We start from the raw sequence: 72,089 nt of genomic DNA on the forward strand, positions 1-72,089 counted from the left end.
GTATGTTAACTCTTTTTATTATAAAACCTGAGTCAGTAAATGAGCCTTTAAATCTGTTCAATGTGTGCCCATTCATCTTCATAGTGGAAAGGTTGTTGTATTCATTTGCTTCAGTTAACATTAATAAAATGAGCTAAAATATTTTAACATATGAATTTTCTCGCCAAAGTTTGAATCCCATATACTGGAAGTTCTTAGCATAATGTGTCTTATCTCTTTCCACAGGCTGTGTTGATCTTGAATCACACCTAATGGAGAGCACTGAAGTTACTTAAAGATGACACGTACACATCCCCCTGATATACTGGCTTCAACTCTGTATCGGGACATTACACTAAATCCCATCCCTGACTACTCTGTTTCTGTTCACTCCTCCCAGCAGAGTGACTTGAAAATGATTGATAAACCAGAAATCATCAACAAAAGGCACTGTCGTAGCTTTGACTTCATTGAGTCACTGGATGATCCACAGTCTTTCTCTTCCTCAATGGAGTACCCTTACAAGAGGGCTGAGCATCAGACATTAAACAAAGACCAAATGTGGAATGGACTAGATCAACAGGGGCATCTTCGTTTTTCATCTCCTGACCTGTTTAACACGAGGCAGCTACAGCAGCATGCCAGCCAAGAGAAAGCCAACCATCATACATGGTCAGATTCTAAAAAGAGAACAAGATCTAAAAGTGCTCATCGGGTTAAGGCTACCCTCACTCCTGTGCCCATCTCAGTGTCTCCTCCAGGAGCCAGGAAGGGGAGGGATGCACCTCAGGCTGCATCAGACCCTGTGAGGGCTTCTGAAACACATCGAGATTCGTACACCACAAACAAGGCTTTTTTGAACGAGGTGCATCCCAACAAACTGCAGCCTCACCCCCCTCTCTATGTCTCAGACTGTTTTGAGGACAAACCAAATAAACCAGCTGTAACCCCTCATGTCAGGTACCGTGTGGACATTAAACCAGATGCTGCTGTACTGCAGCACACATCTAGGCAGGTTCCTAATGTACGGACTGACCATCTTTGGCAGAGATACTCCCAGGCCGGTAGCAGTAGAGGTTTGTATGTACCCCGGCAGGTTGTCTGCTCGCCAACGCCCACTCCAAGTGAATGCTATAGTGGAGATTTTAGACAAGGACACCACTATGCAACCAGCATGTCTCCAATCTCTTACCAGCACGTAGACATGCACCGAATTCCATCACCAACTGCACCATATCTTAGTCAAGAACATAGAGCTTACTCAAATCCGAACATACCAACAAAGTTTTTCTATACAGAAGACCCTGTTCGGTATTCAGCCCATCCCTATTCCAGAGCACACTTTCAGGACGATCGGTCCAGTTTAACCAGCCATGGTAGTACAATGACATGCCAGTATGACCCAAGGACTCGTTGGGTGCATACCCTTCCTGTCAGGTCATATTACACAGACCACCTGTCCAAGAGAGAGCCAGTGCACTCTGTGTACAATAGGCCTTACTCCACAAGTGAGGCAGGATCATACTTTTCTCATACTCCATTGTCAAGACCTTACTTTGGAGAGGAGAGTGGGTTCAATCCATACCATACAGGTAACTCAAGGTTGTTTTATTCCAAACCATTCAGCTCTCCTGAGGAACAGTACTTTCCTTCAAGGCAATATCACACAGAGGGTCGTCAACGCCCTCGAATGTCCCAGGCTTTTTCAGATGACTGTTACCGCTCAAGTATATCTGGTTACTCTAACCAGTCCTCACTGCACACACCACCAAGAGTAGGACAAGACCCCACTCTGCCCCCATGGTTTACCAGCAGATGTGCAGAGACAAGTAGACTAGGAGCAGAGGTCAAGAACCATTCCAAGTCTTGGGACAATATTCTATATCCACAGCATGACAGAGACCAGACAGTGCCCCGAGGACGAAGTTTTGAGAACCTGTTCTACCAGGCAAGACATGGAGCACCATCTGATGTTACATCTCAGCCAGTAATACTTAACCTCTCAAGTTCGCCAAGGCGGTATGCTGCTCTGTCACTCTCTGAAAACTCATTAGAGAGGGGCTCGAGCAATCCGTGGAGGAATATGAAGAGTGCAAACTGGTTTGTAACGCCTGAGATCACCATAACCGACAATGACATTTGTGCAGCCAATAGCAAGCGGCGTGATGTGCACTCTGTCCACTGGAACACATTGGATGGTGAAAAGACACCATCTCAGAGAGTAGTGCAGCAGAAGCCGCCATCTCCCACAGCAGACGTGACCAAAGACAGGAAACACAACAACTTCTCCCTCCAGCAGAGTCTAGAGCAACTGGATGAACTCTTAGCAGATTTGGTTGTTGATTACAAACCTCCAACCAGCAGAAAGTCAAGCGAAGACCTTCTGGGCCAGCTTAAACAACTTATTACTGAAGACAATGACAAGGACAAAGAGTCTTCTGGACTTGAAAACTTAGGATGTCTGAACACGCAGTTCCTGTCCTCCAAATCCAGCCCTGACACAATCAAAGACCCTGATAGTGGGTGTGATGCTTTACAAAGGAGTGCAGAAGAATGCTCTCCTGACCACAGCACAGATGAAGATGACACTATGGTGTGTGCCAACAAGAAATGCAACCGGACTGAGACTATGTTCAATGCCTGCTTGTATTACAAATCATGTCACAGTTGCTACACATTTTACTGCTCACGAAACTGCCGCCGGGATGATTGGGAGATCCATAAAGAGACCTGCCTTTATGGCCGTGTCAGTAGTGTGTGTCGACACTCTCTTAAGTTCTGCAGAGAGAACTCAGAGATCCACAAAGCCTTCTCCCGCGTTGCTAAAGCTGGCTACCTCTCCAGAGGAAGAGGTGTTCTTTTTCTGGGTTTTGCTAATCCAGAGACGGCAGACAACTTCCTGCATGTTGGGCTGGAGAGCCTCCTCATGTCTCCGACATACTTATCTCTTAGAGAGCTGGATGGCTTCAAGGACAACCTCGGTGAATACTGCAAGGAACTGCAGCAGGCAGGTAACGAGTATGACCCCAATGAATGTTTTCTTCTGAATGTATCCATAGCTGTTGGTGAGCTAGTGCCTAATAGACCTTCACCAAGAGTCCAAGCACCAACAGTTCGGAAATATGCAAAGGTGTCATTAGCCTCCTCGAGCCCCGAAAAAAAGGTACTTAAGAAGGATAGTGAAATGGAAACTCTCATCCTCACTCCACCTCCAGGCACACCAGACATTGACAAAGAGGGGGAGGAGGGAAGAAAAGCCAGAGAGGTTTGCTTTGTCAATATCCAGCGTGAGCTCAGGACCAGGGGAGTCTTCCTTCGTCATGAGTACCCAAAAATCTATAATCAGCTGTGTGCGTTTGTGGAGAGCAACAAAAGGTTCACACCTACTACAATTTATCCAATAGATAAGAGAACAGGGCAACAGTTTATGTGCATGATCATGGCTGCATCTGAGCCACGGACACTGGACTGGGTGGACACCCCACATCTCTTGGATGATATTATATAATATTCCAATAAATAGGAATAATAATGATGTCAGAACAGTGTTTGTACATTTTGTAAATACATTGTGTGATTTAGCAAATGGAACAGAAATACTGTATGTGTTTATGTGAAGAACCCCCTCATTCAATTCTCTTTCTCTCTCTCACTCACTCACACAGTAAATATACACAGTTCTATAGTTCTAAACCTATGCCACCCTATGTTGTTAATGGCTTGTTTTGATCCTGTTGCGCTTTGAAGAGTAAAAAGCCTGCATGTTGCCTAGGCACAACACCAGTAATCCCGGTGTTTAAGATGTGAATATGTATGATCTGTGAAGCACACAATATTGATAAAGTACACATGTCATAGCCTCCACATAATTGTTGGCACAACCAGGTTTTGTAGAGTAAAAGATCATCCTGATTTCGATTTAGTTCAAACAAAATGTTTTATCAGATATTTGCATTTTATCTTCTTGGTTGTACTGAAGTATTATATCCTAAGGATACTGTAGTTGTGTGGGTATTTTTGTTTTAAAATGATTGCTATATCACGTATTATTATAACAGAGGTACAATCAAATCACCAAACTGTTTCCCCATGTTAGTTGTTAATTTTTGTTGGGAGATATTTCATCTTGTGATAAGACTTGATGTCATCCTTATATATTGCTTTGTTTGAAAGTGGCCTTCAGTCAGAAAAAAAGCATTTGACACAAAGCAATGTATAGGATTAGCTATTTCTAATGACTTGACAGCTTTTGACTTGGGTAGTTTGGACTACCATTGTAAAATAATTATTTTGCTCAAAGCATGTTATTTATATTCATTCAGTATTTTAATATCCATATTGCTTATAATTAGTTTTATTATGTTAACAAGATACACTTGATGACTAGAAATGTTAGAGGTATATTATATATTGAATAATAGATCATTTGACCTTGAGATCTTATTTAACTAATACCACAGTATATTCTTAAACGATATGCAATAAAAGAGCAACCTTAATATAAATATATATTGTAAACCCTATTTTATTATTAATCTTGAATAATTTCTTACAGCCAAGAACGGCAAAGATGTTGCACTAAAACATAAATTACAAAAGAAGTATGTTTCTAACACAGCTGCAACACTAATCCCAGATATGCCTGCAGCCATTGTTCACGCATCTAAGGTCGCTCTTTTACGCAACTATATATATGTCCATACATATACATATATATGTGTATGTGTATATATATGTATATATATATACATATATATACACACACACACTCACACAGTATATATACAGTATCTTTGTGCAAGACCTTCCTTGACTTTCTATTTTTTGATGTTTATAGCCTATATATAAATATATAATAAATGTAATTTAACAAGAGACTTTGTTACTTTGCATTTCTCTACAAGAACGTTTACAACACAATATTTATCAGAAGACATCAGTCACCAGTCCTTTTTGCTCTTTAGGTGGGATGTTTTGAGGTCTCCCACTTTTTTTTTGTCATGTAGGAGGAGTAGTCTGTTTAAATAAGAACCACGTGTTATTAATGTAAAGTAGAGAAAGATTATTTTAATATAGAGACATTCAGAATGAGGAATAAACTTTATATTAAACACCAGTGAATTAATGGAGTTCCATTATTTGGTTGACATTAATACAAGAGTGTATGACATAGACACTAAAACAGTTACAGTATAATATTATAATTCCTGTTTACAGTCATTTTTAAGATGATGAGTATTTGGGGGATGAGGTGTGGAGCATCTTGTTTTATACATTATAATATAATAATTCTTAACAAACATCATGTAAATTGGCATGGATAAATCTGTAATAATGAAATGCTTTTTGTCCAAATATTTGTCACTGCTGCATAAAAGCTCATCCTCTGGATCCTGTGTCATTCTTGAGATTTACTGAGTGTGCTATCAAAGTCATTTATTTTCCTCTGTGTTGTTAGACCACCACCTAGTGGAATAATGCATCAATTGCGTCCACCAAAAAATATCTGCATACAACGTGAATGGTTTTTATATCACATTATTTCAGTACAGTGCCAGGGGAAGAGCGTCAGGTTTGATTATACGTTCACAGGTTATGACTTCCTGTTTTGGTCACACTGTTGCATTCAAAGCAACAGAAAGAAAGTACATTTGCTGGAATTAATATTTTTTTCTTTTGGATGATGTAAAGTCAAGCCAATTGTGTTCATTAAGATCATTTGAAAATATAATGTGGTGACCAAGTACCATGAAGTATCAAAACACAAAAATCTATATACCATATTCCTAAATCATACAGCATTTTATATAAATTGTATAAATATAAATCCAGCAATCTTTCTTTTCAGTGTGTAAGTAATTAGGGACATTCAAATTCAAATAAATTGTACATGTTTTTACAAGTTCTTCCTTTTATTAATAATATATACAGTATAATACAGTATATTTATCATTTATAATACAACCATTATGATAAAACAGGTGTGCAGCAGTTACCCCAACCCACATCGATAATAATAATAACAATAATAATAATAATAATAATAATAATGCTGTTGTTGGTTTATTGTTGTTGTCGCTATTGTTAATGTAGGTGCCATTTTCATGTGTCAATAATAAAGATGAATTAGGGAAAGATATAATGAAATGTTTTTTCACTAAAAACAAACTACTAAACTAACTAAAAAGTTGTAGATTTCGACTTTTACAGTGGACAGTGCATAACAGAAATAACCTGTGTCGTTGGGCTGTTTTCAATGTTAACGTGAAATCTCCCTTTAACCAAACTTCGCGCATGCGCGTTCCGCACTTCTCCTCGTGATGACAGCAAATGACAGCACCGTCCGCTCCTGCAGAAGCCAGTGCGAGGCAGCTAGTCGCTAACAAACAATTCTTTTGACTCGAGAAATCTTCGGCTCAGCTGTGTTCGGAGACGCCGTGAACGGCCAGTAAACGTCAGTTACGTTGGGTAAGTTGCCAGTTTTATGTCGGCGTGTTTTCTTTATCACATTTGGCCACTCAGGAGCTTGCTCCCTAAAGCTAAGCTAACGTAGCTAACTAGCTTGTCGTTAGCTTACCCTGCTCGACTAGCATACGTTACCCAGGTGTCACTTGGTTATCGTTAGCAGTCCATTGCTAGTTAGCCTAGTTCACCAGTGTGCTGCCTGCTCAGTCAGTTGAAACGCGAATGTTAACTGGCTGAGTTCAGCAGCTGTGTGTTTCCTTTATAACATTTAGCCTAAATGAGCGTTGTTTATGGGTTTTTAGATGTGATAGTCAGTGGGTCAAAGACACCACCATCTAGCAACCAAGCTATAATAGACAACAACCCAACTGCTCTCATTTCGGTGTGTTGCCTGGGTACATTTGACGATTGGCTAATACAACATCAAATCAGGCATATTGTGTCCTCACAACTTCTCCACTTGAAACGCTGCTGTTGGTTTAACTAAAATCCCAACCCCACCTTCTGAGTCGGTGAAAGGAATGTCACAAGTTGTTTTGTCAGGCTGTAGGTTTTCAATTACACACTATACACATTAAAACCCTGGATATTATAGCGTTTACTCTTTGTCCAACATCTCTGTAACAATTTAATACTGATTTTGCTGCTTTTCTTCTGTTAATAACATCAAAATAGAATATTTTTTAATATAGTAATTGTTTGTCTTATAATCTCTAGTCAAACATTTAATCCAGATTGTTAAGAAACAGTTACATTAAAGTTTGTTTACACATCAAATATACAGCAATACAATTAAAATTTCCCTAGCATTTTTCCCCACTGCGGAGACGAATGATAACGCATAGCACATGTAATTGTTTTGCCTTTTATATTAGAGATTAGTTGTGTGTGTTGCTGATTAAAAGGGAATTGTGCTATTGTGTATATTATAAGTATAAATATGATTGTGTTAATGAGTAGAACTATCATGTATATGAATAACAATATCATGATGCCATTTTCGTCATTCGCCCATTTCTTGCATTGTTCCAACATGTTGCCTGAGCATTAGCCTTTACAGTCCAGTCTGTGGCACTCATTTGCTTTAGTCCGAAGAAGAAGATGCCAACTATTGAAACACAATTGAGGTTATGTGATGAAGTCTGCCAGCCCAGTACCCACACATGTACAACTCGGAACTCAAGTGAAACAAGTTAACACAAATGAGGTCAATTTCCTGGTGAGCAATCAGTGCTACTGATGGAATTTCATGATGAGTATGTATGTTTGGAATGCTGGACTGATGCAGAGCATAAACTGAACCACAGGCAGTATGTAGGTGATATAGTTTTTGTTGACATTAATAGATTTTATACATGGCAAATACTGCAATACTGGTGGTGTGTTCACCCTGTGCTGTGTTATTGTAAAAGTCACACCATAAGCAGTTTCTTGCCCTGAAGACAACAGATAAAGTGTCAGTTACTGACTATGAAAATGGTTAAGCTTTATTATACCCAAGTTTAAAGTGCATGGTTGTTTTCCTTCATTCCTTCATAGAGACTTCTGCTGTCATGGATCTAGAAATATGGGTTTTATGAAAATCAAACTTCTGAATTTCGACACACCTTTATTATGTTTTATTTTCTGGATGGAAAGGTCAGGTTATGTCAGATTACCAGGCTAAATTGACTCATATGATGCATATAACTCTTTTGGTTAAGATCAAATTTTTTCAGGGCTTTTGAGGACACAGAAATCTTGTCGCCACTTCTAATTTTATTCAGATTCGTTTGACTGTCCATTTTTTCTATTATTGGTGATGCATGTAAAAAGGTATTAGGGTTTGATTTGCAATGAATCAACAGTATGGCTGGTAATCTGAACCTAGCCTTACTGTTTCTGTCTTACCGACTTCAACTGACCAACACCCATTATACTACCAGCTTTCATTTCCTAAAAGTCCCCGGTTTTTATTGTTGTTGTTATAATTCAAGTTTCAGTCCCCACACGCTTAGAAATAAAAGTGCTAAGTAGAAACATATAAAGTTCTTCGGCTTGTCCTCATAGGAGAACCCTCGTTGGCTCCAGGTAGAACCTTTTTATAAAGGTTCCACCTGGAACCCTTTTAAAACCCTTTATTCAGGAACGGGGTTTTCAAGGATTCTCTGCATCAAAATGGTTCTTACTGGAATCATTAGTGTTACCAAGAACCCTTGAAAAACCCTTTCTTCGGGAAAGGATTTTTCAGAAGCAAAATGTTCCAGGTAGATCCTCAGCCCTTGTAGAAGGACCCTTTTGGACCCTTATTTCTAAGAGTGCAGCTTTGAAAGGGAAGGGAAGTTTGTAGAGCAGAGTATGATTATTGTAAGAAAATATCTGGAAGGGAAGTGTGAAGAGGATGTTGGCTCAGGCCTGTGAATGATACCTTTTGTAGAAAGTGAAATCCTTTGAATTTTTATAAACAGCACTTGGTCCCACTGGTTGTGTGTATTGCGACAGACACTTCCCCGATATCAAGAGAAAAAACATTCGATCGGACGTTCGATAAAGTCACTTAACCTTGTTAAAAACAAACAAACATAAAAGTGCTAGAGAAATAGATGAAGCAGGTTTGGTTGCATGAACAAATATATAAAATATATAATGTAATGAATTACATTTCTATCTTGCTTTTCTATATACTATATACCCAAAGCGCGTACAAATTACCCATTAACACATTCTCGAATCCAGAAGCTCCAGAGCCTTTGTGAGTGGCTCCAGGGCATTCCCAACCGCTGTCTTCAATCATCTGTTTCGTTGACGAGCACTCTGTGCGTCTCCATATCCAAAGCAGACTGGATAATTTCTCTACGTGTTTTATCCCCACATACAAATAATAATATTTATGACGAAGATTGAGTACAGTCACGATGTGCATGGGATCCGAGTAGATCTTAGTAAAACATGGTGACATTGATGCTGTTTTCATTCTTAACCTTTGTGTCAAAGGTTAAGAAGGTGCATTGGATGAGCTGATCTCTTTAGTTAGCTGCTCAAAAAGAGAGAATGTTCTCTGGTGTGAAGTTAATGTCGTGGGGAGTTCATAATCTGCGCCGTACGGAGCCAAGTTTCGCTTTAGCGCAAATAGACTTTCCAGCATTAATCGATGCTGTTCCACAGCGTACTCGCTGGGATGCACCGCCGAATTATCGGTGCATCCCTAAATATAACATCTTTATTGACAAGAACAATGTAACCGTAATAATGACACATTTGATGGTGTGACTTGGGTTTCAATCGGCACCTGGACAAGGGAGCGCTTGCCGACTACACGGGGGTGCAGCGCACTTGTTCCCCAGTTTAGAAAAATCCATGTGTATATGTGTATTAAAAAATCAAGCAACGCTAAGCCTGGCAGGGGGCAAGTAAAGCCTGGCGGGAAACCCTGGAATTCGCATAATAATTGATTTCCGTTTTTGTTTTCGGCCAACAATTTTAATTTCGGTGCATTCCTCGTTATATTGCTCTTGCCAATAATGATGTTTTCGTGTTCATGTGAATCCCCCCAGCTGCTTTCCAAAGTACATGTTTTCTGTAATACGGAGTTCTGTAATGTTCTGCATCTGTGGTAACTTGCCCATTTTGAGTTACTTAACGGTATAACGGTACTTCAAAAAGCCACAGAATGCCCCATTTTTTTTCAGGCTGCATATAACCCAGCCCTTGTTTATTCCGGTGCTGTACTGTTTGCTCAGTTTTTTTTTTCTTTTTTAAATTTATATTTGGGACTTGATATTTTCCTGATATTTTACATTCTGTTTTTTTCCACTGCCTGCGACTTCTTTTTACATGCAATATGTTGCTGTCATGGGTCCTGTGGTTGAACATGAGGTCCTGTTGTTGTTACACATTATTCTCACACAATTCAGAAGTCTGAAGATTATGCCTCACTTCACATAGTCTATAGTTTGGTTTTGCTTCTGCTTTAGAGTTCCTCAGTACTCTCCACAACTGAGTCACCAGGTAGCTCTTTGAAGTGGATTGCATTGGAGAGGAGGGTCACACAAGGCAATGGTGAATGGCAGTTAACCTGTGCAAGCCGCTTAATACTCCTTTTACTCTCACTTTGTTTCCAAGTATGTGAGGAATGTGCTAATTGAATAACACGTGTGTATACGTGGAAGTGCGCCATGTGTGTACTCGTCAGCCACTTACCTGCCACTTCATTCAAAATGTAGACTGGGTTTCTTTCTTAAATTGAAAATCTATTGGCTGAAAAACATGCTAGAAATTATGTATAATAGCTTACTATTGTTTTAGTCAGTTTTGAAAATAACTGCATAACTTGGGTAGCATTTTCTTTTGCTTACTTTCCATTCACCATATATAGACTCTTTGTGAACATTAATTTCATTGTGTTTCTGCCAAAAACAAGGTAAACTTATATATCATGATGATGAAATGCAGTAAATCTAGTTTGCAACTTTATTACTTTAGCTGATGATCAACCGGCAGTCACATTTCTCTTGTGATAAAGAGAAGCTGCTCCCAGTGAAGGGGAAGATTGTAAATATTCATGTTTCTCTCCAAACAACAAAGTAACTGTGTTATTGTTATTTGAATTTGCCTTAAAACTGTGGCCTTAAAACTCCTTTCACTGTGCAATCATTATGTGTGTAAATCTGCATAACCAATCTGATTTGCTTGGCATATCAACTCAAACTCTATGGCTGTCTGTTAGCTTGTGAGCAATGCACCTTCCTCACACTTTTCCTACTCTGAGGCAGATTTTTTCCAGGCTAGTCTCATTGTCCTCCCAGAGCCCTTGTCCACAGATAAATCGGTGTTTGCTATATTAGCTTGCAGCTACAAAGAGGCTTTTGTGCAAACCTGTCCCCAAGAAATCTTTCAAATTTCATGCACTCCACTTCACCCGTGGTTTGTCTGGAAAAGGATAGAGTGATCTGCATATGCAGTGTGGTGGAAAGCATGCTTTTGGTATCATTGTATAGTGCGTGTGAATGTACATGATCACTTCCCCTGTGTGACATAAGCCTCACGTGTGAGATAATGTTAAGGTACACCTTCACAGAAACTATTTTACAGGACAATTTCCTGCTCTTCCTTGAATTCATATATTTAAAAGAAATTATTACAAAGTATGTGAAAGGCAAACCGTTTTCACAGCAGTTTCCACTGTTTTGGTATATATATATATATATACATATACATATACATATACATATATATATATATATATATATATATATATATATATATATATATATATATATATATATATATATATATAAAAAAATATTGAAGCTTAAATGGGGACCAGTTCCCCTTCTAGTATTGGGATTTATTGATGTATAGGATAATCTTGAGAAACACTCAACTCTTATGTTCTGTTTTAATTTTTTGTTCCAAAACACAGGCTTCTTCATAGCCACAGCGGACACAATGTAACTGCTGATTTGTACATGCTGAAAATACTATTCGAGACAATATGTTGATTTATATGTGAAATTGTTTGATCTCCCGTAAAGAAGGCTGTTTTAAGAAATATTAGTTTACCTGAGCTTGTGTTACACATTCAACAAATTCACTGGTTTCTATTCCCTCTTGTCCCTTTTCTGCTCCAGTCATTTCCCTCTCTGCCTGTCTAAATTGGCGAAGATGGTGAAGCCAGACATCCACACTCTGGCCCACCACCTGAAGCAGGAACGGCTGTATGTGGCATCAGAGAAACAGCTAATCCAAAGGCTCAACTGTGATGTGCTGAAGACGGCTGAGAGGTTGTTCCGGGCAGCATGGATCGCCAAGCAGCAGAGGATCAACCTGGATCGTCTCATTCTCACCAGGTCAGACCATCATGAATCACTCTGGCCTTGATATGGAATTATAAAATGAAATGCAGTACATGGTAGTGTTGGGCGGTATACATATATACATTTTTGTGGTACTAACTGCAGCAATGACCACTTTACTCCACCACCTTAGTAGAAAACATGTAGAGTACCAATAATGTTTGCAGATACACATGTACACACCCTCTCGCTTGATCATGAACACACACTCGAATACTGATTGAAATGGTGTCATGATCTTGACCTTCGAAAGCAAAGGTAGAATTGAGGATTTAACCAAGCCCCCCAGTGTGTACGTCCTGCAGGCGTGCCAGAGGGGAAAACAAGTGTTGTAGGCATTGTAGTAGTGCTGGGCGGTATGAGCAAAAATATACATCACAGCATTTTTCAAAATTTTAACGATTTCATGGTATATGATGGTATTTTCTTTTTCATGTATAATCAGGTGTTTACAGCATTTCTACTGGTTGAGCACAGAATTGCTGCAGTAGATTTATTAAGGATGGTCTATTTTACTGTCATGAATACTGTAGAATAACATGTGTACAAGTAACCCTAACCCACAAGCCAAGTCCTGTCAGAAGAACATCTGCAGGCATCCTGTTGGTGGATCTTGAACGTCAGCTGACGTTCCCCAGCCACATTGCAGTCGCCACCCTGCGACCAGACATTGCCTTTGTGTCTGAGTCCACCAAGCAAGCAGTGTTGTTGGAACTGGCTGTCCCGTGGGAGGACCGCTTGAAAGAAGCCTTCGAGAGGAAGCTCTCCAAGTATGCAGGACTAGTCAGCGGCTGTCAGCAGGCTGGTTGGAGAGCAAAGTGTTTCCCTGTGGAGGTTGGATGCAGAGGTTTTGCAGCCCGGTCCTTGGCCAGAGCCTTCAGTAGCTCGGGCATCGGCAGTACCACCAATGTGGCAGAGAGAGCCTCAAGATGGCTGTGGCTCAAAAGAGGGGAGCCATGGAGTCATGGTAGCTAGCTATCCATCTGAACACCAGCTGGGGTCTGATCAGCCCCGGCTGGGTCAACTGGAGGAGGGCATATGATGCTGAAAGACCGGAAACCCCCTATGATTCCAGGAACAACACTGAGGATGTGTCCAGACTAGGCATCCGTACGTTATGTACACAGCCTTTGTGGGATACACACAATCAAAATGGCAATTAAAAAAATAAATGAGATATTATGTCATAAAATTAATTATCCTATACTAAAGAAATGTCTAAAAATGGTAGAACCATCTGTGTTAAATGAAAGAAAAAAAAAATTGAGAACGGAAATCGAATCAAGGATTTGGAGAATCATGACACCCCTAGCAGACACACACACACACACACACACACTGAACTGCACCTCTCTCACTGGAGCTCTTGCTCATGCATGCACAAATATACCGTTGTGTACTCTATAATCGTTAAAATATACATTTTTGGTTATGCCGCCCAGCACTACATGAAAATACATTTGTTTTATTAATGTAGAGAGCTGACCATAAGACACATTTATAAATAAATATAATAGTACATATTTTAATTTATGGTATGTGCAAATTGTAGCCTGTCTTCACATTGTTCCTCATATAAAGCACATTATGCCAGTAAAATGCTGAATTTGCAATATGGCAAATTGGCAAACACTACAGTTGAGATTAGATATGGCAAAACTACTACTACTATATCAGTACAGATTTGTCATGTATTAGTGGGTGAGCTAATGCCTTGTATGTACTCTCACACAAAAGTATTTATACTAGGGCTGTGGCAAATTATTATTTTCACAATTGCTATTAATTCATTAGTTTAGGTCCATAAAATGTCAGAAAATATTGAAAATGTGTTCCCCAAATGATGATATTCTCAAATGTCTTGTTTTGTTCACAAACAAAAACTATAACATTTTAATGGCCAGGAAAAACCAGGAAATGGTCACATTGAAGAAGCTGAAAAAACCATAGAGCTTGTTTTAATACAAAATATGGTAAAACCAATTAATCGATGATCAGGATAGCTGATGATCACTTAAGTAGTTGATTAATAATTGATTATTCAATCTATTGTTTCAGACCTAATATATACTACATGTTAGTAAGAACTATGATATACTGTTTTTCAGCCACCACCTTTGCAGGTGAGAATGAATTTTGAGATAAATGTTTTTTTGGTATAATAGCTTTAACATGATAATAATTAGTGATTGTTTTTTTTTGTTTCCATTTGTCTACAGTGCGGAGGCCTCACCTGCTGAGTGCTGCCAACATGCCAAAATGCTGGAAGACACACAATTTGTTGATGGCTACAAGACACTGGGCTTCCAGGAGACGATCTATGGCGAGTTTTTGGCCCGGCTGAGAGAGAACCCCAGACTGGTGGCTTCCTGTCTGGTGGCAGGGGAGAGGCTGAACCAGGAGCACACTCAGGGGGTCATCCATAACGTCTTTACCTCACTTTATGGCAACTGTATTATGCAGGAGGATGAGAGCTATTTGCTCCAGGTTTGAAGCTTGACTTGGTATCCTCCATCATTTATTAGGAAATCTGATTAATCGCTTCTCAATGCGAGTTAATGTTTTTAATTTGTACGTGTTTTCCAGGTGTTGAGGTACTTGGTAGAGTTTGAATTGAAGGAGAGTGATAACCCACGGCGTCTGCTGCGGCGGGGAACCTGTGCCTTCAGCATTCTTTTTAAACTCTTCTCAGAGGGCCTATACTCAGCCAAGCTCTTCCTCACTGCCACCCTCCATGAGCCCATTATGCAGCTGCTAGTTGAAGATGAAGATCACCTGGAGACAGACCCGGCCAAGGTTACAGAGCGCCTCACTCCAGCCCAGCAGGAACGCTTTGGTGAGAAGGGCTCTGAGGACTACAAACAAAGGGTGCAGGCAGCTGTGGAGGCAAATGAAGCGAAGCTGGTAGCTCTGGTCAACAAGTTTATTGGTTACTTGAAGCAGAACACCTACTGCTTCCCCCACAGCCTGCGCTGGATTGTGTCCCAGATGTACAAGACGTTGTCATGTGTGGAGCGTCTTGAGGTAGGCGAGGTGCGCACAATGTGTACAGACCTGCTGTTGACCTGCTTCATCTGTCCAGCTGTTGTCAACCCGGAACAATATGGTATCATCTCTGATGCCCCCATCAATGAAGTTGCTCGCTTCAATTTAATGCAGGTTTGGGAAAGTACATTTCATCCCTCATTCTACCCAGTCATTCACTCCATGAGTGACTCTGGATCATGATTTCTTGTGACACAGGTGGGGCAGCTTTTGCAGCAGTTGGCCATGGCTGATGATGATGCAGACCCAAGGCGGAAAAGCAGTTTGTCAAAATTTGACAAGGTTTGTGTTGGCAATATTAACGTTTCTTTTACTCTAAGATAATTTTCTGAGATGTTCCTCTTGTATTAATAAACCTTTCTGGGTCTTTGTCTCCAGAGTTGTGTTGCTGCCTTTCTTGATGTGGTAATTGGGGGAAGAGCAGTTGAGACCCCACCCATGTCCTCAATGAACCTTCTCGAAGGCCTCAGCAGGACTGTCGTCTATATTACCCATAATCATCTGCTAGCTCTGGTGAGCTATTTCGCTACCACTATGAAAATATATCATCAGTATTTGAATTCTTATTTAACGAGAACAGTACAGCTGCCATGCTGCATCATAGGCATACAGTATGTAATCCCTATTAATGTCCAGTTTGTAATTAGGTAGCAGTTAACAACTTCCTCTTGTTGCATAGGTGGACTTTGTGCGGGGTGTGACAGCAGGAGACCACCTCCGGGAGGAGGAGCACATGGCCCTGGAGAATCTGCTGGCCAATGTGCCCCAGTCTCGAACTGTGAAGAGCAACAGTTTGGAGCTCACACCCTCCAACACCCCCCAGCTCTCCCCGGCCACCACTCCGGCCAACAAGAAGAACAGACTCCCCATAGGTACCTTCATGACATCTAACCTTCAGGCTTCCTGCTTATGAAATAGATGGCAGATGTTTTAATGTGCTTAATATGATGCAATCGCTTGTAATATCCAAATGTGAGGATCTGAAGGATATTTAGCTCTGTAGGAATATCGCAATCTGCAACAAGAACTAGCCGATAGAGGGGTAATATTTTGTTTAATGAGAGGCAAAATAAACACGTAAAGCTGAGTGGTGATGGCTAGTCAGAGGCCTGTGTGTTATTGGAAGCTAATGAGCTTTTTCTCAGCTTGTTATGAGGATAATTAGCATGGCCTGGATTGAGGTTCAATTACAGAAATGACAACCAATTAAATTACCAAATATAAATGAACTCATTTTAATTGGAATGGATGGAAAAGATGCATAGACTACCGTCATTAACATTTCAAAGACAAATGACGCTGTAGCAACACCCCCTTAATTGGATATAAACCACTACTTCTTGCTTCTCTGAAATATTACATTTATTTACAGTCTTGACTTGACAATTGCAAACTTTGATTCTAAATTGTCCTCTGTATTTTTTCTTCAACTCCCTAACTTGTCTTCCTTTCCTCCTGTGCTGCCAATGAATGACCAGGACAACACTTAGCTGCCATAACATCCTGGGACCCCACAACCACCACTTTGTCTGCCCACATTCCATTAGTAACCCCTTTTGGTGGGTAGGCTGTCAGCCATGTTAAAGCTGGACAGAACACATCCCATTTATCTGGGACACTCAACATTCATCTATTCCATGCTCATAGCTGCAGCAGTAGCCACCCTGCCTCACTACGAGTACATGTCCTTGTGCTTTAACCATGCTTGCCTTGCCTTGTCTTGCAGTGCTTTGGCTCATTATTAGAACTCAGATTTTTCATTTTGCTTCCTCATTCTGAGGAATTTGGCTATTCATTAGCAGGTAGAGTTGGGGAAATATTTTCCACTTTCTGTACTGGTCTGTGCCTAAGTTATGGTTACAAAATAAAGAAGAGACTAATTCATTTTAAATTGATTAAAGGCACAGTTTCAGGCAGACATAGGCTGAATCCCAATTCCACCCCTTAGGTGCACTCCGGCACAATTTGTTAATGTTAGAAAAATAGCGATAGCAGCTAGCTAACCACTTACGAAAGGAACGCTGGGATAGCATCGGCTACGACTAGCTAGTACTTCAAAACAAACTTGACTAGTGATTCAGAAACACCGTTGACAATTGAAGAAGACCACAATACAATCATTACACATGACTGTCGTAATTAAAATACTGAAAATACATTTGTGCGCGTCTTTAACGGCCAGCTTTCGAACTTCGTTTCAAGTGGTGGAATTGGGATTCAGCCTTAATGTGTTTTAATGTTTTTATTGAAGGGTGTGTGTGCAGTAAAACCAGCTTCTCTAACACACTCAAACTATAAAGGGCATATGCACTTTTATTTTTACTGAAAACTATTTATCTTGAATGAATATGATGTAGTTGTCTTTGTGGCATTCATTCCATGCAAGTCCAGGACCTTAATGAACTTAACAGTACCACAACCAAGTGGTTTATTTAAATTATATCCAGTAGATGGAGCTAAAAAGTGGCATGCTCCTGATGTTAGACCTGCAGTCTTATACTACGCTTACACTAGCATGGGTATTCTCAAAAACGGAGACTTTCCCCTTCGTTTTTGTCTTTCGTTTCCACACAAAGGGTGATTTCGCCCCTGAAAACGATTCTTTCTAAAAACACCGGCAAAAGTGGAGATTTAGGAAAGCGTTTGCATGTAAACGGAGAAAAACAGAGTTTTAGGCACTCTACGCTCCATAAGTGCGACCTTTTTACATTTGGTTATGATCGTGGAAGCGTTCCGGGTAGCAGTAGCATTTCTGTTGGTGCAAGCACTTTTGACACGTTTGCATTTGCAAATACAGCTCCTTTATTATGTAGAGGAGCAGAGACATATTAGGATTTGGAGGTCAACAATTTCAGAACTTCTTCTGTCATGAGCCAGACCGTGTCAGCAATGCCAGTTTTCGGTCAGACCTGGGCGGACTGCTCTCTGGTGGGAGAATTTAGAGAACAAGTTTTTTTAATGTGTTATTAATTAGTGCAAATGCCATTTTCAGATTTAAATTTTTTTTCATTTAAAAATAAAAATCATTATTATTATTAACCAATAACTACTGTCTAATGTCTAGAAATGAAAGATGAACTTGTCTTTATTGTTGCATCAATGTATAACTAAAATTCAGAGGGTCATTTTCACAATTTTGTTAACAAGACTCGCAAAGCTAGTGTGACTTGTAGCTCAATAGGAATTAAAATGTTAATTTTCCTCTGAATTAATTCTCGTTAATCATGAAAAAAACGTTACAAGCAACTCATTGGTCCAACATGTCAGACAAGTGTCATTCGTTTTGGACTTCACTTTTATAAACACCATTTATTGACTTCATATTTCAAAATGTTGTCTCTTGCTTTTTTAAATATAACAAAAAATAATATTGGTTCCCTCTATCCCATTAAACCAGCAGCTGCTCGTAGCCGCAGCCGTACCAACATAGCCCAGGAGGGGGAGGCAGAGGCCAGCTCCCAAGAGTCTTTACAGGAGTTGATGCCAGAGGAGGTGCTTGTGATTTCAATTGGGACTGGTCCTCAGAATGTCCCTGGGATGATGTCAGAGAATGAGGTAATATGACTGAAATTAATGTTCTCGATAACAAGAGAGATGATGTTATCAATTCAGTGCTATGATTTTGCTGTAACTAAAGAGAAGTAAACATATGGCTTATACCTTATTACATTGCATGTACACCAATAATACCTCCATTGTTGCTGCTGTGGTGCAGCGAAAAAAAGCAATGTTTTATTAAATTGCACGTTTTGTTTAGTTGAGATTATGTGCATCTGAAAACTACTGAAAACTGAACTGCAGTATATTTTGCTGAGAATTGTGCACCTTGCATAATAAAAAAAAACCACAATTATTTTATATTTACAAGGTTTTTGATGATGTTGATGACATTTTACATGGTGGCGGACACGTGTTATTATCCTTTCAAATAACAAGAAAAATAGAAAATCAATTACATAACTTGCAGAGGGGGGTTGTAATGAAGCTTCAGTGGGATAGTGTGTCAATCAAGCTTCAAAATAGTTTTCACCAATGTTCTCTCTGATTTAATAACATCAGAAAACCTCACTAGATTTGACACGAGTCATTCGCTCGAGGGGTCTGAATACTCGCTAAATATTGCGGAAAAAGTCGTGTGGAAAACACTGTTTGTGGACGACAAGCCGGACAGGAACACCATTACAACATTATAAGCATTATTTTCAGAATAATAGTCTTTGTTATATAATAATCAATTTGCTTCAATTGTTTTATTTTTAAAAATCATTTGAGGTCATAATCATAATTAATTGCACAGCCCTACTGTTTGACATATAAAACCTTCAACTGGCAAGAAAAGCAAGTGTGCAACCTAGCATAAGTCTAACTGAGTTTATCTTCACATTTATATTATTATCCATGTATTTCCCTCCCAAGGTTTTGAACCTCCAGTTGACTGATGGGGCACAGGGTGAAGGCCCGGCTGATGATACCAAACTGCATGGCAAACCAGACAAAACCTTGCGCTTTTCCCTCTGCAGTGACAACTTGGAAGGAATCTCAGAGGGTCAGTCTGCACTCTGGTTACACATAAAGCTACCACATGAGGGAAAACAAATGCTGCAATAATACAAACACACATTTGCATTCAGATGGAGATGCTAGGTGGTGAGGTCAATTATGACATTGTTAACATTTTTATTTATCCTTACTTCTTTTCTCAGGTCCATCCAATCGTTCTAACTCTGTGTCATCTCTGGACCTGGAGGGAGAGTCTGTTTCTGAGCTTGGAGCTGGACCATCAGGGAGCAACGGAGTGGAGGCGCTTCAGCTTTTGGAACATGAACAGGGTATGTATTAAGTTTCCAGATTTCATACATTTTCCATTTTTGAGTTAATGATGGTGAATTTATCACTAATTAATTACAGAAATGCATGACTTTTTCTTATTAATCTAATCTAATTTAAACATATCTTCATGGCACATAAATTATGTTGGAACAGTAAAACTACAAGAGTGTTGCTTGAAAAATCTGGGGATGCACTGATCCACTTTTTTTCACTTCCGATCCGATACCTGAATTTGGATATCTGCCGATGCTGATACTATTCCGATATGGATGAACATGGCTCTGTTTGCTTTAATATTATTATCATCATTATTATTGATTTTATTTTTAACAACTTTCTGTCATAAACCTAAATGCACTCAACAAAAATATAACCGCATGAAGAAAAACTTGTAGTTATTGTTATGTGACAAAACAGAGTAACTATCCAAAAATAACAGTACAACTTTATCAATAAAGTGGCTTTAATTAGCATAAGTATCAATTTCAAAACAAAAGGCCTGGAGTAATGGCAGGAAGAACACAATGGGGGTCGATGATCCAAGTTCACAAACTTCAATAACGTGTGTGTCCACCATTAGCCTCACGCAGAGTGGTACACCGGCGACGCATGGACATCACCAGGTTGTCGATCGTGGCCTGGAATGATCGTGGAATGATGCACATTCAGTTGTGTTGCCACAACTGTAACGCTCAACCCAGCACTCAGCATGCCAATGGCACACTTGATTTGTGACATCTGTGGCATATTGACAAGTGACAAAAGTCCACATTTTGGTGTGCCCTTTTATTGACCAGACCATAAGGAGTGTCTGTGTACTGGTCACACATATTGACCACCACTCTGCCATGCTCCATGACTCTCTTGAATTGAAATACTCAATCTGAGATTGTCGTCAATAGGAGTGGCCAAGTGACACTGGACTACTGGGTTTGAACAAAACAAATCATTCCATAAACAAATGCATCAAGAATCTGAGCAAATGTCATGACATTCTATTTTTGTTCACTATTTCAAGTTTGTGCATTCATATTTTTGTTGAGAAAATGTATGAGAATGCACAATTCTGCCGCACGAGTGAGATCAATCTAAATTTAGCGCTGTGAGCGCAGTGCACACACAAAGTCACAGACACGCATATAAACTAGTCACATACAAGCTGTGGATGCTCAATCTCCAAACACAAAGCGAGGCCGGCGTTGAGAATTGCTTTAATAACACAACATTTATCACAGTTAAATACCTGAAACATATTATCACAGATTTCTTACAGCTTAAATATCGAATTAATATGCTCTATATCACACAGTTGATAAGTGAAAGAGGTTTACAATTCAAATTCAAGTGCTACTATTGACAAGGGTTGAAATTAACCCTTTTAGCACCAACATAATAGATATATTTATATACTTTCAGGGGCAGATCGAATGATTAAAATTGCACGAAGTAGCGAGGAGTTATCGTAATTTACTTCTGCCGTGATTTTCTGACTGATAGATGTACGACATAAACATATTATGTTGTATAATATGCGTCATAGTCTGATGGTTAATTAATAAATGAGGATGTGATTCAAAATATATCTACGAGGTGTCAACGTTATTTGTGAACTCACTTCTCTGCGGTACGTGATGATACAGTGGCTCTGGGGTGTCGGTGTTTAAGGTGTTCGCGCCTCTCCATAGTGCTACCATGGAACGAGCATTTCACTTGTTTCGCTGGTTTATTTTCAGTGAAATGTTCCCAAACTTTGAAAACTTTGGGTCGGCGTTTTTGAGCCTCTTCGTTTGTTTCCGCCATAATTTGTGTGTTCTTCTCGGCTTCCTTGTGGGATGTAAACAGCGAGCAATACTGCCCCCCAGTGTGTGTTTGTTTACACTGCAGTTACAGCTGAGCATGAAGCGGCCGGTGTGTGATTTACAACAATAACACGTCGCGTAGACGTTTAAATTTAATCGTAGAGCTGTGAAAAGCAGCTGTGAAAACTGTTGCTTGCAAAGTAACCCTTTTTTACAGTCATCTACTTTTGAAAAATGCTGCCACACTGTTGACGTCTTGGACATTGATGCAACAGGAGGACTGACTGTAGCCTAAAATGAAAAGCTCAAAATTCACGTCTAATTAATGGCAACGGTAATTAATTAGATGGAGAGTTGTTATTATGCTCTGCACAGGGAGCATCGATTTACAGCAAGTTTTCTTACTCTTTTTTTTTCCCAATAGTTAAAAAATAGTTTTTTTCTAATAATTTTTAGTAAATACAATTGTAAATACAATTAAATGGGTTAAAATATGTTGGTAATCTCAAATGGCACAGGGGTTGCCAAACGAGAGAACACCTAGACTTCTCTTTACTAAAATCTCTGTTTTAAGATCCTACTGCATATTTTAAAGGTGACATTTACTTTAAAATGCAATATTTTTTTTAGGTGAGGGAAAACGAGGGTAAGCGAAGAAGAGGTTAATCATTAACATGTTTTGTTTTGCTAATTGTTGCTGAAGATTCTGTTGTGAAATTCTTAAATGAAGTTTATCCACAAGTAAGGATAGTATAACATACGGTCTCATCTTTCTTTAGCCACCACCCAGGACAACCTGGATGACAAACTCCGCAAGTTTGAAATCAGAGACATGATGGGTCTGACGGATGATAGGGACATCTCTGAGACGGTCAGTGAGACCTGGAGCACTGATGTGCTCGGTAGCGACTTTGACCCAAACATGGATGAGGATCGGCTGCAGGAAATAGCAGGTGGGGAAAATGATTTTATTGATGTGATGATCACACAGGCTGTACAGAATGTTTTAAGAAAGCACTTTGATGCATGTAGGGAATGTTGATTTAGTCAATTTCAAGAAATGTCATCATCTTGTGGTATATGGGTGAAATAGCCTTGAAAATGAAGGGTGTCAGTTGAGCTCAAGTTCTTATGAATTTAATGGCCCTGTATTTATTTCATGATGGATTTCTTAGATTAAATAAACAAGTTGTCAGCCCCTAAATTACCTAAAAATAGCTGAAATTATTAACTTTAGTTTAGTGACTTTCTACTTCTTTTATTCAGTCCATTTTGAAAGTCTAGCAGAATTAACTAGTTTTAGAAAGTATGGTTGATTTTATTGCAACTGATTGTATGCAATTATCTTTCAGTTGGTAGTGTTGTAGTGGACATTTGATTAAAATAGATGCAAGTTACAAGTTATTTAGAGTCCGAGCACGAATGTGCGCAGAACCCTATTGAAACTGAAGGAATTATTTATTTTTGTCTTTGTGATAGTGCAAGCTCATTTCAGAGGAAGTACTGTAGTTATTTAATTCAGATATAATCCTCATACTGATATGTAAAATAAATGTCCTACAATCTGTCTCCAACTATGTCAGTAAGAAAGCAGGCTTATCTAATGTGAAACCAGTTGTAAAATAATATTTTTAGTCTGTACTTTATTCAGAATCCAACATCTGTGTTTCCTTTGCCTCTGTCATCTCTCTCTCTCTCGCTCTCTTTTTCAGTCTCTTTCTTTCGCTCTTTGACATTCATTCAGTCCCTGCAGTCTTATTGACCTTGGTTCCTTCTCATTTGCATCGACCATTTTTCATTCTTCGGAATATGGCGTTGGGGGACTTTTCCATCATTAAGTGAATTTACAGCGATTTCCTTATGTGTTTTCTCCTAGGGATTGGGTTATGAGATGCACATTAAATATCCATTAATACCTCATTATCCCACTGATAAGATTACCATGATAATGAGGCAGAAATTCTAATTGTTTCACTTCTTGTTGTGCCACTCATTTAATCATCCACCTGAAAGACAAGTACTCTGCGCCCCTACCTTGAAGACTGTAAACACGGACAGCGGGATAGAGCTCTCCCACTGCCAATGAGCGCCCTGCCCCCACCATCATCAGTACACACTGTTGTCTGGGTGCTGGCACGCATGTGTGCTCATGCCGTGTGTGTGTGCCCTGAACTGGAAGCATGACGTACCGGTGGGGTGCAGCTTCTACAGGTTGACTTTCTGGCGATGAGGCCACTGACTCCCACTCACACCTGCTTGCTCATTTCCCCCTCTTCTGCATTCTTCCAACTTGTTCAACCACAGCTTCTCAAATGGAGATGTAGGGACACTGTGCTGAGGACTTTGTTTTGAGGGTAGGAGAAGTGGTAATTTGGTTGTGAGTAATGCTTGCCTTAATCAACAGATCAAAGTCACGGCTCTGGAGGCCAGGGCAGGGTGAAATATTATCATTAACCTCTGACCTTTGGCACAGTGGTATGTGTGCCTGTGGGTCTCGGCATGAAGGCATACAACCTCCAACTTGTGCGCGTTTCTGTGTGTAAAGCTCAAAGTCTCTAAACCCCATTCATTTTTTTAAGCCAGACATGAAGATTTTAAACTGATGGAGCAAATATTTATTTTATATAATTGTAAATAAAATATTTTATATACACACACTGCATGGTGCAAGTGAATATCCAAGAATGTGTAAGAAGGCAAAAAGCATGTGGACATTGTTAGATTGGTTTCAAGCCTCATTTATATATAGAAATAAATCTAATATGAATCAGATTTGTGCATTTGCATCCGTCATCTAAGTAGACGGATCATTTATTCTCCGTCAATGCAAATCCTAAGTCCTTAAAAATAGGATGGTGGCGAATGAAGTAAATGCATGTGGACACTATCCACAATCAAGTGGCTCTCTTTTGACCAGTGCAGTGGAAGAAGAACGCTCAAGCCAGTGGATACATGCCCAGGTTTCATTTCCTTCCAAGTCTTGTAAATGTAGATTTCAGATATTGATCACTTTTCACACACAATGCAAGTTATTAAAAAGCTTGGATTTAGGAAACTTATCAGAACCTGCATTGTAAATACAGCCTTTATGATCAGGTCAGGCTATAAAAAACATTAGTTGTTGGTGATAATAATTATCATCAAGAAGGGCATTAAATAAACATGTATGCACCTCAAAGTTCATCTTTTTGCCTAAGCCATATTTTCTGTTGTGGCATTCTCGAGTTGCTCATTTGAAAAGCTAAATAATTTATTAAAACTAATTAGAGAATATGAATCACCAGCAGTGTCCTAACAACACATACTGTTGTGGCTAACAAATAAAGGTGCCTTCAAGATGAATTTTCCACTTCAGAGGTGTTTTACTGCTCTGCCACTTTTTTTATTGTTATTATTTTTTATAAAAAAAAGCTGTTTCATGCTGTTGAAAGAGGTTAACTCTTTGTTATCTGTCTTTCTGTCTTGGTTATCAGGGGCGGCTGCAGAGAACATGCTTGGCAGTTTGCTGTGTCTTCCTGGCTCAGGTTCAGTGCTACTGGATCCCTATGGCTCCACTATCTCAGAGACCACAAGTGAGGCCTGGAGTGTGGAGGTCCTGCCCAGTGACTCGGGTGAGGAGCTGTGTTTATTGCTTGCTCTTACTATTGTCTCGATTCTTGCTTCTCGTCTCCATTACAGCCTTGGATGTGTGTTGGCATTCACATGTGCACGCATGCGTGTATTTTCATGTGTTCATGTTTGTTCATCACAGTGATGGGGGTGGGAGTGCAGGTGCTTTCCATATGCCTAAAATGTGTGCATACATCTGTCATCATAATTGTGTGCATTTGCCTGTCGTTCAGGATAGATCTGCCTGTGCCAGTAAAAGGCAGCTCAGGGTTTCCTTAGAGGGACCGCCAGGTGTGTTTGCACCTGTGGTGGAGGAGTGGGAAGGGAATCATCAGAGCAGTTGTCCTCACCCACAATGTTGTCAGTTTTTTTTTGTTTGGCTAGACTTAACATTGGATTACACCGAGTAATGCGGACTGTTTGTCATGACATTAATCACAAATTGACAGAGTTGGTGAAATGTGAGTATTCAGCCTATACTAGGGCTACAACTAATGATTATTTTCATTATCCATTAATCTGTTGATTATTTTCTCAATTTGTTGTTTGGCCCACAAAATTTCAGAACATGTTAAAAAAAAATGTTGATTGTTTCCCAAACCTCAAAATGATGATGCTCTCAAATGTCTTGTTTTGTCCACAAACCAAAATGATTCCGTTTTAATGATGAAACCAAGACATATTCACATTTAAGTAGCTGTACAATGAACATGCTTGTTATAATTATTGAAAAAACAAACAAACAAAAATATATTCAAGCTGATAAATCTATTACCAAAATAGGTGGTTATTCATTTATTAATAGATTAATTGTTGCAGCCCTAGTCTAAACCATTTGTAATAACAGTAATAATACATTTTGTTTATGATTTATTAATGACACTGCATGCCACCCTACCTTTGTTTTGTGTTTTACTCACGGTGTTGGGTGTTTCTTTTGGAATTCCTGCGCCCTATGTCATTTGAAATGATACACCATTCCAGTATGTACTGTGCAAAAATGGCAAGCATGAGTGTCTTTATTGTTTTTTGTTCCGTTTGTTGCCCCTGTCCTGCTCAGTAATGGTGCGATTGGAGGCTTGCTTGGAGTAGAGCGCTTGTTTCATGGCTAGGCAGCAGAAAACAACACTCTGAAGAGCACTTCACTAACACATTATTACTAACGAGCATGCAAATGAGTACTGCTGTTTGTATGGAGCCTCTGGGTTCGACCCAACAGCACCGTAGGGCAGCTGTAGTATTGGCCGTACAAGCTTTACAGTTTGGTTTGGCAGTTTTAAGACATGATAATGTTTGCTTTGTTTGACTTGCTTTCCTGACAATTTTTGTAGAGAATGGGGCGAAAGTGAGAAAATTACAATCATCTGTTGCAAACTGCCACAAGTGGATTTAAATGATACTTCTGTTCTTCCATTCACATCTGAGACACTCTCTTGTCTGTCGGATGTTTTTTATGCATCGTAACTTTTTTGTTTGTTTTTTTAAACTTTGTTTTTATGTTATATTTTGCATAGCAACATAAAACAAGTATAATAAGTGCGACAGACAGAAAAATAAATTAATAAAAGACAGATGGGGTCAGGAGTGAAGCCTGTTGTGTAACAAAGTCTGCCATTCAGAGTCCAGTTTTTAAGACCGTTCAATTAAACATTTGTTCTAATTAGAAGTGTGGATTTCTAGGTGAGTAGAGGGAGCAGGAAAACAGACATTACAACAACCCAGCACTAAGAGATGCATCATTTACGATTCACATAATTTTTTCCAGTTCTTCCAATATCTTTCACCCTTTCCTGCTGCATGTCTCAGATAAAAGGTCATCATTTCCATAGAATGAACTTCTTGGATTATTTATTTCCATTCTATTGTCGTAGGAGGTTCCTCATTCAACCATCTCTTGGTTATCTGCATCCTGCTAATAGTTTTTGTAGTAAATATTTGTCCAGTCCCACTGGCACATTTTCTAAATAAACTGGACTGAAATTAATATCAAGCTTAAGCTTGTTCATATTACCTTTGTTTATCATACCCGTTTCTTTCCCCTCTATAAATTGAATGTCTTAAAGTAAGTTCTCATTTGAAGATATCTAAAGAAGTCTTGTTTCTCAAGGTTATAAGTTGTTGAAAGCTGTTCAAACCTTTTTTGGATATAATAGTGCAGTATGAAGTAATACCCTTTTCTGTCCAGTGTCTACATCTAAGATCTAGTTTGGCTGGTATGAAGTCCGTATCATTGCTTATCCAGCGTAATATTCTTATATTTCTTTCAACTTCTTTGTCCTTACATTTTTGTGATGTGATGATGAAGAGGCAGTGCCTATATCAGGGTATATCTTAGGGTATAAGTGTTATGTCTATATGGGCCTGTTCTATATCTTTCCATTTTTCTTCATTGTGGGGGTCACACCCACAGACTGGAGAGCTCAGCTGAGCTGCCCTTTAGTAGTCCTCGAAGTCTGGACCTTAACTCTTGGCTTTTTCTTTTCCCAAATAAAGTTTTAATTGTTCTGTTCCATTCTATAAACTGTTAAACCTGCAGGTATTTCTGCAGGTAGGGACTGAAAAGGGAAAAGCAATCTTTGAAGTATGTTCATCTTTATAACGTCTATTCGGTTGTACATATTCATTCTGTTTCTCCTACCAATACACCTGTTATTTCTATATCCTCCCTGATCGCCTGCATCAACGGTTCAATAAATAATGCAAAAAGTGTTGGGCTCAGGGGGCACGACGACCTCTTTTAAGGGCAAACATTTTTGATAATCTTCCATTCAGTTTAATTCGGGCAGTTGGAGAGAAGTATAATGATTTCCAACATTCCACAACCTGACTATTCAAGAACTAAAAGTATTCCCAACGGACAGAGTCGAAAGCCTTTTCGGCATCAAGGCTGAGAACTACAGATTTTTATTCTTTTATGGTTTCTCATATGGTCAACCAAGTGTGTGCACTATCCTGAGTCCGTGTATATATATATAATCGATGTTGAGGACTGAAATTGGTCGATAAGCACAGCTTGTCTCCAAGATGTTGGTGTCCCCCCCTTCAAAATGTAATTAAAACAATTTTTAAGTATCGGTATAATGCTTTCTCTCTGAGTTTTGTACCATTCAAAGGGGTAACCATCTGTGCCGGGCATCTTGTTTGGTTTCAATCTTGTTATTGCTTTATTTATTTCCTCTTTCGTTATCTCTTGGGTGAGTGTCTTATTCTGTTGCTCTCCAATAGACAGCAGATCTAAAACCTTTAGGAATTCTGATACTTCTGTCAGATTAGCTGCTTGTGGTTGTCTGAGAAATACTATACCAAATTATACAAACGAGTTTTGTAGGTCCTCTAATTTATGACTCATCTCGTTAGTATCTGAGTCTTTAATTTTAGGTATAAACCTCTCTGCCTGTTGTTTTCGCAGTCTCCACGCAAGCAGCTTTTTGATTTAGCGCTACTTTTGTAGAAATTCAGTTTTATAAATCTAGCTTCCTTTTCTGTTTTTTTTTGACCATAGTCTTTAAATTCTTGTTTAATGTATTTCTGACATTTTGAGTCATTCAGTAAATTAGTGTTAAGTCTTCATAAAGTGTCCTTTAGAGCTGTCTAAGGGTAAAGTTAAACATACTCTTGCATGGTCTGATATAGTCCTCGTTCCAATTTCACATTTTGAAAAATTCAATGTCTCTCTTGATTGAACACCATGTGTATGTGAGAAAAAAGTAAAGCATTTGTTGTGCAAGTGTAATTCTCTCTATGTCAAACATACCGGATTCCTTAAGCATTTTTTGTATTTTATGTAGTGCCTCTGGCTGATTATTTTTCTTTGAGTCAAGATGGGGGTTCAAACAAATGTTCCAGTCCAGTAATTTTGGATACAACGTTGTTTAGTTTCTTACCTGCTCTTCATCGTCCAATTGTTTCTGTGAGCTCTTTCTTCATATAAACTTGTGCTGCTTGTTTTATTAATTTCTTGGTTTTGTTGCGGTTTTCCTTTAGCTTTTCTTCCGTTTCCCCCTTCCATACTATTTTAAAGGATTTTAGGTCCGCATCTCGCAGTTTCATATTGGGGGAAACCCACCACCTGGGTGGTGGTGCCTCAAAGTTATGCTGCCACTCACCTTGATGCCATACCAGAAGTCTCCATAGTAACCGTTTTTATAAGTTTTTCTCTATGCCTGGGTTTGTTTACAGAGGCTGCAGACCTAAAGCAGGAGGAGCGACTGCAGGAGCTGGAGAGCTGCTCAGGTGTTGGCAGCACCTCAGATGAGACAGAGGTCAGAGAGGTCAGCTCAAGACCCAGCACACCAGGCCTCAGTGTTGTTTCAGGTATGAATCTAACCACTCCATCTCTCCCCCTCTTACTGTGCTTTCTCTAGCAAACATAGTTTGTCTGGTCTATTTTTGTCTTGGTTGACCTTTTAAGTTTTCATTAACTGACCAACATTGTTGAATAACTGGATTAAAATTGCATTTTTTTCCCCTTGTTTCAGTAAAGAGCGGTCATGTTGCTGGGAGGGTTATTAACCAGTGTACTGGGGTCAGTGGGGATTTTTCTGTATGACACAGAGGTTAATGCTGGTTGTCTTTTGCTTGGGCTCAGGTGGACATGTTATGTTGACATGCATGAAGTAGTATACTAGATTAGGAAGCCAGCGGTTATGTTCCTCGCTCAGCTCACAGGAAAGCATCCCCTGGGAATTGGCCAATGGATAGTCTGCGTCTGATGATCACTCTTATGTGTGTCTTTCCCTGAACCCATGGGAGCTTACGCTACCAATTTAGAGTTCCCACTGGGTTCCAGTCTGAGAGAGGCCATACAGCATAGTCTAAAGAAAAATAGCCTCTTGTTTGAGAAGCATTGAACACGCAGATTCACTTTCCTGACTGCCGAAACCTCTCACTGTAAAGGTGAAACTCAGTTGCCATTGTCCTGAATGTCAACACTGTTGTTATTGTAGGTATCAGTGCAACCTCAGAAGACATCCCCAACAAGATCGAGGACCTGCGGTCAGAGTGCAGCTCAGATTTTGGTGGAAAGGACTCAGTGACCAGTCCAGATGGGGAGGAGTCAGGCCACGGTAGGAGAGTGTCAAATCCCCATGAGGCTCACTGAGCCATCAGTTCACCAGTCCATCAGTCTTATCTGTTCAAAACAGCATCAGCAGGAGCTATCACTCTCTTGTCACTTCCACAGCTGCTACCAAGAGTTAAATATTCTGTGTGTCTCTGTTCGAAGGCCAAGCTATTATCTTTTTAACTTAATGAAATAGACAAGCTTTTAAACTAGCAGTAATGGGCATTGTGCCATGTGTATTAGTTGTGTATTAGGGCTTGATTTAGCTGTTGCTTTTAATTGTCTCATATTCTCTCGTGTTTTTACAGGAGCACACCATCTGACATCTCCACCCTCACAGGCAGATTCCTTACTGGCCATGTTCGATCCCCTCTCCTCTGGTGAAGGTAATTTGCACTTGAAAATGCACTACAACCAATCAGAGCTAGAAATAAGTATAATTAAATCCCCACACTAATGTTTTAGATGCACAGAACAGCTTGAGCTTTTCAAATTAACCAAGAGCGTTTCTATACCCTTCATACAAGGCTTAGTTACATCAGCTCGTAAGTGCAAGTGGAATGTCACTTTATTAGGCTGATTTAATATTCCAGTTTATCCTCCAAAGTCTTTGTTCCTGCTCCTGTGTGTGTGTGTGTTTGTAGAGCAGGTGGAAAGTGTGAGAGAGGAACAGTGGTGACTGTGTGTCTGTGGCAAGGTGAAGGGATGACAGGTTGAGAGACCTCACCCCAGGCTCTTTGGCACTGTCCCCTTGTCCCACTGTGCTCATGGCACGAGTCTGCCATTGGACGCTTTTCAGGAGAGTCTATCCTTGGAACAGGTGGCCTACCTAGGGCTCATCTCCCACTAACATCTCTCTTTAGCTTGCTCCCTAATTTTGAGGTGCTGTTTTTGCATAGGTTTTTTTTTATTGTACCTCGATGGATGTAAAATCCAAGAATGGAGGCATTGTCTCTTAAGCTTTTCGGTCCAACAATTTCTTGTAAATCGTTTACTTTAATATGATGCATGTTTACTTGGAGTGAACTGAGGCATGGTCACTGTGACTTCACAGAATCTTTCAAACATATCCTTTTCTGTTACTGTTTATATTATTGTTTATATACTGTCTGCATATTGCGACACAGCTATAAATATTTCTATTGTATATGATTCTTCTCTTCTCTTTCATACTCAGTTTTTATAGGGTGTTGTTGATCTCATTTGTTATTCTTGGTTGGATTAGCTTTAATGAAGAAAATTTCCCCAGGGGATTACAAAATATGATTTTATAAAAATAGAATAATAACAATGTATATCCAAAAGCCATACCAGTTAGCTTCGTTAGCTTCGTTAGCTTCTCTTTGACATGATGTCACAGAGAAACACACTTAAAAGCCCAATGTTGGAAGAACAGAGGAGATTGTGACTGTATTTCCCAGAAAATTAATTAATAGGTAATTTAATTGTTGACACTAATCTTGGGCAAACGACAAACGAAGGGCTCCCCTGCTCACCCCTCCCTTCCTAAAGTGCATTGGGAAACTGCAGGAGACGTCTTTGTGTGAGTTTCTGCTTCAAAATCCAAAACAGAAACTCTGGCTGTTTGTCCTTTTAGGCTGCTGTTGAAACATGGCGATGCAACATTTTGGCCTGTGTAAAATGTGTAACGGAGGCCGTTAGCAGGGTCCTTACCATATAAAAGGCTTATTCTAAGGCTATGAAAGCAAACCAGTTTTTATTTTACAGCAGTTATACACATATACAAATGTACTTATGGGTATTGTATTCAGTTTCGACTAATAAACCCTCCTAAACGTTACTCACTGGGCATTTAATTTTATTGGGTGCAATTTATTAAGATATTAACAGTTTTAAAGGCAGTTAAATACAAGTATCACATGGGAAAACCTTCACTCAGTCTTTTTATTGTATACAGTGGGAGAGTAAATTACCCTTATTTAAGAGAAATGAAAACTAAATTACAATATAGCCAAAATTCATTCAATTGAGTTGTGTCCTCTTGTATGATTGTCTCTAATACCCTAAGGAACTGGAACAATAGTGAGGCCAAAAGTGCATTATGCCAGGCCCTCTCATCCTCCACCTGACCCTCCCATCCCTGAAGCCAGTGCCCTTGGGCAAGAGACGCGCCACTCTCTCTTCATGCCCCACTGCTTGGCCCAGGCTGAGCTGGAGCACACCAAGCAGCGCCACTCCTTCCCTGACAGGCTGGTCCGCAGCCGCAGCTCTGACATTGTCTGTCCAGGCCGCCGGCCCACAAGTGATCCTGGGATTAACCGACGTGTAGCAGTTGAAGATCGTGACTCTGCTGGGTCCTATGCCTTAGCACCTTCCTCATCCCCCAGCAAGGATTCCCTGAAAGGAGAGGTAACAACCTGCATCTATGCTCTGGGTTAATGCCACAGACGGTTGTATATTTGAGAAATATTGCATAAAATCATCATCCAGTAACAAGTTCATTTCCATTTAAAGGCTGAGGACAGGAAAGACAGTGACGACGAGAAGTCTGACCGCAACAGACCATGGTGGAAGAAACGTTTTGTGTCGGCCATTCCCAAAGGTGAGGAAACATGAACAGTGTAAACGTTTCATCTCTTCAAAGGTGAACAAATTAACTTCAGTACATTTTTAAGTGATCTGTTTGATTGCAGTGATCCTTTATTTTTTTGTTGTGAGAGAGAGAAAAGTTCTCTTAATCACAACTGACAGGAAGTATCACCCTTTAAAGAGCAGAGTGAAAACCAATTTATAATGTGAGAAAGAGAATGATGATCCATGTTGTCCACTCCATTGCTGATGTTCCGCTTGGAAAATTATGTTTCTTGTTGTTTGAAGTTACTCCAGAGATGTGTCCAGTACTTTTTCTCTCACGTCTCACTGGCTGCAGATTTATATAGACTTTTCAAAGCTAATCAGTCATCAGAGGAGCTTTAGCTGTGGAGATTGTATGGCTGCAGCCCTCCCAGCAGTGCTGTCAGCCAGCAGCTAATGGTCATTAGATAGACCTCTCTGTCATCAGCACTGATAGATGACATTTCTTGTTGCACTTCTACTCTACAGCCGTCTCTCATACATCTGTCTGGGAAATAATGAGCTGTGCCCACATGGGATGAGTCCTTATTACTCTTTGGGTTAATTAAGTTTCTTAAGTAAACAATAAATTGGAATTCACAGAATCGAGCACAGTGTGTGTTGCTAACTTGAGGAGCTATGAAGACTCAACCACCAAACTCCAGCCAAACCTCTGTCCATTATGTCTGTCCTGTTGCTCTGCATGGAGATGCGTAGTCAGTTGTCCTGCAGATCAGCAGCGTGTGTGAAAGGCCAACCCTGTCTGTTGTGTTCCTCACAGTGCTATATTGGACGGCTGAGAGTGATGTCCCAGGTAACGCTTCCATGCTGCCGTCATTCAGCTAGCTTTACTGCTGGAGCCAGTGGCTGTGTGCCCATGCTGCTTTGTAGATGTTGCCATATAGAGCTGTAGAGCTGTGATGTGACATGGCCTGAGATTACACACCAACATTCCTCATCCATGCATCTATTTTATCATCCTTTCTTTTTGTCACAGTATGTTGTCATTTTATTGTATTGAAAAGTGTATACAGAAGAGCAGTGTTGTTGCTCCGCACAGTGTTTCCTGTGTGTGCGATTTGTTTTCCCAGGACAAGCATCAGTGTGTGATTGTTTACATCTATATAGACTGGACATCCTATGAGTTACACTATACCCGTTTGATATTCTGCTTTAATTCACTATATCAGTTTTTGCTTTTCTACAAATAGAATTTTGTATAAAAGAAGAAACATATAAAGTGGCTGTCAACAGCTGACTCATGATCAGCCTGCCATCCAAAATGGTGTCACTTGCCCAAGTCAGTCATTACATGTCTCTACACCACAGCTCCAATAGCAGCATTCAGGAAAAGGGACAAACAAGAGAGGGATGACATTGCCCAGGAGCGTATTCCACAAGGTCAGTCATGGCTTTTTTTTTTATAATTGCGCTTGTGATCAGCTGACAAATAACCTTCATTGTGGATTTAAATTTAATGCAACCTGTTTGCCGGTTTGACAGATGACCCCTTGCCCAGACAGAGCACACAAGCACAGGCAGCTGAAGACATTTTGGACAAGTACAGGAACATCAAGAGGCCCAGCCCGAGTGATGGAGCTGCAGGTGGAGCTTCCTATGATGGTGCAGGAGGTCAGCAAATATAAAACTAATATTAACTAATATAAATATGTACACTTGTTTTAGACATGTAAAGGATACACTTTTTTAATTTCCACAGATTGTGTAGAAGACAATTTGCATGACTCTCCAAGAGAAGATACTCTACAGAACATTTCCACAGATGACCTGCCAGACTCAGCCAGCCAGACAGCACAGCAGCATGACTCAAAGTTCTCTTTCAGGTCAAACATTTATAATCCTTTAATAAAGTACAGAACCTTTTGACAATCACTTAAGATTGTCTAGTTTTCTCAGCAGCATGTTGCTTAGACGTTGCTCTTAATAAGTGTTTTTGTGTGTTTTTGTTTGCAGCGATGCGAAGAAGAAGTTGAGGTTGGCTTTGTGTTCTGCAGACTCTGTGGCTCTGCCCATCATGGCTCCTGTAACCACACGAAATGGCCTCCCGGACCACATGGATCCTGAAGGTAGGACTGTTTGTGTTGTTGTATTTGCTTAAATTCATGGTAGCTTAATTGTTCAAATGCCTTTTTTTTTTTTTTTTTTTTTTTGTATTGTTTTTATGAACAGGAAAAATAACAGCACAGTACAATAAAAAGAGCATCATGACCAGGCACATGATATTCTACATCGACATCATATAAGGGTTTCTACATCGTGGTACTTTAGTTTATTCACTAAGTATCACATGTAAATATAATGGAAATGCAAATGACTTTTTTTTTAAATCCTTTCAAATTGTTTAAATGACAAAAACAATAAAAAGAATAAACAATAAATGAATGAAAGTAAAGAATCTAAGATATTGGTAGGACATGGGTGGTCATCAAGAGCCTACCACAGTGAACAACAAATTTGTCCATTTTTTCAACCTAGCACAATACAAGTCTTTTCTCAGTCTCAGTAAAAAGGTCAGTCTTTCCAGCTCATGGATCTCTTTTATGATTTCAAGCCAATCGGTGACTGTCGGCGGGTCGGTCTGTAATATGAGTTATTGCTTTTTTTTGCTGCCGCAGTCATTATTTTTAAAAGGTGTCTAGCATTTCCTGTTAGCCCCTGTGGTAGATTACCAAGGTAAAGCGCTGTGAATGTCAGGGGAATCTGTTGTTCAAGAATACGCCGCATAGTTCTCTGAATATTTTCCCAAAATATTTGTGATCTTTGGCAGCTCCAAAAAATATGAAAGTGGTTACCCTCATCATCCCCACAATTTCTCCAGCAGGAGTGAACTGTTGCTCCTCGATAACATTTCATTTTAGGCGTAATGAAAAAAACGAACAAGATATTTCCAAGAAAATTTGTTCAAATGCCTTTATTCTGCATCTTATTTAAATCTATTGCAAAACCAATGTCTCATGTCACAAACCTCCTCAGGGAGCAAAGTTCAATCCTTTAATCTTGGCAAGCATCCAACCAGCTGAGACTGTCCTTAAACAAGACACCAAATCTGTACAACCTTGACATCCCCACTCACCTTTCAAGGTGTAAGGCAAGGTTAAAAGAGTGCAGCTCCCCATATGGTAAAACAACTAAACCGTCATACATCTTCAAAATACATGTGTAACAGCACAGATTAATATAGTTACAAGATTTTATGCCTCTCGACCTATCCTTTGCACAGTACTATATATTATGCTCCAGATCCTGAAGCAGGACAGTAGCTGGCAGAATGAAGCAACATGCACCATAATGGTTAACAATAAAACCACAGGACCCCCATCTTCGAACCCATCCGTCACGTTGTCATGTGAAGGCGGCAGGTCGATCAGATTACACCAACCAGACATTCTTTTGTGAGCTGCAAGCAGTGTTGTTTAATGCCGTCTCCCTGTCGCCCTGTCGTCCAGACAATGAAATCGTCTGCTTCCTGAAGGTCCAGCTCGCAGAAGCCATCAACCTCCAGGATAAGAACCAGATGGCCCAGCTTCAGGAGACCACGCGCTGTGTCAGCCGCTTTGACGCACGCACCTGCAGGAAGCTGCTGGCTGCCATTGCAGAGGATTACAGGTAGAATGGGAGGCCCAGAGGAAAAATAAAAGCATCTCACAGGTCGTTTTGCTGTCTTTTGGGCACCTAAAAAAAGTATTAAAAGATATTTTCACTCTGTGTTTGTTCTAGAAAGCGGGCTCCATATATAGCTTATCTAACCAGGTGTCGTCAGGGCCTGCAGACCTCTCAGGCTCATTTGGAGAGGCTCCTGCAGAGGGTGCTGAGAGACAAGGAGGTTGCAAACCGCTACTTCACCACCGTCTGTGTTCGGCTCCTTCTTGAACACATGGAATGCAAGATGCTTGACTTTATTAAGGGTAACACATTAACTTATTTTTCCTTAGCTGGTCTTTGCTGTTACAGTAGTATAATCTTAACGTCGTCCATCTTCAGCGTGATTTCCATGATTTGTAATGCTTTTGCTGTTATTATTCAAACAAATATAAGCCGATGTGCTGTGGAAACTATAGTAGCAGCACAGTTTATAATATAAGATTTCCGTTGTATGTCTTTAATGACACACAATGTCTTTTTTAAGCTCAACTTACTTTACCTGAAAAGATTAAATAAACATGGTTACAGTACACTTTGTTTCCTGTGCTGATGTTAATCACTCTGGGTTCTTTTTTCTTCTCCCCCTCAGCGTTCCAGGTGTGCACAGCGTCAGATGACAAGACAGCATCAGTGGAGGATTTTCTGCGCTACTTGTATGGTGCTATGGCCCGTGATGCCATTTGGCAATATGCAAGTGAGGACCAGCTGCAGGATGCCCAGATGGCTATCGAGCGCAGCGTTATGAACCGCATCTTCAAACTAGCTTTCTACCCAAACCAGGATGGAGATATTCTCAGAGACCAGTGAGTAACTGAGATACCCATAGAATCAGACAGTCAACAAAGCGAAGTATTTATATGTATCTCATTGAAAATAATGTTTGTCATAATGGTAAACACACTTTGATACACTTTTTTTTAGTAATTTGTTGAGTTTTGTGGTGGCTGAGAGCCATTTTTTCCCTCATATATCTTCAGAATTCAGCAGTTTGTCTCAGTTCAGTAAAATATCAATTGTGTTGTAGCAGAAATATTGGTCAGTTAGCTGTTTACATTTCATAACAATTCAGTTTGCTTGATTTCTATTGTCTTCTCTTTGAAAGAGCGGATTATGCTGCAGCTTAATTTTCAGGTTGATATGTTAGAACAGCATCACTGTGTCCACTCCTCCTGAATTGATATGTCTCACACAGGCTTTTCCACGAACACATCCAGCGGGTCTCAAAGGTCGTGACAGCCACTCATAAAGCACTTCAAATCCCAGAGGTATTTTATTGTAATATTTTGTGTTTACTCCCATGCACACTTGGACACAAACAGGAACAGACTTAGTCAGGACCACTCGTAGGACTCACAGTCATGAAAGGGCCCGTGCAACTTCCCTCACTCAACAGTCATCTCACTTTATTATCATTCACGGACACATTTTGTGCCAAATTCCATGAATTAATTTGTGTGTCAAGTTTTGTGAAAATCTGACTTTCCAGTCTGTCACAGTGACAGAGAGACGAGAACGTTTAATCATTAACTTGTCTAGGACATATGTACCAAGTTTGGCAGGGCTAGCTCAAACATGCTAGTACCATTTTTGTTGTTCCAAAATGGATGACTTCTGGGTGGGCAGACCTAATTGAAGTACGTTAGAAATTTAGAAACGCAATTTTGACGACTGTATCTCGCTTCAAAAAATCCCCAAATTTGGACTAAGCCCAACACACTCACCCAATTCTGTCCCAATCGGACGACTTTTGTCTGACCATGACCCGACTTCTGGGGACGCTATGGAGCGCTGGGGCTATGCATGGGTTCACGCCCAATGTCACATTTTTTGCTGACCTGACTCCATGCCAAATTTCAAGAGTTTTTATGCACGTTAAACCCCTCAAAATTGAGCGCAGCGTCAAAGAAAAAAAAAATCTCAACAGGAACAATAGGTTCCTCGCACTACGGGCCAGGAGCCCATGGCCCTGGCACATCCATGCTCGGGTCCTAATAACATTGTACATTTTCTGTTCGTAGGTTTACTTGAAGGAGGCTCCCTGGCCCTCAGCTCAGTCTGAGATCAGGACCATCAATGCATACAAGACACCACGAGACAAAGTCCAGTGTATTCTGCGTATGTGTTCCACCATCATGAACCTCCTCAGTTTGGCCAATGAGGACTCCGTCCCTGGAGCAGATGACTTTGTCCCTGTACTTGTCTTTGTCCTCATAAGGGTAATTATGTCCTGTCATTTTTCCATACTTGGCTGCATTAACACTCTACCTTCCATGTGGATCACTTAAGGTTAAGAAATATCACCGGTTGTGTGCATGATGCTACAACTACAGTTGCAGTGCACCATAGACTTACTTCTATGTGCTAACTTATAGAATTTCTGCATATTTCTGTTGATGATCTGTACGGCATTGTGTGAGATTCTTGCAGCAGTTAATGTGGGCCCATCCCCACATCTCCTCCCCTCCAGGCAAACCCGCCCTGCCTGCTGTCCACCGTTCAGTACATCAATAATTTCTACGCCAGCCGGCTGAGTGGGGAGGAGTGCTATTGGTGGATGCAGTTCACTGCGGCGGTGGAATTCATTAAGACCATCGACGATCGCAAGTGAAGCAGAACAGCCACCTGTATGGGCAGACTGTGGGGGAAGGAGCCGGGAGACTTCCCAACCAACTGCTCCCTCTGCACAGTTTAGAAAAGCTGGCCCTCAGCCTGCTCTGTATTTGTATAGCTTGTACATAGCCAGAGACACTGAAAGATTACAAAATATATATTACTGTATGTATCTATGTGGACAAATTCAGGTTTTAGCCGTGGTGGAAAAAAAATGGCCTTGGGAAAAAAAAAATTGGCAAAACTTTGAACCTGATTTAGATATTTTTTTTGTCCTTTTATCTTTGTGTTCTCAGTCATGTTTTCTTTTCTGGTGTCTCTAGTAGGGATTTTACACACACACACACACACACACACACATAATATGACATTAAATCAACATAAAAGATAATCCTATATAAAGGGACCAGACTTTCTTGATGTGATCACTGATTTTTTTTTTTTATCCCCCAGAGTGAGAGGGAAGGGCTTCCAATTAAATTACTATAATGTTCATTAAATGCATTGTAACATGGGAATTTACAGTGTGTGACAAGTTACTGATGGCATTTCGTGACTCATAAACACTGACATCAATTTACATGCGTACTACTCTGAATGTTGGTGTGTCAACAGTAGGGCAGCTTATTTCATGACTTCCTCTTATTCCCCAAAACACGCGTCTGTAGTGATTTGGACATGAGGGCCCACATATTTATATGAAATAAAATGTATTTATTTCTGTAACTCTATTTAAATGCTTTGTTTAATTTTAAAATGCATATCATGGCCATTTAAAATATCTGAGGCAAGTGTTATGATACACTTGCACAGAGAGTTTGAGATAGGAAGGCACCTTCACAGTGAGGGAATTCTGGGAGATATTGGTAGAGTTATTGGAATTTTTGGAATTGGTACCTTTGAAATGGGGCGCTCTGCACAGGCAGTTATTGTTGAGGGTTTTTCTTTGGTTTTTAAACTCGGCATAGGCTTTACAGCCACACACACACACGGAGAAACACAGAAACATGCCCCAATGTCTCCTTTGTCCAGCACTCACTGCAGGAACATGAGCGTTAAATTACTGCATCACTGATTGTCATGGCTCAGTCCCTTTAACACACTTGAATTCGAACAACTGTTCCCTTTGGTGTTCTGGAGCCTACCTCGTAGTTGAAACCAGTGAGTCTGATGTTGATCTGTCCACCGTTGGTTGACAACAGAGTAATGGATCATTTTTTGCACTGTTAAAAAAAGAGAAAAGTAAAACTGTGAGGGTATGGACGGAGAAGTTTGATATTGACCTGCTGTGATTCCTGTCGTCGTCACGTCACCCTTAATTAACACGAGCCTTTGTAGTGAACAGTGTTTTATTTTCTACATTTAGAATATAATCTTCAATCTAAGATGTTACATGTGTCCAAGGGCAGACTAGTGAACTATTGGATCTTAGCTCTACCTCCTCCTAAGTTTGAGAAAGGGATTCTTGTTTATGTGCACTTATTTTTTCTTCTTTATTTCTCCAATTTCCCGAGCTGTGATATCCCAGTTGTTATTGTATCTTTCCAATTCTAGAACTAGCATGTCTTTAATTATCCAGAAATGACTAAATCTCTTTATTCTCTTGATATCATCTGCTTCAGTTTTGCTCAAAGATGTGCCACGTGTATTATAGTTTTGGATAATCTGTTGATTTTCATGGTAAATGACCTGACAGCACAATACACCATAGGATAGAAGAGCAAATAATCCACACTATTGACTCATTATTACTGACTTGCAGTTGATGCTAAAGTGGATGGTGTAGTACATGTCCAGTGAGTGTGTGTGTGAGATGACTGCGTGATTGGTCGACCCTCTGCCTCCTCTTGCACAAAGTCATTGAATGGTCTGTACAGTCTCAAATATGATAAACAGTGGAATAGAATTAGTATCTGCCACAGGCCTGTAATTGAACGTGCGAGAGGATGCAAAGCTTCTCTCCGTGTCTCCGTTATACTTGCATATCAGTAGTTGATTTATTTTGCACAAAGCAGATGTCTTTTGCTGGAAAATTTGACTCGGGAGCAGTGAGTTTTAAAAAATGTAATTTCCTTTGGCCTTTTACAGTCACAACAGGGACATAATTGTGATTAAAATAACAAGTGAGTAGCAAAGTTTATGCACCTGACTGTTACTTCCTCAACGTTTTATGGGCTACATCACAAATGCACTTTCAGATCCATCTACGGTAGCACGTGCAACAGATTCATATTTGCAGTCCACTTCCTCGCAGAGTCTGTCTAATCAATGATGAGAAAACCATGCACTGGAAAATCAAGTTGCAGGTTGCATCTATACTAATTAAGTCTATGTGATGTCACTTTAATTGGAAATACATACTGCTCAAATCTGATGAAATTATTTGGTCCTGGCTTGTGTTTCAGAGTTGCCTCACTCGGTGAAACAACAAAAGATCCACACACAAACACACACGACATGTTTTAGCATCTGTATTTTTTAAGTGCTGATTGTATGCAAACGACTGTGGCGGTGACTGAAGAGTTGCTCCTTCAAAGCTTTACTGCTCTGTACAGTTCAGTTCAAAGGAAAACAAACAAAAAAAAGTTTTACATCTTACATCTAATTTTACATTTAATTGTAAGCTTGCACAATTATGACATGCGGGGAAAAGCCGGTTTGTCTTTACTGTGATTAATGCATTATGTAATTCTTAAAAACAATAAAAGAAGCTGAACTTTTTCCCCACTTTTCTTCCTTTTCTGTTTTTTCTTTGCAGCAGTAGAATCACTGAAGGTGCGACATGACCTGCTGTGTTTCACGGCTCTGTGGTGTCGTGGACAGTTGTAGGTGTCTGTACAACAGTTCTCACAATAAAAGAAATGGTAGGGAAATTTATGCATGAATATAATTGTGAGTGGGGGCACTGGAGCAGCATCATCCAATCTAGCAGCCACAAATAGCAACCTCTCAGCAAACATTTCATTATTGCTGACAAGTGTACGCTGGATTGTAATTGGAGATATCCCCTCATCTAAAAGCCCTCCTTACTTCACCGATTGCCTTCTCTAATACGTGGGTTTTTTCATCATAAACTTCTTGGCGGGGTGCTTTGTGTGTCTTGATGATATCTCGCAATCGTTAATTTAAATTTAAATTTTTTTGGGTGTGTGAAGTTAATTAGTTGCGTGTGCCAGTGGCGAGAGATGGGCAAGATTTTCCAGATTGGATCTTTTTCACTGTGGCTGATTCTTGGCTCATGTGAGATGCGTGTGAACCTGGTCTAATTTTGTATTAAAGTGAACCGCCATGTACTAATTATTATTTTGTACCTGCAGCTGCACGGGAAATAAAAGACGACACGATGCTCATTCACTCGAATCAAATCGTTTTAAATAGATTTTTAAGATGAAGAGAAACCCAGCAGTTCAAGCAATGAACAATCACTGCACATCACGCAGCAGGAACTCTTAACTATCAGGGAGAAGAAGGTTTGTGCAGGACACACAGGCTGTGCAGCCACTGTCTCATTGGACAATTTGAAGAGAAACTAACATACTGATAAATGTATTTAAAGGTGCATTATGTTATAAATCTAAATCAACTGGCCATAAAATCCTCCTAATATGTCACAGAGACTCAGGAATAATGTTCATATAACAAACTGAACTCACCAACAACAACAGTACAGACAAAATATTTGCATTCAAAAAAATATTTTGCAGACTGCAAATCTTGTTTATGTTTTGAAATCATGTTTTGCCATGTGGCGCCACCTACCGCCGTCTACCAATCATTGCAGTCAGTAGAGTCTCAGCTGCCGAGCAACCACGGGTTGCCAGTTATGTCTGAAAACGAAACCTAAAAGACCTCGGTATTTTGAATTTGAATGTAGTAACTGTTTTTGGCCACATTCTTACATATGGCACCTTTAAGCAATACCGACCAAAATCACTGGATTAGATATCGATAAAAGAAAAAGGGAAATAAATTGCACCTAAAAGGCCTAAATATGTTTTTAATGCTTCATTAAAGAGAGAGGTCTGAGATGAATTCCACAGTTAGAGCGTGTAGTTGGACTTTTGTTGGACTGATATGTTTATCAGTATAAATTCAAGGTTGTGATACCAGTATTGTACTGGACACAGAAAAGTATCAGGGTATCAAGTCATCCCAGTAGTTTTACAGGTTGATGACTCCAGTGAACGAGATACTGGTGTTTGTTTCATCATTGCTTGAAGACATAAACAGGCCTGAGGTCTCACCCAGATGGCTCTGTGAGTAGCAGATGATCGGTCCACTGGGGTTCGTGCATGACTTCACCTTGTTGGTCTGGTACCTCCTGACTGTAGGGGAACAGTGGAGGAATTGTTATTATGGACTCATAGAGTATATAGTAATAAGAGTATATATATATATATAGTCAAGTTGAATACCTGTACTCTGAAATATCTACAGTGGTTTATTTGTGTTAACTCTGTCTTTATCACTGCAGTGTTACCATGCAGACAACAGGAGACCTCAGCAGCTGCACTGCTCCCCTCACTTACACCTGCTTGGTGTTTTACCCTCGGCGTCCAGCAGATGGCAGACGCACCATTCGCGAGGACGCTCTGCAGAGACGGACGCGGACAAAGCCACCACGAAACCACGGGACACAAAGACCTGACATTTTCAAACCAGTGGGACCTGCTGTTTGCTGCTGGAGCTGGAGCTCTTCTCTTCACTGTGGTAACAACACACATTTTACATTTAACTTTAACTTTTTTTTTTTTAATTATACATTTTATAAAATCAAAACCTAAATTATAATAATAACAATAATAATAATAATACAAATTATTATTACTATTACTAGTATTATTATTGTTGTTGTTATTATTATTATTATCATTATTATTTAATGGTAGTAGTAATAAGAGGACATGTGAAAAAAACAACTTTATTTAATAATGTTTCTTGTGCATTCCTCGTGGCATGTATGTAAAAGAAATCACATCATGTATATATATATGTATACATATATATATATATATATAAAGAGAGAGAGAACACGCGGTCTGTCTTTGCCGCATCACATGCAGTATAATGTACAGAAATGTACAGGTGGACTAATCTGCGGATGGTGATGAGAAATATTCACAAAGGACAACACAAGGCAGCAGCACGTCAATTAAATTAAGTGTGTGTGTGTGTGTGTGTGTGTGTGGGGTGGGGGGGGGGGGGGGGGTGGTTGTGTAGTATCAATATTAAAACTTAAATGAAACAGCCGCGAGGATGCACGCAGCAGACTAGGAGATTAAAACTCAAAGGGATACCAAGCCTGTGTGCCCTGCAGTGGTGATGATACACTAAATATGATATCAATGCAAATAGTAAAAGTGAGCACAGTTACTTCACTGCTGCCTAATCGTTTACGTTTGAAGAATAGGGAGAAGGAAAAAAAAAAGAAGAGAAAACAACAGACAAAAACAATTGAACATGAGATTTGTGTCTTTAACAATAAGAGAGCAGCTCTGGATCATTGGTGTAAATATTGCTGTAATCACATTTGAAGTATGCCATTAAATGTGCCTAATATTATATAAGAATGTGTTTATTCAAAACAAACATGTGGATTAAGCATCCTTTTGCACTTTAACAGTGAGGACAACAGCTCAATGTGTCTCACTGTGTCTCACTGTGTCTCACTGTGTCTCACTGTGTCCCCGTGCGTCCCTTTAATGCTCACCATAAAAGATATCAAGTGTAGGCAAAGGTGTCAATCACAGCACGAGCTTCTGTGGCTCCTGCTCCTTCCTTATGTTGTGTTTATGTCATTAAAAAAAAAGGAAAAAAAAGAACAGTTTTCACAGGCTCTGCTAATCACCTGTGTGTGTGTGTGCGTGCGTGCGCGTGTGCGTGTGTGTGTGAGAGAGAGAGTGGGTGGTGACATCAAATTGAACCAAGGAAAATGGAACAGGAATTAGATGCACTTAGCCATCACATGTTAATGGCAGCAATCAACAGCCAATTACCCGGCGTACTTGAGTACCTTGACAAGTGCAGGTGTAGTCCGCAACTAACACAGGCCTCTGCCGCCGCCGCATTTCCATAAATTCGACAATAAACTCCCTCTGTGATTGAGCGTGCATGTTTCATTGAGGTTGCAATTAAGCAATATTGTTAGGGAAGTGCCAAGTGCGGATCGCGAGGAAAGGAAAAAAAATAAAAAAAATCGCTTAAGGCCAATAATAACATGCATTTTTGTGTGGATGCATGTAAATCAATAAAGTTGTTAGGTGTTTATATTAAAATGACCTCTGCTGTAATTGCCTGGAGACGAGCGCGCGCCGCCTATTTGTTTGCAGCTTTGGATATTTTGTGAAATCAATGTTCAGAAGTGAGTTGGCAGACAGACGCTGATGTCTCAGGCTGGAATGGGCTTCAACTGTGAACATGAAGATCTGCTGCTGATGCTGATGATCTCTGTCACTGGGCTGGATTTCAGACTACACACACACACACACACACAAATTAGATGAACACATGAGCCCTGCACACACTGCGAGGCCAGCATCCTGGCATGACCCACTTATGATTATTCCTGTCCTTAAGTAACAGGTGACGGGCATGCTGGGATGTCGTCAGTGTCGCTGGCCTCTGTTTAGAGCCGGCGTTCAGGACCAAGGCAGAGCTGCCTGGCAATGTGCCCGATCTACAAGTGAGCTGTCCTATCACTGACATCAAGGAAGCCCCAACATGTCATGTCTTCATCTTGCGAGAGTTCAATCCCCTTTCAGGACGGATCAGGCTCTCTGCTGTGCGGATAAGTGCCGTGGCTCATACTTCCTCCTGGGAATGTCTAGAAAATAACAGTTGGGGGAAAAATGAGAGCGCAACAGAGGCTGGCGATCATGAAACAAACATCCAACATATGTGTGTGTGTGTGTGTTTACTGTTAATGGGAGACGGTGCATTTTAAATGCCCCAATTGACATTTGAAGTGCATATTGTTGCACAGCGTTGGCTGTGTTCTCTGTGTGACCAGAGTCAGAAGTGTTCTTTATATGAGCCCTGCATGGCCTCATATTTGGGCTATAGTCCATCTGCTGGATATCACTGTAAGCTGCAGCAGTGATCTGAGCAGCTGGCACACACACACACACACACACACACACACACACACACACACACACACACATGGGAAAAATGGAAACCATATTTAAAAAAAAAAAAAAAAAATCACATAATTCGAATTCAAAAATGACTGCGGTATTTAATTTGTTATTATTATTGGTTAATTAATAGTCCATCTTATCATGAAGCAAACATTTTATATATCTTAATGTATGAGCATGGACAGCGACAGTTCACTGGCTCCTCTTCCTCCTTCCTTTGTTTGCCTCGGAGCTACTTGACTTGTTCTACTTGACTCCTGGACCATTTTAATATCAGGCTGCCATGGGTTTCCTTCCTGTAAGGCAACGTCTTCATATTTTTTCTGCTTCTGCTCCCAGAAGGAGAGATAAAAAAGCAGGGGACTGCGAGCGCTGCTCTACCAGTCGTCTCTAGCAGTGTATATTAAAAGCGTTAGTGACCCTGTTAATAGCCATTTAAAACACCACAGAGAGCGCAAGGGAGCGCAAATGTTGAGAAAATATTTTGGATTCACTTGACTGTGATATTTGTTCATTTATTAACACCTGCAGCCGCATGTTACAAACGCTATATTTTCATTTTCTAAAAGACTGAAGATGTTTTATGCACACATTTATGACATATTCTACTATCTTTACTATGTTTGCATTACAACATGCAATTTTTTTATCAGTGCACAACATTTCAGAAATCAACCAAATCAATGTGGTTCAATGTGCAGCTCAGATTTGCTTAGTGTTATATTCAACAGCTCGTTAACAGTTCATATTAATCACTTGTGAAATAATATCAATAAAGCAGCCCAATGGAAAAATGGCAATTAAGCATTTATTGGCCCAACATGATCAGTGTTGTCAGAGGTCATATGCAGACATCAATGGCCGTGTGTGTGTGTGTTTTACGCAGCTCACACAGTTTTACCCAACTTTTTGGGACATGCATTATGACAAGACGCGGCCGTCCTCTTCTGCACTGTCACTTACCGACTGACCAGTCCACATTACGGTGTAACAATTAAGGCTTTCACAAACAATAATGGTGACAATAAAGGCAGCCCCCCCCATCTTTGTCCTGTACGTCCTGCCATCAGACGACATTAGGAGGCAAGTGAGAGGAGACATGGGTGGGAGGAGGGGAGGACGGAGCAGAGATAGAGCTCCTTCTCTTGGGAATGTAATCTCCCTGATGTTACATGGTGCAGCCTAAACTGATAAATTGCAGATTAAATGACGGCCACACTCCACTTCACCCTGCAGCCGACGCCACACCCCCTTAGTTCCGCGCATTTTTGCTATTCACTGCCTTCTTGGCCTGTCAATTCTGCCTAATCGTGAGAGGCACTAAAACACCAGGTCTTGACAGAGCCAGATCAAGAATGATGAACATCTCTCAATGGCAAAAGACTCATGCTCCTAACTCTACTAGAAGGCTCGCATCACTTATGCAGAAATCAGCGGCGTGCCAGCATCCAGGAATTATGCCTGCTGACAGGAGATGCATGAGGTATGCATTGTGCGGCTGCAGCAGCCTTGACAAGTTATAGTTAACTGCAGCGGCGACGACCCCAAACACAAAGGATACAGAGGCTTATTAATGGTGGAGCATCCATGTCAATAATCCCTGCTTTTGGGTTGTGTCCAGAGTCATGCATCTTGCCACACACACACACACACACATGTATACACCATAAAAACACACACATACAAAGTCATGCGCCCACTTGCTCGGTGTCTCTGGAGTTATGGGCCCGAAAGCTTTTCTTTTCCTCCACAATGAATGGCATGGCACCTGAAATCAGAAAAAAGAAAGGTGAATATAAATATCAGTGTATATGTCTGTGTTTAATTATTTATGTGTTTGCTTAAAAACCCAACCTGGGGTGGTGGTGGTGGTGGGGGTGATGGGGGTGGGGGTCTAATCCATAAGCATGAATACAAAGAAATAAGTCATTAAATTCATAACCGCATGTTGTTGATGTCGTCTATGGAAATATTTGTAATGTATATTCTAATTTTTCTGAATAAATTAGGCAGAGATGCATTTCCATGTAAATTTATTCAAGGCAAAAGGAAGAGGAGTGTGGGGGGTGTGGTAAGATCTGCCAGATTATGCATAATTATAGTATTGTAGCCCTCATTTCTACATCTAGCTCCGTATTGCGTGGTCATTAAATTCTAAAATAATGGCAACCTCACAGCTTCTCTGTCCTAATTGCCCTTCCATGCAATCGCCTTCTCAAGACAATATGATGAAGTGTGCTGAAGGATCTGTTAATAAGATGGCATTTCTAACTGAGGAGGACAATGCTTTTTCGAGTTGTACTCTGAGTGTACACGTGGTGGAGTGACTTCACTCACTGTCGTCCTTATTTTGTTCACCTTTGTAGTGTTTGGTGCTTCTGAGGTGAGCTGAGCGCAGCCCTGACGTATCAGCAGGGAAGTGGGATTTCAACTCGGTCTCTGCTCATCTCAATATGTGGAGAAATCAAAGAGGGGGGGAAAAAAAAAGGCTCATTAATAAAAATATGCATCTCTAATCTGCCCAGTGGTTGAGGGGGGAAATTATTTTAATTGAATGCAACACGTTACCTAATTGTTCATCTGCATCAGGAGCACAGTATACATTTCAAAGGGAAAAAATATGCATGAATTTCAAACACACTATCTCTCAACTGAGACCAGAGACAACTGAGAGGGAGGAAAAGGAGAGATCAATCTTTGTGATGATGTGCGAAAAGGCCAAGCTCGGAGCATGTACTTCTCCTCATTACCTTTCATTTGGCAACCGCGCATCTTCCACTTGGTCCTAAATAAGCCAGTTGAAAACAGTGCGACGATATTGTGGCGTCTGCGGCCGCAGTGGAAGCCGCGTGTCATCTGTGCACGTGTGGAAACTGCAGGCTTTAGTTGCACTTACATGATAGAAGGTTATTATAATGTGTTTAAAGTGTCCCCCAGTGGACATACAGACACACACACACACGCAAACACCCCAGCGTACCCCACCTAAGCATCGCCTTGGCTTATTCTGCCCGTGACGTTCAGCCATGCTTCATCTCCACATCCTTAAAAGCAGAAATTAATGACAAGCACAAAGCTGCTCATTTATAATTGCTTCATTATACTGTTGTGTTCTCCTGACAATAATGGTGTTGCTGGTGTTTTTCTAATTATATGGCGTTTTTTTTTTTCGCTCGTTATCAAGGACTTCAGGTAATTGTGGAGAAAAATAATGACTGTCTGCTTGCCTCCTTCCTCTGTCTCTCATGGATTGTACATCACAAACAGTGCTCAGTGCAGCCCAGATTCTCATGAAGCTGACTCCATTTACACTGGAAGTCATCTGCGGCCCAGTGGCTCAAGCATCTCTAATGAGCAATTTGTATTTGAGCGTCCAACTCCAGGTTTATGACAGATTACGATCAGCTTCTGTACCTGTGAATAACACGCCGTTTCGGTTTAATTCTTATTTTTCTGTGACCTGAGGTGGGACAACGTGGAAACAGTCAAATAAATATTGTCAAACTGTTTGAACCGAAAAAGGAGAAAAACACTGTGTGAGCACACGCACACACGCATGTCTCATATGAGAAGTCTCAAATATGATTTCCAATGGTGACGATAACATCACTAATAACTCTGTATGTGTAGTGATTCCATTCAACTGTGGGGACATTAGTGATTTGCATTTAATACCCGGTGTGCTCTGCTGTTCCCTTTTCATGCAACATTGCCAGATATGGATGATGACATTATAATAATTAAAGAACATTATGGACAGAGGGTGCTTTGCTATTTGCTACTGTGCATAAAGGCGGCCAACACTGTTATTTCTATTTGAAGAATGCGTCCATGTGTGAAATAATAATACTCCCACCAGGGATACCATTGTCATATTTTATTTGTCAGTATAAAAAAGATGAAAAAGAAAAACACAATAAATGAACTCTCACTCTCCATTTCCATCCTTCTTCCTTTTGTTTTTTAATTCTGCTGTTGCAGCATCCAGCAGCACCAGTGCTGTCTGAAAAACCTCAGAGGCGGACTTAATTAGTTGCTAAGAGAAAGCTGCCAGTGGTGGGGAGCAAAGAGAGTGGGGCAGGTTTTTAGTTTGCTCTGAACTTTGCTAATTATCAGGTAGGATGTAATTTTCTCTGCTCCCATGAGACGCTCAGCAGAGAGCTGCGGCAAACGGAGAGGAGAGAAACAAGGAAAAGTATGAGATATTGACTGTTCACAACAAATCCTTCTTCCAGATCACCCAGTCTTTTTTTGTGTGCTGTTTCTGGAGTTGTGATTATAGTCTAATACTGTGACACATGGTACCTGAAAAGGTGTGTGTGTGTGTGTGTGTGTAACGGGGGGACAGAGTAGTGATCACAGACAGGTGGAAACAGGATGTAGTACAGCTCAGGATGTGGGAAAGCGAGTGCAGGGTGTATATCATTTATATCCAGCAATGTGTGAGCAGTGACAGGGACTGTGTTTAGCAGGTTCCTATGCCACATGCATCACATTATGATTCTGAAGTGCCTCAGACGAAAGAGGAGGTTGAATTGCCGTTGACCTGAGTGAGCTAAAATGACATAGATTCAGACAAATAGAGCACTGAGCTAAGCGGGAAAACAAGATGGATGTCTAGTGGCAGCACATCTGCACAGGCTCCCTCTCTGTTCCCTCTCTCTGTGTGTGTGTGTGTGTGTGTGTGTGTGTGTTTGGTGAGCCCAAACTTTTGACATTTTCCCCCCATAAATACCACATCTGAAGGCGTCTGGATGCACAAGTGATAGGCTCATAGTGTGCATGTGTGTGCAATTTAAAACTGCAGAAACGATGCAGCGCCCTCACTTCACAGACAGTTTGTTTTTTAATGTTGGCCCCGGACTCGGAGAAGATCCTTTAACTGCAGAGCGCAACTTGACTTTAAATTCTAGGACTTATTCAGAGAGAATCTCGCTGTTGTGAAATGTCAGTGAGAAGTTTTTCAGAGTGGCTTTTACAAGCTTTCCAGTTTAAATCTTGGCAGACTCTTGTGTGCGAGTGTATCACCATGGTTGCGGCGTCTAATATGCACGCCCCAGTGCATTGAGAAAAGAGAGTACTTCTTCCTCACTTGGTTTAATTGTCCCTTAGAGACCTATGGAATTGGAGTCTAAGTGGAATACCAGTCTCTTTCTCCAGCCTTGCTCCCCCCCTCGACACCCCCACAACCACCCCCTCTTTCTTTCGCTCCCTCTCTCAGGGGTTGGATCGTGCATTTGGAGACTCTTGATTTGTTCCTGTCTTTATTTCATCACATGCATCCTCCCGGTCTGCTCCTTGCCATGGTGCTTGAGCGCTAGAGCGTTAGGCTTTATTAACCCCCCTAAGCAAGAGGTACCTAAGGGAGGTCAGACACTGGTCGTTAAAAATCTATTGTGACTTGTCTGAAAAATGAATAAATGAGCACATTATTTCCCCCTGTTCCACAGCACCGGTACACTGTTTGTCTAATCAAGTGCAGGAGCAGGCAAAGTCAACCAGGGTTGACATGCACATTTTATTTAAGTTTTTGTCTGTCAGAGGAGTTTAAATGTGTAATGAACAAAGGAGTGGTGATTTGAAATATAATCCCATTACACTGATGAAATTACAAAGACGGCGAGAGTTCACAAATCATGCTCATTGTTTTCTATCATGAGCGATGCCCCTGTTGAGGTTGTGGCGTGAGGAGGAAGGGCAGACTGTGAATGAATAGTGACAGCAGTGTAAGGGGATTGGGAATGTAGCACGGCCCCGGCCTCCCTGCACCTCCCTGCATGGGGAGATACTTAAGGGCTTTGTTAGTGCCTCTGCTGCTGTTCAGGATCAACTCACAGGAACAGGAAAATGAAAGTTAAATAGTTTGAAACATGATTGATATTTACTGTACAACCGTAGTGTTACATGCAGATAAATCTTTCACTCATGATGTCTGATGACTGGTTATTTTAATGTGGCTGTGCGTGCAGAAACAGCACAGGTCCTTTGATGTGTGCCTTTGATAAGGAGGGTGCTAAAAATAAGGGCCCAGGGCTGAGAAGAAACAAGATCAGGACTCCAGGAAAAAATATATTTTTTTTTACAGAAACTTCTCTTTTAGTTTGCCACAACTTTAATTGGAAGCCTCACATGCCCCTTAAACAACATCATCTGAAGCTAATAAGACTTAAAAAGTACATCTGGCCCTAAAATGCTCACCATTTTTTAACACTAATGAACTGAGGCGTGCAGCAGAGATCGGCAAACTGCGGGGAGATGTACAGTATATTCTGGAGAATTCCCCCGCTGCACATGGGCTCATAAAATACATCTGAAGACAGGAACTTGTATCTGATTATTCGTGTTTAATTGGAGGCGCTGAGTGATGCAAACTAGGTTTTAATGCCCTCCCCTGCTGCCTGACTACAAGTAGCATCCGTGTTGCCACCCTTCCTTTTCCATCCATCCTTGCAGAGATGACCAAACATACAGCTAACAATGTCTGAAACACACTGTTACTTGTACTCCCCTCTAAATGTGGCACAGATATCACATGCTAATCATTTGGTTTAATACCTGATATATAAAAGCATTTCAAAATGTGCTTATATCTGTTTATATTTTGTTTTTTTTGTTGAGATGTAAAAGGCTGGATGTCGTCTGTGTGATGCATTGAGTCTAAACCTGGTTCACTCACAATCGCATCATTCAAAGAATTATGACAGAGAGGCTCCACTAAACCCAGACTGTAAGGGGCATTTCATATTAATTTTCCTCAGCTGTCACATCGTGTGTTCTCTGGTGAGCTTTGTCCAGTGTCTTTTTTTTGTCAAACATCTGTCTCACGCTGTTACATTCTCTTCCAGGCTTTGATCCTCTCTATGTACAATATGATAGCTCATCCTGTAAACATGAGAACAGATTGAATAAAGGATATTTTGCTTTCCCTGGGCTCTGGAAAACATTTGTGTCATGTGCTGTCCACGCTCATCTCAGCTTTGGGCAAGCTGTGGCGCCTTTATTCAATGTGACAGAGGAGAGCTGGGGAATCTTTCTCCTGGTACCCAGGTACGAGCCACACTGACACTCTCCTCTGAAGTGCCACATTAATTCTAATAAAGCACTGCTTTACCAGAGCCTATGAAGACTGGGGCTGTGGAGTGGGGGGTTTGAGGGGGGGCAGACGCTAGTATAAATACCAGGCTTAATGAAGGGAGGCAGTGGTGGCGCAGGTGGTGTGGCAGTGCAGGTGGCACCTCTTGCCCTCAGGCTCCTGGGTGAGTCCGCTGCCACCGCCACTCCAGGGGGCACAGCAGCAGAGATTGCATTTTAATTACCAGGTACACCTTGTCCTCCTGATGGGTCACCGCCTTGGTGGGAGTGAGCGTGCAGACGTGCCTGTTTTCAGGCCTGCTTTACCTCGACATGCATGTTTACAATGAGACACTCCCTTAAACACTGTAGCGTAATCCTGGAGTGTGAATGGGGATCTTATTGTTCATGCTTGGCCTGTCACCACTAAACATAACTAATTCTGTGTATGGGAGAGACCGGCATCTTCCTTGAATTATGTGCACCTCTCTCCCTGTGGGGAGGCATCCATCCAGTCCCAGTCACTGCTAACCCTCCCCTTGAGGAGCTCTATCCACAGGGAGGTCCACACCTGTTTCCTCCCCCCCTCTCTCCTCACTCTGGAAAAATCATCTCTCTCCCTCTTCAAGTAGTAAGTCAAAACTCTTGACATTTCAAATGCTTCTTTAGCTGGGAATTCAAGTTTTGTGAAATTGGCGTATACCTGGGCAGCAAAATGGATCACAGTTTCACACCACTCATCTCCTCGGTGTGTCAAGACCCTGTACAGATGGGTGATGAGAGGGCTTGGTTGGGGGGGGGGGGGCTGGAAAGAGGGGTTGTGTGTCCAGGACATATGAAAACACCCCCCCACCCCCCACCCCCCATCCCTGGGGATGCCTCTGTCAGCACACACCAGCACTCGGCTGCACAGATGTTGTTGCATTGTCTGGCGCACCAAAGCTCAGATCAGCCCAACTGGGAGCTTCTACTCTTTAGCTATTGTCTCTATGTGTTGGGCTGGGTCTTGGATGAATGCAGCAGTTAGCCGCAGATCAGACAGCATCCAGAGAAAAAAGATCAATTTAAAACAAAAATACAGCCCTATGTTCACAGCGTTGTCCATTTTAATGTCAATGCGGTCATACAAATCAAAAGGTTGAGGGGAATCTTGTCCTCAGTCCAAATGTTTTTCTCCACTCAGTAAATATATGCATACTACACGTTGTTATTACCATCAAGAGCACAGACGATGCTCTGAAACGTAAAAGGGCAGCATGTCTGCCCTATGAAAACCCCACTTCCCTCTTCTCTTACTCACCACTGATTCCCGAGGAGGCTGCTTTGTCTTATCATCACTATCTGTTCATGAAGTTACTGATAAATGTGAACACACGAATTAGAGTTGAAGATAAACAAGTTGAGTGAAAGAATCTGCAGTTCTAAAACTACTTTTAAGAACAATAATAATAATATGATCATGTTAGAGTCTGCAGGTTTTCTGGCCTGACTTTATTTTAATATTTTATGATTATTATATTAACCATAATAGTAATTATAATGATAGGTTAGCTATTTGTAACTCTACAAAAACAGTTACAAATTTGAACTCTGACATTTAAACCAAAATAATGAGACCAAAATCATATTCATGGTTAATTTTTTTTTCAATCATCATAAAAGTACTTAATGTCATAAACCACCAGGGAACAACTGGAACAGCACGTCAGAAAACTGTACATCGACCGAGTAAGGAACGTCCCATGAGAAGCACAAGGGTTCGTGCCTAAGCCTGCACCACCGACTGCTGCTTCTAACATCATGCTCCCCAAGCTCAGTGAAGTCAGGCTAGTCGTGGAGCAGGCAAGGTCTTCATCAGCACCAGGCCCCAATGGAATCCCCTACAAGCTCTACAAGAACTGCCCCAAGGTACTTGACAACTCATCTCATCCGAGTGGCAAAGAGCTGTAGCGATCTTCATCCCCAAGGAAGCAAACTCCAAGGACATCAGCCAATTCAGAAATATCGCCCTGCTGAATGTCGAGGGAAAAATCTTCCTCTCAGCCAGGAGGATGACCAACTACCTGCTTGAGCATGGCTACATCAACACCAACTGGCAGAAGGCGGGAGTCCCAGGCTTCCAGGGTGCGTTGAACACTCTGCAATGTTCTGGGACCAGATCCAGAAGGCCAAGCGGGAGAAGACAAACCTGCATATCGTCTGAGCATACAGAAGGACTCACGGACAAACAGATGGGGAAAACAATGATGAAACAACTCTCAGAAGGCCTGGCAAAGATCGACCAAAGCCAACTCCAAGGGAAGGTCTGGTGCTACCAATTTACGCTCTACAGGAGGCTGATGTGGCCACTAAAAATGAGTGAGATCCCCTCATCCACCACAAGTAAGATGGATGGAAAATTCAACACATTCATCCGAAAGTGGTTGGGGCTGCCACGGTGCCTATCACCCTAACACCCTCCAGCTGCCGCTGCAATCCATCAGTCTGGGCTACAAGCAGGAAAAGACCAGGCTTGTTCTCGAGTTGAGAAAGTCCGCTGACCAGGGTGTAAGGAACGCAAACCCCAAGGTTCGGACAGGCTGGAAGTGGAACGCCCAAACCTAGGTCGACCAAGCCATCATTCGTCTGCAACACCAAGAGATTGTCGGCAGAGTCCAGGCTGGAAGAGCAGGGCTAGGGTGGGGAGAAGCGCCACAGATCTGGTCCAAGCCCAACCACAAAGGAAGGAAGGAGATGACAAGAATTGAGGAAGAGCGCTACAAGATCAAGGCCATGAGGCAGGGCCGAAAGGGAAGCTAAGAGATGGCTGCTGAGTGCCGGGAGGCGGGCTGGAAGAGAACCATCTATCCTGTGGAGGTTGGATGCCGAGGCTACATGGGGCAGTCAACTGTACGCCTTCTGAGGGTGGCAGGAGTGACTGGAGGGAACCTGAACAGGGCAACCAAAGAGTTAGCAGAGGAGGCAGAGAAGGGGAGCTTTTGGCTCTGGCTGAGGAGGCAAGACAAGAGCTGGGGAAAGAACAACTAACCCCGACAACAGCCGCAGGGGGAAATATCCATCAGCTGCAGGGGGGTGACAGAGAGATGTCCCTGTCACTGCAAAAACATGATTCCTGTAACACACATAAACTAATAGCCACGGTCAATTAAATAAACCATTAAATTGATCATGGTTTAAAACCCAAGCTAACGTGCATGTATTCATGAAATTCACTAGAGCACGTCAGTACCGTACTTCCATCATGCCTTTCGTTGTTCATGGACGCACAAAGAGGACCTGGAGGAGGACGAGGAGCAGCAGGGACAAACATGTGGTAGCTGTTAGATGTTCTGTTGATGCTCTGTTCTCACCTGGTGTTAAGTTCCGAGCTGAGTGATCCGATCAAAGGTGTTCAGATTACACCTGCTGCTGCTAATGTGACGTCACTGCTGCACAGTAAACACACACCTTTCATTTCATTTGTCTTCACATATAAATTATTTTGTTTTGTTAGTTACACAAAGACAAAGAATCCAGGAAATGTTAATGTTATTATATTCTTTGTCTGGTCCCGAAAATGTTTGAAAAATGTTGATCAGTGTTTGTCAAACCTGGAAATAATGATTCTCAAATGTAATTTTTTATTCACAAACCAAAAATGATTCCCAAATGGTCCCATATTATGCAAAATCTACTTTTTAAAGCGGTTCTCTTGAACAGCAGATCGTTCTGCTCCGGGCACTAGTCCGGGTACATCCGGTTGCATACATTGAACCGCAGAAGAATAATAACGTACGTTGTGGAGGTGTTTCACGAGCAACAGTGTCTTCTGACTCTGGGTCTGACTCCGGGTCAAAGTCATAAAAAGGACAATGTTTTGATAATGAGTAGCAGTGCATCCACCGTTCCAGAGGGGGGAGCTGTGCTTCTAAGAGCGTGTGTGCTGATTATGTCACTTCCGGGTATTGTCCAATCACAAGACAGTTGGGAAGACTCTACGCTGGCTGGTCAATCACAACACACTCTGTCTTCTGGATGTGAGAGTTCAGTCTGAAATATCGCGGCTCAGGAACAGCGTCAGAAAAGAGGATTTCTATCGCCTCGTTTACAGCAACTAGGAGGTTTTTGACCATAAAAACAAGTTAATGTATGTAAGTAGACCTCCATAACTAACATATATGTGCAACAGGACCACTCTATGTGAGCTTTAATAAATTAACTTTTCAGTCCACTAGATGGTGCCAAGTGCTCACTTTCACTAGTGCTGTCAGTATATCGCAGTATATGATTTGGCAAATATCGTGATAAATCCTATCATGGTGTCTCTGATGATTTCTTTTCTATATATGTAAAACTAGGGATGCAACGATTACTGCACTATTTGCCTTTGTGTAACAAACAGAAAACAAGATCATTTGTATGTGAAGACGAATGAAATGAAAGGTGTGTGTTTACTGTGGAGCAGTGACGTTACATTAGCAGAAGCAGCAGGTGTAATCTGAACACCTGCGATCGGATCATTTAGCTCGGATGTTAACAGCAGGTGTGAACAGAACGTCAACAGAACATCTAACAAATGTGTGGATCATTTTTAAGCATCAGTTAGCACATTTTGTCCCTGTTTGTCCCCGCTGCTCCTCGTCCTCCTCTAGCTCCCCCTGCTGTCTGTGCGCGTTCTCGACTCGCGTGAACAGCGAAAGGCATGATGGGAGTACACTACTGATGCGCGCAAGTGGATTTCAAGATGGCACGTTAGCTTCGGCTTTAAACCATGGATTTGTAGATCAATGACTGTGAATACAGTAAGCTGAATAGTATAATGATGTCATTAAAGGATAAGATGATCAATTTAATGGTTTATTTAATTGACCGTTGCTATTAGTTTATCTGTGTTGTCACAGGAATTTTGTTGGTTTTGCCTGATTTCTCTTATGTCAATTTTCCATTCACTGATATTCTGTGTGCTAATAATCAAAAATGTTGTAAAATACAAAATTTTGCTGTCACAGAACTCAGGGATTTTATATATTATTGTCCAAGAAAATAATGACAACATTGAGTACTTTTATGATGATTAAAAAAACTTAGATTTTTCTGGTCTCATTGCTATGCTTTGTATTTTGGTTTAATGTCAAAGTTCAAATTCGTAACTGTTTTTGTAGAGCTGGTTTACAAATACAGCTAACTTATTGTTTTAATTACTATTATGGTTCATATAATGATCATAAAATATTAAAATAAAGTCAGCCCAGAAAACCTGCAGACTCTAACATCCCTTTCTTCTCTCTGCTCTTGTATGCAGCCAAACAGTCAGCCAGCCAGCCAGGCTATGAACACATTGCGGGGCCTGAGGGTAGTGCTGTGGACAACCTGTGCTGTGTTCACATGACTGAGCAGAGCGCGAGTGAGGAAGACTGGCACGCTGAAACCAAACAGGTGTATGATTCAGAGGCGTGAGCTGTGAAGGGTGAATTTCTTATACAAGTCAGTGTTGCTTTTGGAGCAAACAGCGGCTTGGAGCTGTCCCAGGGAACATTACATGCACTGTGACTTTTTTCCTCTCCCAAAATGTGTTTCAATTGTTTCATTGCAAGCTTCCCGGTGACAGTAAAAGGAACTTTGCATTACTTGTGCTACTTAATTACTTTAGTTCATGTAAATTTAAGAAATGTTTATGTCCTCTCAAACTGTAGGGCATGACATTTTAATATAAATGTGCATTACATTCAAACCGTTTTAAAATGAATTCACACAATGATGATTAAGCCTCACACAACTCTCTGTATTTCTCAGTAATCCAAGGAATCGGATGGGATTAAAAGCATCTTGCATCTGTGGAGGAGTGGAGGTGGAGCCAGCTCATGAGACATCGTGTCATATAGAGACTTTGGCACTGTTTTGTTAATTACTCTGAAGTCCTCAAGGGGCCGGCAGAGGTTACACACTGAAACGTTAACATGCCAAGTGAAATATAAATAATAGTGCTGTCAAACGATTACAAATATTTAATCGCGATTAATCGCATTATTGTCATAGTTAACTCACGATTAATCGCAATTAATCTCACATTTTTATCTATTCTAAATGTTCCTTGATTTCTTTTTGTACCACTATTTTTCCTCATTTTAATACTCTTATCAACATAGAAGAGTGGATTGGCTTGCTTTGTGTAAATGTTATTTGCATATTTTGGCATATACTGTCGTCTAGGGCTGAGCAATTAATCGAAATATATCTAAATTGCAATACAAGTTACTGCAATTTCAAGACACAATATTTATAATATAATATAATATATATAGTTTTTGCCACCATTGCAGCATCCCTACACCTGTTATTGGAGAAGGACCGGTCCTATGGCTGGACTGAGGAGTGTCAGGCGGCTTTTCATCATCTGCAGTGCGCGCTGTACAGTGTTGCCAGGTGAGAAATGTAGGATTATCGTACCAGAGACATAAAATTTTCGTATTTTGAGGGAAATTATCGTACACCCGTCATAACCAAAATAACAAATCTATTGATGCGCTATAGTCACTCTAGTGTTGAATAGCGTCTAACAGGCACTCACAGCATTGTGGCGTCAGTACAGAATGGATTCATCAGCAGCCCCACAGTTGCGTTAGGCTAAAGTGCCCCCCATAAATTAATGAGACCAAATCATGAGGTGGAGGCCACCTACTGTTAGGAAATAGACATAGCACCAGGTTTACTTTTTTGACAAAGAGAAACAGTATTCATGATAACTGACAAGAAAATAAAGATCTGGCTTCACATATTAACATTTTATTTTCAGAGCAACAACATGTCTCTGTCCTCAAAAATGACAACAACTAATAAAATAAACAAAATCAGCACTTATGCAAATTTAAAAGTGCCTGCTACCAGGTTATAACTTAAAATAAAGTGCATATGTAACCTACTTCGACTCTGCCCCGCCGTCTTCATAACCTCTCCACCTCCTCCTCCCCCTTCCACAGGTTCTCTCATTTTCCGCGCCTCTTCCAGACCAATTCTGCTTCTTCTTCATTTCTTTTTTTTCTTCTTTTCCTCACTCATGGGGCGGGCGCAGCGGACTATTCAGCCAATCATGGCCGTTGTTCTGAGGCAAACGAATGCACGTCACTCGTAGCTCACATTTAGAAAAGCACGATGGGCTGGAAACTTGTCACATGGAAACAGATGCCTTCAGGGTTCACAAAAAAACTCCGACGGACAGTTGCGACGCTGATTACAACCGATTTCAACCACACATTCACGGAATGGTCAAATTATCGTATATTTGGCCTTTTTTGGGATTATTGATCGTACATCGTACAGAGGGCCAAATTATCGTACAAATACGATAATTATCGTACACCTGGCAACACTGGCGCTGTATGAGGCCCCAGTGCTGGCGCCACCCAGCCCCTCACTAGCTTTTGTCCTCTACACTGACGCGAGCAGTGAGGGGGTGGGGGTTGTACTGGGTGAGAGGGTAGTAGCCTACTGTAGCAAGGCGTTCAAAAAGCCTGAGCGAAATTACTGCGTCACGTGTCACGGCATTTTAGGTACTACCTGTGCGGGCTGCCTTTCGTAGTCTGGACCGACGATGATGCGCTATAGTGGCTGATGTCGTTCCGGGGAACCGGAAGGCCAGATTGCCAGGTGGTTGGAGGAACTGCAGGCGTATGATTTTGAGATCGCGCATCGACCGGGGGACCCGGCACGCCAACGCAGGTGCCTTGTCACACCGGGGCGCCGAATCGACCGAGGTCGCAATTTTGAGTCCAGGGTGTTTGCCGCGATGTGCGAGTGCCTGGGCCCGTGCTGCTGACGTTCCGCTGCCGTAACGCGCCCGGTGAAAATCCGGGAAGAGAAATAGAACAGGACAGGGTACTATGAGCTCACTTAAAGCACTGGTCATGAGTCTAAGTGTCTAGTTTTTATGCCATAACATCACAGATTAATTTGAGAGTAAGCCATAATTTTCCTAATAATTAGGAGGATTATGTTTCATAAGTGGGAGACTATAACATAATAATTAATATTATGTTATCGTCTCCCACTTATGAAACATATGTATTATTATTTGCATCATTATTATTATCATTGTTATTATTATTATGTAGATGAGGAACTGTATGATGTGGTACACAGTGTTCTGCTGTGTTACAGTAAGACAGGTGGAGGAGTGTTATGATGAGGTGATGTATTACTGTTGAAGTGTTGAGTTGTCCCATGTGCTGAGATGAGTTTAAAATAGTCTCTGAGTAACAACAAAGATGATCTCCGCATGTTTTTACTGCACCCAAAAACCCACTTAGTGCAGCACTGGTGCACAGCACAGCACAGCACAGCACAGCATCGCTCTTCAACACAGTATCTCTCTGCCAAACATGACTGACAGAAACAACTATGTCCAAGTTTTTCTCTTTGCATGTAAGTTATTGTCAATAATTAATACTGACAGCCACTGTGGAGGGTTAGGGGTGTGGATTTTACTCTGCTAAAGGCATGTTTTTCTGTGACATTTGTCCATAAATCTTTAGTTTTCCATTAGCCGTGTAGATCCGATTTGTAAGAGCACCACTTTCTGTTAACTGGGGCGGCTGCGTTCAAGTGTTTAACTGGGATTGTCCCTTTCTAAAGTTACAGTCTTACTGCTGCTTTTTTTTTTACAACCTGGCAATGAGAGGAAGTTATAAGGCTGCAATACGGTGAGCCGTTTCATACCCTTGTGTTAAACAAGAAATCAACAGACCTCTCCACACTTTGGAATACAGAAATGACACAATGTCCCGCAGGAGTCACTAAGGAAGCGAACATAAATCTCTGCACAGTCAGTCCTTGAAGGCCAGACCTTGGGGTTAAGATAAGAGACCATGTTAGTGGTTATTAAGTGAAAGTTTCCAATCGATGGCTAGAGAGACGTAATCAGGGAGGGTTTAATTGCAGAGGGGAGGACATCTATTCACGTTATTGCAGCAGCTGTCCAGGAAAGCGTCATTTTTTTTTTCTGCACTACAGTCTCCATTTTACCTTCAGACACTAGCTGACCTACTGAGAGGTTCGCCCCTTCTACAGTTAGTAGACGTTTAGTCATATCATCGTAGCTTCACTTTGTGACATTTGTGTGAGTCATGACTCTGCTGTACCACACCTTACTGACGTCAATGCACTGCAAAAAAAAACAAAAAAAACATCATAATTTATACCGGCCCTATGTTTTTCCACTGTGACAAATATGCACTAACATCATTAAGGAAATGTTTATCATTTAGAATCTGTATAATTGTCTTTAGAATCAGGTAAGCTGGGACAGGTTTATCAGCTCTCCAGCGGGAAAAGGAAAACTTATGAATACAACTCCCTTTTTTATGACTCAGAAATCTCTAAAGCATTAACCTTTAAAAATTAGATTTACATCTGCATTTGCCAAACCTCCTCTGGGTAAACCTGGTAATAAACACTTTAAAGCCTTCAAACATCGCCCATGACCTCTGAAAAATATTTGACTGTGGTTATAATTCAACTGGTCGTTACAAAAACACGACGTGGTCCTGCGCTGCATATGGTGGAGTCCACACCATCAGCGCAGGAAATAAATCGAGAATATTTCGATGACATGAACTGTAAGGAAATTCCAACATTAATCACTTGAAAATACAGTGTGTTTCTGTTAAAGAGACACTGCTACATTATGTTGCACGATAATAAGCATAAAGGCCCAGTCATTTCTGCAGCAGCCTGTGCTCGTGGTTCTGCAGCAGCCGGATCATTTCTGGCTCCATGTGCTGCTTGATCACCAAAATCCAAAGGCGACTTATTGAGGGGAATTTTCATGCCATGAAATGATGATGATGATGATGTGAATGGATGGCTGTTGCCGCGTCAAATCCAGTAGATGTCAGTAAATTGGAACATATGTTACTTAAACTATAACGTCATGATAATTCTCCTCCAAGATGGCTCATAAAAGTGGAATTTATTAGCCTAAATCTGGGGTGATGATAACATAGATGATTTTAATGGAAGGTTAATGCAAGAATCAAAAGATAAAAATGGACCCTTTGGCCTTGTATCAGCTGGATCCTATGGTGGCGTGCTACAATCTGAACCATTTTTATGCACCGTGGGGTGTTCCCCTTTCATTACATTTTATAGCTTAAAGCATAAAAATATACGGAACATTTTCATGGCTAATAAAATCCCAGATCTTTACATGATAAGCAGAACGGAGACACAGTTTAAAGGAAATCTAGCCGGTTGCGAGCTGAAGTGAAGCTTCTGCAAAAAATATTCCCTCTGCTATTTGTCCAAGCGCTGTCCCACCAGAATGAGGAGTGTGTTCAGTTGTTCGCGAGCCATATACCTCCTCCCAGCGGGGACCTGGAAAGCCTGCACTGACACAAGCGCGGAGCACTTCCTCTATTCCCACAGACGCTCTTTTAAAATAGGCCACATTGGAGAAAACATGACTTTTCACTATTCTAATAAATGGGGGCCTGCCTGTTTGTTATTAATGACATCCCGGCACACTTTTCAGATTTGGTTGGTGTTACGCCACGTGAGTAATTTATATTCATGCCAGCATGAGAGCCTGCGTGTGTATGCTTACTGTCTTTTTACTGTCAGCTCTGTGTAGCGCTGCCATGAAATTTTAATGTTTACCAGGTCAGTCCTGACCTTCTTAATCCTCCTGGTTATTAATACGGTAAAGCCAACACAGTGGGCCAATTAATCAAAAGCACCTCTTTTCTGTCCTTTCTCACCTTTCATACATATTAATTATATGCAGTTGCCTTGGGCTGAGGAGTACATTAACAAGTATGTAACCAGAACAGAGAAATAAGTCAGAAAAGCAGAGCGACCGTGTCCCTACAGTGTGAGGTTCTTCTTCAGGATTAACAGTATGACGCTGAGTGGCAGGAACTTGAACATGACAGAGCACTGATACACTTTCTTGTCCAGACAATTATCCGTGTCCTACTTTTAAAGCTAATTCTACACAGGGCCCCCCAGGTTGAGAGTGAAGCATCCTAGTGGGGGGCAGCAGTGGAGGGTGTCAGTCATAGACTGGAGGACCAGACTGCCCCGCAGCAAAGCTGCCGGTCCCTTCTCAGAGGAAGGGAGAGGGAGGGAGGGATGATTGAAATAGAAGTTGAGATGTAGGACACGTAAATAAAGTGATTTTTTTTCCCTGGAATACACTTCCCTCTCCTCACATTTACATAATACTCTACCATGCACACCATCACTTCCATCAGCCCCAAGGTTTATGGAGTCATGTGATGATGCATGTAGCAGCAGCAGCAGCACTGGCCTCTAATTCACATTACAAACCAAAAAATGTTAGCAATACAAGTCACAACATCATGTTTCTCACAAGTAAATCTATTTCAGTTACATATTCTTTGCTGCATTACCTTTGTGGACATGTATCACTTTTACATGTTAGATATACACAGCAAATCGAGCAGCATCTAAGCTGGAGGATGAATTAAGGGCCCGGTTTCACTCTCGCTGCTCGAGCTATTGTACTTGCACACTGCGTGACCTCCAAGGAGAGATGGAAGACAATGCAAGAGGGCAACGGAGAGCGGCCGTGTCCATGGGTGGGGGAACGGGGAGGATGGGAAGCAGATGGCAATGGCTCTGTCCCATCAGCACAACAGAAGGGGGACTCAAGATGGCCACAGGCCCCCCTCACATTAACAGCATTCAGGGAGGCGCCTTATCATCTCGCCAGCTTGATATGTTTTTAACAACATCCATACCCCTCCACCCCAAACCCCAAGCCCTCATCACACTACTGGAGAAGCTGAATCAATCATCTGGATACTTACAGTGTTACATTAAAGTCAAGGGTAGGACCTCTCGCATATGGTCTACGAATGAGATCTAGACGAGGAAAATATATTCCTTAAAAAATGAGACAAAAACAAATGCAGGTTTAAGACGACAGGGCACGACCTGCGTGACGTGACTCGCGGTCGACTCAGAGTGAGGCTGCGGTGTCTCCGAGCAGCTTGTCGGGGAGATAACCTTCAGCCGTTCTCGCAGCCCTCACCTCTCCTCACAGTGTGAAGACCATGTACCGAATAGGTGCTAATTAAGCTTTGTGAATAAAAAGAAGATGCCATACTGTTGCAGTCAGAAACCCCCCCCCCCCCCACACACTCACAGTACTGCTAACAATATCTTCGTATCCCATCAAGACATCACAGTTCACCGAGGACATTCACTTTTACTGCACACATCCGTTTAAGTGCAAAATGAAAGGGGTGAAATTTAGCTTGAGAAGTGTTTATGTATGTATGTATCTAGCCACAGTAAATCAGAGGTGGAATCTAAATTGTTCATCTGATGACTTTTCCCCCCGGCGCGGCATAGTTCATCACACAGGCTGGTGACAGAGCTGTGGAAAAAAAAAACAGCGAATTATGCGTCTTTGCGAGTAGAAATTAATAAAAACACGATGTCAAGGAGCCAGAAAAAATGGTTTCCCCTAATGGATTCTACACAGAAAACGGCTTTCAGACGATCAATCTTTTCTTTGAAAGCCCAGTTATTTAAGTAATTGTTCCTTACAAATGCCACAGGAATGTGTCCTCTGGACAACAGTGAGCATCTTTTGTCACTCATAAAAACGGCTCTCACCATTTTTATTGTTCTCATTTAATTTCTTTGCCACAGTCCTACTTAACACCTTTTGTCTAAAACACTGTTCATTCTCTATTTGTCAGAGAACACGCACACACACACACACACAGAAGGAGAGGGGGGAGTCACACAGAGTGCAGTGTCAATCATGAGTGGATCTTTGTTTACAGTCTGCTGTAAACACCTGTGGACTGACACATTGTCATTTCTATAGTATACACTATGGTAATGATTATACAGCCTCTCTAGTGTTTGATTTAAGTGCGTCTCATTCATTCATTCATTCATTCATCCTTCATGAAAACATGAACAAAATAAACTACAATGCAATTAATAATCTATGTTGAATCTTCTACAAAAATCTAAAAAAGTGTATTAAAGACATGATATCAATTACTGTATTTAAGTCCTCAACAGTAAACATAGTAATCAGGATACATACATGATTTAAAGTCGTTTTAACAGCAAATATTGATGACTAGTATATGACTTATTACAGGATAAATCAAAATACCTGTCAGAAAATTCTGACTTTTTCTACAAAATGATACTTAATTTCCCAGTTCCATTACAGTTTGAGTCGAGTTTCACTGTCTGTTGTTGAGTATTTGTATTAAACTGTGTTTACAGTGTAAAAACAACAACAAAAACAAATGGGAAACTTTCAACAGTCCAGTGTTTTTAACTTAACTTTTTGTGTCTGTGTAATAAAGTCACCCGACTTCATCTTTCGTTGGCATAATAATTAATTTGACCTCTAGAGGGCTCCGGGCACTTAAGCATGAATTGTAATAAACACTGAAAATAAAATAAAAAAAAAAAAACGATGCCTGTTGTTTTCCTTGGGAAAAAAACTTTGTAAGCCATATTGTGCTCACTGATCCATATTCACAGAGAGTGGAAACCAATACACAGAAATCCAAAATGTCTAAAATAAAGTGGACTTTATCACAAGATAATGAACATATAGCCTCACAGAGCATCAACATAATTATGTGAACACTTTTTTTGCAGTGAGATTAAAGAAACACAAACAGTCAAAGTATTCATTCACCACTGTGGTTATGCAGTAAGGATATAATAATGTGGTTGTTTATATGTATATTAATAATATAATTCCACAAAACATAATATTTTAACCGGACTGACATGTGGAACTTGCATGTTTCCTGTTGTTCATTTTTGTGTCTCCTGTGCAATCACTTTCCCTTCTGTTGCAGCTTCCTTATTTTATTCCTTCCTTATTATGTTTTCTTGTCAAACGTAAACTTATTTTTAGTCTTACATTTGTTTCGGGGCTCCGCGTTTGTGTCCGACTGCCTGTTTTTTGTTCGTCTTCTTTCAGAAATGAAGACGACCTCCGTAAGTGTGGCCGTGGTTCGTTTTAATCAACACAAAGCAGAGGTCACACACTCTGACCTGTATGTGTGTGCGTGTGTGTGTGTGTGTGCGCGCGTGTGTGTGTGTGTGTGTGTGAAAGGCTCTCCAGGCTGCCAACACTCACTGGATCTGCAGGGGGCATCTGCAAAGTAAAAGAAATGCTGGGGCTGAGGAGAGTTAAGTGGGGGAAGTGTCAGTAACTTCTCCAAATACAGCATATGGTAATGAAAAACCACAGCTGGATAGCTCCTCAGCTTAAAATAGGAATCAGTAGCAGTCAGTCTTTGCAAGCTGTATATATATATATATATATATATATATACATATTAGATTCACAGTATTGCTGCAAAGAGCACTTTACGTTACATTAAAATAACTACATTGTAGGGAGGTTGAATTATATAGTAATACCCTCTTTTTTATACACGTTTTCAAAAGGAGAACATAATTATTACTGCACGTATTACCATGTTATTTCTACAGGTATATAAAGGTACCGGCCCGGTCATGAGGATAACTATAAATGACCAACAGTGTAACTTAAATGTTTTGTCAATTTGTTTGCACGCACGCACGCACACACACACACGCAGCTGCAAAATATGCTGTAAAGCATTGGTTCTCAAAGTGCGGCCCGGGGGCCAATGGCGGCCCGCAATGAATTACAGTTGATAGTTTTAATCCAGGAGGTACTAAGCTTGTTAAATGTTTATTGGACATTACTGGGTACAGACCAATAAGTGTAAACAAAAATACTGGGCAATTACCTGGTTTCTATATGGTGAATTTTAGTGTATTATTGGGTTATAAGCTGGTAATAAGCAGGTAGCTACAGCCTCCAATTACTAGCTATTTACCCAGTAAATATATGGTAACAGAAATGTGTTACTTGGTATTAACCTGTAATTAGAAGGTAAGAACAATGGCCAAAATACTGGGTAATTACCCAGTAAATTATAAAGTGTTATTATATTAATGCTTAAATGACATTATATTAACGCTTATATTACTTAACGCTAAACTGTAGAACTGCAATCTGGTCATTAAAATGATTAATTTCTGTTTTTTTTCCTTTGGGGGCCCTCAGTCCAATGTTGGGTTCCTAAATTGGCCCTCAGGTATCAACACTTTGAGAACCCCTGCTGTAAAGGATGTAAATAGCATCGATTTAAAGGTTGTTGAGTGTTGACCAGTTATCATCTTCCTCATCCTCCATTCCACACTCGTCCACATAAATCTAAAACAGAAAAAGAGAAAAAAAAAAGTTCACATTGTCTCGTAAAAACATCATCTGTGTATCACACACACTGCACCATGTTTGGGAAGTTAAACAACAAACTGAATAATCGCAAGTCAAATCCATTGTGACCTGTCTTTACTGTTGTAGACGACAGTAAAAAAAAAAAAAGGCTTAACGTGCATCATTATTATAATTTTGTTTTGCTTGTTAGTGTCCAGGTTACTGACAGCCTGCAAAATACTGTTACAATTAGGTCTGGCAGCAGTGCCAGATGTTTGTGTGAGAGGAGAGAGGGAGATGTCAAAACACCTGTCTGATCACCATGGTGCACATGCTGCTACAACCAGCAACAGTGCAACCAGTCCTTGTTAGTTGAGTCTTCTCTTCTATGACTACACAGCAGACACAGCACACATATTTATTGTATTATTATTTCATTAATCTAACAGTTTGTACAGTGGATTTAATCTCGTTCCCTCACTTATAAATATACTGTGTGTGTGTGTGTGTGTGGTGCAGTAATTGACACGGTGACAGCAGATATAGAATAATTAATTGTATGACACTGTCCTTGTCAATTTTTTTGTGTGTGGAATAAATGTGGGAAAACAGCTCAGAGTGTAATGTCAAATTAGATGGACCGTAGAAGTTTTCACAGTGACACTGAATGACTTTGTCGATTATTAACTAAACATAGTGCAAATGCTCCGTGTACTACAAAAACACACTGGAAATATTATAACTTTAATAACCCAACTTTATGCTAATGTTTATGTCTTCAGTAAATCCTTGTAGTAGCTATAGTGGGCCAATGTACACTGTGGTGTTACTAATCCTTTTAAGCGTTCTGGTCAGTTACTATGGCAACCTGTGCAAACTGGGGATGAGATAAGGGCCGGAGCTGTGGCCTTGAGGGAGTCGTTAAGCATCTGTCTCTTGACTCCCCCCTTGAGTCTGTGTATGGAGGAGGCTGCCAGCAGCGAGGCAGCACATAAACAACAAAGGTGGTTCACCCTTGCTCCCTCTCCAAGGGCTGACCATCATCGTGCTGAGATATCAGTGCCACCCATCACTGTGAGGGTGTGGTGGTGGAGTCACAGGCACTGGCTTTGATATTTTGGCTAACACTGTGGTAATCATTTTTGTAATAGGAGGTTATGTCATTTCTGCAACAATAACAAAGGAAATAGTCTGTGCAAGGATGCATTTCAACCTTTATGGCAGGGGTTCTCAAAGTTTTGATATACCTGAGGGCCACCAAAGAAAAAAAAAACAGAAAGAAATCCCATTTGTAATCATTTTAATGACCAGATTGCAGTTCTACAGTTTAGCATTAAGTTAAATAAGCTTTAATATAATGTAATTTAAGCATTAATATAATAACACTTGATAATTTACTGGGTAATTACCCAGTATTTTGGCCATTTTCCTTACCTTCTAATTACAGGTTAATACCAAGTAACACATTTCTGTTACCATATATTTACTGGGTAAATAGCTAGTAATTGGGGGCTGTAGCTACCTGCTTATTACCAGCTTATAACACAATAATACACTAAAATTCACCATAAACCGGGTATATACCCAGTATTTTTGTTTACTCTTATTGGTCTGTATCCAGTAATGTCCAATAAACATTTAACAAGATTAGAACCTCCTGGATTAAAACTATCAACTGTAATTCGTTGCGGGCCGACAGAAATGTTTCTGCGGGCCGCCATTGGCCCCCGGACCGCACTTTGAGAACCAATGCTTTATGGTAATCATCAATTCTGATTCCCAAACATTTTATTCTCATTATTACCCTTGTTGGCTGGGTATTGAAATATAAATAAGATTACCATATTACCCCCATACTAATATATATATACATATGTATATATGTATATATATATATACATGTACATATAAACCTACGAGTTAAGATTTTATCAAGTAATATTTTATCACAGTCTGTAATGTGTGTGCTATGAATGACTCGGCCAACGGCCAAAAAAGTTAATTTTCAGGGCAGTATCAGATATTTGCAGGTGTTTTTTTTCCCCTGACCTCCTCGTAATTTCCTGTCTTTAACAGATTCTACTTTTTTTTTTATTTCACGCAGTGCTCATTGTGTATGAGTGAAAAGTGTGAATTTTCCTTAATTGCTTTTCAAAATCGAGGCGAGAGAGAGAGAAACGTCACTATGGATACCTCAGTCAGCCAGAACTGTTCATGAGCCCACACTGAAGTATATTATGTGCTGAAAAATGAAATATTGCTTGAAATTATTCAGGCTCCATCACAGAACAAGTGTGAAGACAAGAGAGATGTCAGAGGCTAAGTTCATCAGTGGATTGTGATGAGGTTGCTGCTGCTGCTGCTGCTGCTGCTGCTGGAGCCGGCGAGCAAACACGCCTCACTGACTTTCAATACAGCTGTGCTTTTCAACTTGTTCCAATCAAGATGTTACCTTCTCCTTAAGAAATGTGACCTCTGTTTCAGGATAAAAGAGCACACGTATGCGCCAATAAGCCTCAACAGTGCTATTCGGGACAAAGGGTTTTGTTTTATAGAAAGTCTCTTGAATTCTCATTGTTGCTGTATTTTTGGATATTTCTATACAGTAAACAAATTCCCTACATCACAGTGGAAGTTGATTTTATTTTTTTGAATTCTATCAAAGACTCTTGACATAAAAAACAATGTACGCTTGTGGCCACGGCCTGGTTTTTTTCCTCCTCGTCAGCATCTGTCTATGGACTGAATCCAGCAATTTTCCCTACCGAATGAATTAATCATTCTCTAAACACACAAAACAGCGAGAGTCAGCTAACAAGAGGCCCCCGCTGGTTGACCACAGCACGTCAGTGTCAATAAAAGCAACATTTACTGGACTCAACACCACTGCGCACAATGAGGACAACAATTTGGAGGCCTGATAGTGCTTACGATACTGCCACTCATGGCCTTACGGGGATGCCTCTTATGTTAAAGTGTCATGTTCCAGCCTTGCTGCTGTTTAAACCTGGAGCACAGAGCACCAAGGTTACCGTCCACCTGCAGGCTCACCTCAGCAGCGGTGTGGACCTGGAGCAGACCAGCCTTGCTTTAGAAACAGATAATAAATAAATCAGAGTGCACTAAGCACTGCTTCCACATGGCAATCGCCTCCTTCATAGCGTCTGC

General features: G+C 40.8%; 2 protein-coding genes across 3 annotated transcripts; both read left to right on the top strand.

Annotated features, from left to right (window-relative positions):
- Positions 1 to 277: 277 nt before the first annotated feature.
- On the top strand, positions 278 to 3,487 carry unm_hu7912 (un-named hu7912; the record flags this gene model as incomplete). The annotated part of the gene is made up of 1 exon (XM_083902728.1): positions 278 to 3,487. One exon carries the CDS (start codon positions 278 to 280, stop codon positions 3,485 to 3,487), a length of 3,210 nt encoding a protein of 1,069 aa, XP_083758854.1.
- Positions 3,488 to 6,317: 2,830 nt separating this feature from the next.
- Positions 6,318 to 42,111, top strand: gapvd1 (GTPase activating protein and VPS9 domains 1). 2 transcript variants are annotated; one of them, XM_083903247.1, is made up of 28 exons: positions 6,318 to 6,447; positions 12,054 to 12,272; positions 14,498 to 14,765; positions 14,865 to 15,437; positions 15,522 to 15,605; positions 15,702 to 15,836; positions 16,003 to 16,195; positions 18,721 to 18,878; positions 19,740 to 19,869; positions 20,027 to 20,152; positions 22,732 to 22,905; positions 25,426 to 25,563; positions 29,741 to 29,875; positions 30,508 to 30,627; positions 30,932 to 31,009; positions 32,653 to 32,993; positions 33,099 to 33,186; positions 33,979 to 34,011; positions 34,527 to 34,598; positions 34,701 to 34,829; positions 34,918 to 35,041; positions 35,172 to 35,284; positions 36,665 to 36,824; positions 36,936 to 37,123; positions 37,450 to 37,663; positions 38,053 to 38,125; positions 38,879 to 39,076; positions 39,328 to 42,111. In XM_083903247.1, the coding sequence occupies exons 2-28, from the start codon at positions 12,088 to 12,090 to the stop codon at positions 39,466 to 39,468; spliced, it is 4,371 nt and encodes a 1,456-aa protein (XP_083759373.1). In that variant the 5' UTR covers positions 6,318 to 6,447; positions 12,054 to 12,087; the 3' UTR covers positions 39,469 to 42,111. The 2 variants fall into 2 exon arrangements, with proteins under 2 accessions (XP_083759373.1, XP_083759374.1); XM_083903248.1 differs by lacking the exon at positions 33,979 to 34,011.
- The last annotated feature ends 29,978 nt before the right edge of the window (positions 42,112 to 72,089 follow it).

Source organism: Microchirus variegatus, assembly GCF_963457635.1.
Source record: "Microchirus variegatus genome assembly, chromosome: 16".
Taxonomy (NCBI): domain Eukaryota; kingdom Metazoa; phylum Chordata; class Actinopteri; order Pleuronectiformes; family Soleidae; genus Microchirus; species Microchirus variegatus.

Coding starts and splice junctions, on each gene's coding strand:
- gapvd1 (XM_083903247.1), top strand. CDS start 12,088: ATGGTGAAGCCAGACATCCACACTCTGGCCCACCACCTGAAGCAGGAA. Junction 30,628..30,931: donor TGGGGAGGAGTCAGGCCACG/GTAGGAGAGTGT, acceptor GTGTTTTTACAG/GAGCACACCATCTGACATCT. Junction 36,825..36,935: donor GCCATTGCAGAGGATTACAG/GTAGAATGGGAG, acceptor TGTTTGTTCTAG/AAAGCGGGCTCCATATATAG.